Raw genomic sequence first — 72,089 nt, forward strand, 5'->3', positions numbered from 1 at the left:
GGCCAGAAATGGATGGTGAGGCTTGTTGTTCAAGAAATTGCCTTAAATCTTCAGGACGTTGAAAAGATTTAGAAAAGTTGTCTTTCCAGATGCGCATCGTCGAAGGATCAAAGAGACCATATTTAAATGCAAGGCTTCTCAGCTGTGGGCGATAAGCAGAAAATTCTTTATGGTTAGCAACCGTTTCCTTAGCAAAGTCCTGGTGAATAAACATTTTGTGACCATTCACTAAAAGTGAAGGAATTTCTCTCGCAGCTTTCCTGATTAAAACCAGATGATGATGACGTAGAACTTTGAATATCATTTGCCTGGGATTGGTAAGTCGAGGATTACGATGTGAGGGGACTCTATGGGCTTTATCCGCCTCAAATTTTTCTGGAAACTTGATACTCAGAAGACCAGGGAGTAAAGATTCCAAATATAAGCGACAGTCAGGCCCTTCAACTTCTTTAGGCAAATTAAAAATACCAAGGTTGTATTGCCTATTACGATTTTCCATGTCCAACAGCAGAGCATTCATAGGATTTATTTTAGCCATTAAAGGTGTGAAAGCGTCAATTTTATTTTTGTTATCCTGGATTTTGATAGAATTATCAGACACCTTCATCGATACAGAAGCCATATCTTTACGGATATTTTTAACTTCTGAGGCAATAGTGTCAGTATTCAGACGCAATGCTTGAAGTTGCTCCAAAATTAATGCAAGGGAGGGCTCAGATGACTCCACCACTTTAGATTTATTGGGGGGAGCAGAAACTTGCTGCTTTCTTTTATTAGTAACTGTATTTTTGTTTCCATTTTGAGGTGATGAAATTCACAACTAGGCGTGAATATTACACAAAATGCGAAAAATAGCACCAAAATGCAAGATAAAAGAGGTAATTATGGAGAAAAACCATCAAAAATCTCTTCAAAACTAGTCGTGCAGCAGCTAATTTGGACTGTGGGTGTGGCTAGGCCCAAACCAGGCCTTTTCCTGAAGAACACTCCGCCCCTAAATCATTGAAGGCTGGCTGTACCTGAAGGGGAGGCTGGGAGCAGGAACCATGGAGCCAAAAAGGAGACTTCCGCCAGTAGAAATCGATCGAAAATCACCTCCCAGGTAGGAATAAGCAAGAGCAGGCAAGCGCTGCCATTTGCGCCGAAATGTTGACACAAAATTCGTTGTTAAAATGAAAAACGGGTCGATTCTATCACAGAGCTCGGGTGGCGGCGGCCATCTTGGTTGACGCGCTCACGCGTCTCCATGTTATTTTATTTTTATATAGCGCAAATTATCACTGGTCTCTAAGCGCTTAAAAGAAGAAGCAGGGCACTGCATGACTGCCGGACGGAGGATTAAACAGATGTCAGTGTTTCTCTAAACAGGTGGGTTTTTAACATCTTTCTAAAGGGGAGCAGGGCTGATTCCTTGTGCAAGGACTCTGGTAAGTCGTTCCAGATCCGTGGCAGGAGGACGGAGAACGCTCTGCCCCCTTTGGTCTTAAGGTTGTATCTAGAGGAGGCTAGTCTACAGGCCTCTGAGGAACGCAGAGCCCGTCCCGGCACGTACTTTTGTACTCAGTCTCTTATATATTTTGGCGCATCTCCAAATAGGGCCTTATGGGCTATACAAAAGCTCTTAAAGTGCACCCGCTGTTCAATAGGCAGCCAGTGCAGTTTATGCAGTAGGGGGGTGGCTCTCGTACACCTAGGGAGGTTAAAAATTAACCTGGCTGCTTCTTTTTGTACCACCTGCAGCCTCCTCAATAGCTTCTGTGGGTTGCCTAAGTAAAGGGCATTCCCATAGTCTAGCCGGGAGATGACCATAGCTGATACAAATGATTGCAGGACCGCAGTGGAAAGGAGTGGAACAAGTTTCCGTAATTGCCTAAGTAGGCCCATACAGATACCCACCACTGCCGATACCGGGCTAGACATTGACAGATCAGAATCGATCTTCAAGCCCAAGCTCTTTACTGCTGGTACTGGGGTTGGTGCCACACCTAGTTCTGAGGGCCAGAACAGTTCACACCAAGGGCTATTTTGGGCTGGAACAAGTTAAAATCACAGGGAGCCCCTTTGACCAACAGGAGAGGTGTTCCCACATGTAAAGTAATTGAAATGTGCACTCTTTGGTGTGTTAAACAGTGTCACGCCCGGCCTCACCTCCGGCAACAAAAAGGGACATGTTTTGGAATCGGCGCTGGGTGACCCATGTTACCCCGTGGGTCAGCCAGAGCACACTGCCCGAGCCTGATTGCCCCCCCCCTGGTTCCAACGCACACACATGATGCTGGTCATCTGGGTACAAATGCGCAGGCCTCAGTGCCACGAAGCAGCGTGTACACTTCGAAGCACCAGCGGAGAGCAAAGCATCCCTAGGCGGGAGGCCCACCGCCTGCGGCGGAGTATCCTTCCCCTGCCTCGAAGCCTGCCCGCAGACAGACGCAGCATTCAGATCTATGGAGACGCAACGACCTGTGGCGAGGGACACTCTGCAGATACACCCGCACCACAAAGCGCCCACTAGACCAGTGCCTGACAAGAGGCGCCATGACATGGCTGATTGGAGCCTGAAGCTAGCCGCCCACATGCCAAGCAAACAGTTCGGCCACAGTATGTTGAGCATGTTCCTACACCCCCCCTAATTATATCTCAGATAAATATCCTATTTCCAGGATGTTACACAAGGATTCAATTACACTGTAAACCTGAGCTGAGAGCATCATTAAAATCCGACACAGATCAGTACAATCAGGAATCGACAATAGAACCTAGTTATATACATTTACATATACACACACGTATATACATATATGATAAGCATTCAGTGGGGCCGCCTTCCATAACATTAGGTATTTACAAGACAATTCACAAGGGCAGCCCCAGGGATGCACTTTACATGAATAAGACCACTAAATCAGCCGCTCAGACCCACCCAGGCAACATTCACAGCCCAAGGCTCCCCGACAAAGAAACATAAATCTCACCACCGAGCTCTCTTGTGGCAGGCTACGCACTGAGCCTCACGGGTAGATGCTCGCCCGAAGGGTGATCCGGACAGCAGATAGCGGCCCTCAGTGCCCTTCTGCAGCTGGGTACCGCCAGACAGGACCAACGGCTGAGTCCCTTTGTCGCTATTAACACCAGCTTCCCACGTACTTCCTCCTTGCGCAGCCTCGAGCGCGGGAGGGGGCGTGGTGGGTGAGAGCATGCTCGATCTGCCCTGTTAGCTTAAGTCAGCATGGGACTGAGGTCCCCCTCGAAGCCAGCCAATCGCTGTGCGAGAGCAGACGGTCCACCACCATCGCTCAATCGGTGAGGCGAGTGTCAGTCTTTTGGGCGGAACCAACCCACCCGAGGGGGAGGGAGCAAATAAATAAACACAGAGGAATAAAACAAGAGTCTAAAATATGTGCCTCAGACAAAATGAAAATATTTGTATTAATTTGTATTTCAGTGATGCACTTGAGGCAATAACGATGAGAATTCTGCAGTAAAAAACAGACTTCTGCGACAAAAAAAGGTTAAAACGAAGGCCCTTAAAAAAATACCCGATTTTGGTGCGTGTGCGCTGAAAGGAATGCAGCTATCATTGTGCCCGTCGCTGCACACGAAAGTGACAGACCCACACGGAGAAGTCTCTTGGAAGTCTGAAGTGATTCCAAGAGGCCTTCTCCTAGAGCGGCGCTAGGCGAGACCTAAAAATGATTGAATTAAAATAATCCATTCAATAACTGAGTTATAGATTAATGAAAAGTTGGAGGGTTTTATTACAAACATTTAAAAAAGAGTTTTACAAAGTTACACAGCGTATGTAAAAGTCAGAAAATATTTTAACTTCCAATGGGCAGCGAAATCAGGAAATAATTGGCTGCATTCCTATTAGAACAGGAAAGTCTTCTGGCTTACCCTCACAATCAGCATTTTTATGCACAATTCTTCCATAGACACTCTAAATTGTTGCAGAATCATTGTGATGTGAACAAAGAAAGCTAAATGTCATTACCTTAGCACCTAAGCACTATCCTAGTTTCTTAAATATTTATTCAACGCCTTCTATGCTAATGACTTTCAGAGATGCTTGAACAAATAAGAAACATTTAAGAATAAAACATTCTTTGAATGAATAGATCCAGTGTAGAAACGGAAGATGTAGTTAGTTACATGTAACAATTTTACACACAAAGTGTGGAAGATTCACTGCGAGCAGAACAATAACAACAATGAAAATTAACTATAATGACTTCCGCTTGAGTGTGTACTGCAGAGCCTCTGCTGAGAGAATATGCGGGGGGGGGAGCACAAGTAAGTGACAGAGATGATCTCCATCTTTTTCAAGATGGCTTTTTACATAGAAATGTGGCCTATCTAGAAAACAATACTAAATATATAAATTCTTCTGTGAAAACACGTATTGCACTTTGTTAATGATCTACAAAATTACATCCATAAAATTCTTCTACAAACTAGCCCATGAAACAGCGTTATCAGGAACTTAACCGAGAGCCAGCCAACTAAGAACACTGCGTTCCCAAAGGCCCACTAACCCTTTGAGAACTACTCCAAAAGGCTGTTGTCTCTGTATCAATCACATGGCTGCCACAGCATCAATCATTAACAAAGCACTATTCTGTATGTTGATATCTTGGTAGTCCAGGTTCTCTGTAAGGCAGAGCATCTGTCACTTTTGAGGTACGGAATAGAGAGAAGTCATGAAAGGTTCCTTCTTGAAAGCACTATATTTCTGCACTGCAATGAAACCTCCTAACACTGCCAATAGTCTGAATATTAATTACTTCTTAAATGTACTGGGTGAGTTCAGACTGTTCTCATGAAAGTCCTAAGTAGTCTGCCGAAATTGCTAACAAGTGCTGCTAAATTGATTTCAAAAGTACTGCAATCTTTCCAAGAACTGATGCTATTATTCAATTAAAAATAAAAGCTTGAGAGTCCTGCTGGGAGTTGCTGGCATTGCACCATTACATGTGCAGGTAACATCCAAATATTAGTGTAGCAGACCAGCATCTAAGTGCTGGATTCTGACCTAATTAAAAAACTACCCCAACTCTCCCCAGCCCTAAAAACTACTCTGACCCTCCAGACGTGAAAACCACCCCTGGCCCCCAGCCCATAAAACTATCCCCAATCTCCACATCCCAGAAAACTCCCCCTGACCCACCTCCCAGAAATCGACCCCGGCCAACCCCCAGTCCAGAAAACTACCCCCAACCCATCCCAGCCCAGAAAACTACCCTGGCTAACCCCCAGCCCAGAAAACTACTCCCGACAAACCCCCAGCCCACAAAAGTATCCCGGCCCAGCCCCACTCACCTAACAGCGGACCTCTCCCTGCTTCCTGCTTCTCCCTGAATCCCCAAACACACAAAACTACCCGACCCACTCCGCAGCCCACAAAACATTCCAAAGCCACTACTCAGCCCACAAAGCATTCCCAACGCCCCAGCCCACAAAAGTGCCCCGTCCCACCTCCAGCCCCACATAAAACAACACCGACCCAGCCCCCACCCCACTAAATAACCCCTGACGCCCTCAGCCCACAAAATTACCCCTACCCAGCCCCACTTACCATATCGTGGAACTTTCTCTGCTTCCTCTACCGCACATGCGTGGTTAAGGCAGATGCGTGGTTAAGGTTTCATTCACAAGCACGCACACATACAACACAGTCTTACAAAACTGTATACAAAACATCCACATAGTATATACACAGTCTTTTTCACTATTTAGAAAACAACTTGTTCATGTTGTTCATTTCACTTCCTATTTGCTAACTTATACCTTACATTTAATTTCTTTAATATTGTGTATCATCACATTTATGTGTTTCTGTTTCAGCTGAAAGTTCCAAATGCAGATGTATCAGACATCCAGACCTCCACCAGTTGGTGACTATGTATGGCTATAAGTCTTTATGTGGTTACGAATATGCTCAATGAGGCGTCTTCCGAGTCAAGCTACTCACCAATGACTATGCCACACATGGAGCTTGGTGTCGCACCTATTTGTTCATCTGCGTGTAACTGCCAAAATTCTAAATCAGCCTTCACTGCAATACACTATATTCATTATTTCATAGCTCTACAGTGTTCATCAGGAGCCAAAAGGGTTCTGTCATTGTTGACTTGCAAAACACTACATCTCCCCCTCTGTTAAATGAAAATGTTCCAATTTCACAAAAGATATACACTTATATACATTTAAATCTCTTCAATTAATCTCTTTGGTGCTGTAATTGCTAGACCTGATTGTGTTGTGCACCGTTGATACCAGCCATCATCATGATTTCAGATCTCCTAGAATCTTGAAAAAGCAGCAGCTGTCATTGATGTTTCAGAATCGGTCTCTCCTTCACCATGGAGATCTGGTGAACTATGAATCAAATGCTGAAAGTGAAAAGAGTCTCTGGTAAAAGAATTCCCAGGGCGCTGGGCAGTCCCCATGTGTCCTTTGGTCAACACCACTTGGAATGGTTCTGCATCAAAGGGAGCATCAGATTATCTTTTTCACATCTGCCGTGTGAGTATTCTGTTTTCTCTCTGAAAGACGATGTTTACTTTTTCACATGTCACCTTTGGTCATCATATGTTTTCATCTTTTGTTTCTGAACCAAGACCCTTGTACGAGTTGAATTCTCACCTCTTTCTCTCTGATTTGTTCACTGGATATCTTGGTTGTCATTGTTCTCCTGAACATCAATGTTGCAGGACTTCTTATGATCGAATGAGGAGTTGAACGATAAGCTCTCAATGTAGAGTTTAACTCCGTTTGTAAATTGACTTTCTCAAGTGTAGGATGCTGCATTTTCTCATCTTGCTTGGTTATGCCCAAGGGTGTCGGATTTCTAATGGGAGGTCTGTGCCGCCATCTCTGAGATTACCTACACACCTGTTCAGCCCAACACACCGTTATGCCTGCTGTGCTTTGTTAAGTTTTGCCCGGATGCCTCTCGCCGATTGGTCGCAATGCTGCTCGTCCTTGCGTGGCGTAGGGTGTCTATGTGTTGGGGTCGTAGACCGGAGCCTAAGTTCCATCAATGGCTTGAAGATGCGTCGAGATGCCAGACCCTACTATCTGAATTCTGGGACCATATGCCTACGAGATCTCGCCCACCTGACATATAGGGCCCCCTAGTGACATACCTTCATTCCCGTTCGCATTGCCTCTCCTGCGTTCCCCGCCGGCATCCCACCCGTGGCGAGGTCGCTGGTGTTGGTCAGTAGCTGCTTCCTTCCCTGTCCCCATCTCTCCCCGGCCGGGCCTGCTCCCTCCCCTACAGTGCTTTCACCACATCCTACAGTTATGTGCTGTTAAATGGTGCTATGGTCGTGCTGTGCAAGATAATATTTCTGTCTGATTGGTTTTTCCCCATTTTGATGTACTCCGTAAATGGCATAATGTGCACGGTGCTCTGAATGGATGCTAAATTGTATTTTGGTAAAGCTGAACTTGTCAGTAAAGGTTTTAGAGAATTAAAAAAAATTAACTGTGGAAAGCTGCATAGTTTCCTTTAACATACTCCCACATCTCTCAACCAGTCCATTGGCATGCAGCCACAGAGGAGTGCCCTTTTGATGCTTTATACTGAGATGCTCTAATAAGTTTTTGAACTCCAGGCGATGAAAAGGTTAACCATTGTCAGATTTTAGTATGGCTGGAACACAGCATGGCACAAAAACATCCAGTTTCTCAATGACCTCTTCTTGAGTGGTGGATGAGAGATCCTCAGTTAATAGAAATCATGAGTATATTATCACAATCACCATCAGGTGATGTCCGTTGTTGAGTGGACCGAAAAAGTAAATGGCTATTCTCTCCCAGGCAAGCTTCAGGAGATTTGACAGGTTAAGGGTGTAATGAGTAACGTTTGTAGATATGCAGTTGCATAGATGACTGACCTTTAATTTCTTTTCAACTCGCTCATTGAGATATGGAAACCAGACTAGGTCTTGGAGAGCTCATTTTATAGCAACGATTCCCCTATACCCTATTTCAATCATTTTCTGTTGCGGACTCTCTGGAATCAAGATTCTCAACCCTCGCCATATGACTCCTTCTTGAGTTATGGACAGTTCATCTTTGACATTTCTGAAGTTTTGGTATTCACCCTCACTGGTGAGAGGTCAATTGTGCTGGGTCCGTGACTGATGTGTCATTATTTCTGTCAACTTTAGCATGTCACTATCGTGGCTTGTGGCAGTGATGATCTGGGAAAACAAAATGGTAGCTGGTGTGTTTGATTTTACGATAAATTTGATATAAGCTTCAGCTCACTTGGATGGAGTGGCATGACCTTTTATGGGCACTCTGGAATACTAGTCAATAGGGTTCTGATCCTTTCCTGGTTTACAATTGTAATCTTGTAGCGATATTCCCCAATGTTCAATGCAAGGCGACATCATAGTCTTTGGATTGACAAATAGTGTTAGTAAAGCTTGATGATCAGTTACCAATGTAAACAGCTTTCCAGAAAGGAATACATGGAAGTATTCACCTCACCATATCATGGCTAAACTGTCTTTTTCAGGTTGTGAGCAAGCACTTTCTGGTTGGGACAAATTCCTACCTGCATATGCCACATTATGCCTTGGAGCGTTCGGGAGTCTGCTGTGCTGTGCTAGGATAGCACCTAACCCAACTGGGCAAGCGCCATCAACAACATCTGTATGAAAATTTGCATTGAAATAAGCCATTTCAGTAGCATTCTCAATGGCTTATTTGATTTTATTAAAACTTTTCTCAAATTCATGGGACCATAGAAATGAAACATTCTTTTCCATCAATGCTCTCAATGGAGCCCTTCAGTGGCAAAGTCTTGAATGTATCTAGAACAGTAACTAGCCATGCCAAGAAATTAGTGCACCATGGAAGTATCTTGTGGGGTTTCTTGGCCAGAGGGAACAGAGAATTAAGCTGGGGGAGTTTCTATCTTCATCCCTCCCTGTGCGTTGTGGGGTCCCACAGGGGTCGGCATTAAGTCCGACCCTCTTTAACATCTATGTGACCCCACTCGCCAGGCTTATTAGATCTTTTGGGATGGAGGTAGTCTCCTATGCCGACGACACACAGATAATGATGTCTCTCGCCCATCCGGCCATCTCGGCTGCCTCCAATTTTAGACACTGTATGGAGGCAGTGGCTCAATGGATGATCTGCAATTCATTGAAGCTTAATGGCGAGAAGACCGAAATTCTGGTGTTCGGAGGCAAGGAGGACATTTGGTCAGCGGAATGGTGGCCTCCATCTCTCGGAGTGTGCCCTATACCCACCGTCCTGGCTAGGAACCTAGGAGTTATGATTGACCCTCTTCTAGGGCTGGGACAGCAAGTAAGTAGGACCATCTCTACTTGCTGGGGCATAATAAACATCTTGAGGAAAATAAAACATTATCTGTCCCCGCCAGGAAGAAAGCAAATAGTACTTGCACTGATAGGCTCAAGGCTGGATTACTGCAATGCCCTATATCTTGGCATTAACAAAAGTCACATTACGCGACTTCAAATGGTGCAGAATGCGGCCGCAAAGTTTGTATTAGATCTGCCCAGGCGGGCCTCTGCTACGGCTGCTAGAAAAGCACTGCATTGGCTCCCAATAGAAGCCAGGATCTCGTTCAAGTCCCTCTGCTTGATCTATGGGGCCCTGGCCTCAAATAGGTCAGGAGGCATAAGGGATCTGCTAAAAATGTATACCCCCTCCAGATCCCTGCGCTCGGCCAATAAAGCCTTGCTATCTGTCCCCCGTGTCCGTAGAGCTAGGTGGGGTGGCAGAGCCTTCTCAACCCTGGCCCCAAGGCTGTGGAACTCTCTGCCATCTGACATTAAAACCCTTCCTTCAAAGCAGGCCTTCAGAAAGGCCCTCAAGACATGGCTTTTTGCCAGTGCATATCCTTAGCTTGGTTTCTGCCTTTTTTGATCTTATTTTGTTAGGCGCCTTGATGCCTACGGGCTTAGTTGCGCGGTATAAATTTCATTTCATTTCATTTCATTTCATTTCATTTCATGGGGGATAAGCATTTGAAAGCGCTTGTACTTTAGCAGGATCTGGTGACATACCCCTATCAGAAAAGATATGGTCAAAGAATCTTAGCGTTGTTACCGATCTCACATTTGTCTATATTCAAAGTCAAACCTGCATCTGCAAGTAAACAGTATATTTGTGTAAGAGATTTATTGTGTGCTTTGTGTGTCTCTCCGAAAATAAATATGTCACCCGGCATCATTGTATTTGGACACATTTATGACAGGGTGTATGATACCTCAAATGATGTCTTGAAACAGTTCTGCAGTGGATGGGGCACCAAAACTAAGTCTTTTGTACCAAAACAGGCCAACAGGTTAGGAAAGGTTGTAATGTACCTGCAGTCTTCTTCAAGTTCCAACAAATGATAACCTTTATTTAAATCATGGCGAAAGACAACCTTTGCACTATTTAGTTGCATTATCGTGTCAGCAATGCGTGGACTTGTATGTTGTTCTTGCTCAATTGCCTTGTTTGCCTGACGCATGTCAACGCATATGCGTACTACTCCTTCACTTGCCCTTTAGGGCACTACTGCAATGGGAAAAACCTAGTGTTAGACCAGTAGAAAGCTCAATGATATCATGCTTACTTAACTATTTAAGTTCTTTTTCAACAGCATCTTGTGAATTAAAAGCAATTTGCCTATCTCTCTGAACAACAGAACAGATGTTCTCATTAATATGCAACTTTAGTTTCATAGTCTAAGCTTTCCCTAACCATGAAACATCAAAGGGAATTGACTTACTGTTTCATGGTTAACATTCATGTTGTAGTTCACAGAAATCAGTCGCAAATCAGCAGCCGTGCTGAAGCTGAATAGACAGGCATTTCACGTTATCCCTTGAAGCACATGAATAGGTTCTTGCACCTTCTCTTTCTTGTATTTCATTGTCGCTACAAATGAGCCTTTACTTTTTAAGGGTGTCGATGCAGCCCATGTATACCCTTTGGTTTTCCACGGCATAAGTTGTGGTAAGGGATGCAATTCATTATACTTCTCTTCATGAATAATGTTCATCTTTGGTGCTTTGGTATGTCAACATTTCTTTGAATGACATTTTTCTTCACATGTGGTGAGTCCAACATGTGCACACTGGTTGACAGAGTATACACCCTGTCCAAGCAGGAGCCACAATCCTAATCAGGGTAAATCAGATACACAACCTAAATTAACCTGTGCCCACCCTCTAGCAGCTTGGCACGGAGCAGAGTAGCAATGTGGCAGTTCCTCCTATAGCACAGCAGCTCTTCTTCCAGGCAGAATGTCCTTGGTTCCAGCAAAGTTTTGATTTGGTGGCGTCAGGGGTCCAGTACTTATACCGAAATGTGCCTTTGAAGTGGGAAAACATTAAAGAGCCCTTTGAAGATCACAAGGTCCCTGCCTTACCTGCTCTGGCTTCAGACACACTATAGGAGTGGCTGTGGCATATAACTCTAAGGAAATAAGAAAATAAAAGAGTTTAAGCAAGAACCATGACTCATCTTCTGTGATATGGACTCTGTATGAAATGACCTGACTATATAATAATCTTTTGCAAGTGGTGCTGTTCCTATATTTTGAAATTTTGATAAGTTACTCTGTTTGGAAGGGTGGTGCCCTTGGGCAGGGGGCACTTTTGGAGCTGGCACGCTGTACTAATTTATGATTTAAGACACTAATTGGTCTATATATTGTTTGGGGTTGGTGCTGACCTTTTTGTCCACTGTCCATCGTATGAGAAAGTACAGGAGTATGCAGCTCTTTGTGTGGGGACAGGCACATCTCTTTTCAGGAGCAAGTGCCAGCTCCTCCTCCCAATCTGCCTAGTGATACGTCATCTGGTTGCAAATGTCATACTCCTTCTCCCTTTCTGTGACTGTCTAGAGGGAAGGCACAAAGTATAGCTGTCTCCCAACCCAGACGTGCATTCAGAGACAGGCAGAGGCACAGAATGGTTAAAGTAAGAAAATGCCAACTTTCTTAAAGTAACATGAGAAATGCCAATACTGATCACCAGTCAATCATCCATTCACAAGATCACACAAACCAATTGCCATGATCCACAAAGTGTATTATTATTTTCTTTCTAAATTGTTTGTAATTTTTGTTGTTTGAACAAAGTTTTGTTGAACGTTTTTTGAAAATGTGATACTTCGAAGAGTTTCCTTATTATTCAATGTACACAGGAATCACATAACATAATACATGAACAACATAAGACAAAACATTTTTAAAAGGTTTGTGGCTCAGGTTCTGTACAGTTTCAAACTTCAATAATATCATGATACCCCTGACTACTATCTCACTGGAAAAGGTTTGTAGGTATTAGCAGAGGTAGTGGCCAAATAGTGACCCTACTTGGCCCACACCCCAAAAAAATTAATTACATAATTGTGAGTCACAGTAGTAACGCATACATATGAACACTTCTTTGGCCAGAAAAAGAAGCTGTTAACTCGTTTCAAACCCGGACACATTCCTTTGAGGGTTCTCCTCAGGGCACAGAACATTTCAAGAGCTGAAATTTAAAAAAAAAGGCTATAATTAACACACAATATTCATGTTGGTCTAAACAACAGAAAAGATGTTCTCATTAATATGCAACTTTAGTTTCGTAGTCTAAGCTTTCCCTTACCATGAAACAACGAAGGGAATTGACTTACTATTTCATGGGTAACATTCATGTTATAGTTCACAGAAATCAGTCGCAAATCAGCAGCCGTGCTGAAGCTGAGTAGACAGGCATTTTACGTTATCCCTTGAAGCACATGAATAGGCTCTTGCACCTTCTCTTTCTTGTATTTCATTGTCGCTACAAATGAACCTTGACTTTTTAAGGGTGTCGATGCAGCCCATGTATACACTTTGGTTTTCCACGGCATAAGTTGTGGTAAGGGATGCAATTCATTATACTTCTCTTCAAGAATAATGTTAATCTACGCACCACTATCGATGACAGGAACTGAACAACTATTTACTTTCAGTGTAATTTTTGGTCAATATTTGAATGACTTTGGTGCTTTGGTATGTCGACATTTCTTTGAATTACATTTTTCTTCACATGTGGCGAGTCCAACATGTGCACACCGTTGGCTGAGGTTTGCAGGGACTTGTTTGTTGATGTTGAGGTCTCTTTACCCCAATGCAAAGCTGTCAAGTTTCATTTCGTTTCAAGAACACTTTATTCGATTATTAAAAATCATAAAAGCAGAGATATAACAATTCATTATCATTAATTTAAGTACAAACGATCATCAGTACAAATTTATCATCTGATAAAAACACTTTAAAAAGTCTCCCCCACAGGAATATTTAAAACTGGGCAAAATGATAAAATAGATCAGTCTTGGTTAATGCGAATGGCTAGTCTCTTGGCGTTGTTCCGCACAGCTGCTACCAAGAAGCTTGCAACCCCAAACATTACCCGAGTATTGATTAGCAGTTTCAGATAAGTCAAGGCGGGTCTAACTTGTAGAAACCCAGCATCCCTCAGTACGGTTTTAAATAAGTTTTCCTGAGGTCGGCGGAATGCTCACAAAACATAATGAAATGCATTGTGTCTTGAGTAGAGAAGTTGTCGCAGCTACACGGTTGGGAGGTTTCTGGTCTACCCCAGACTGGGAAGTGCCCTAACAATAAATAAATCATACCAAACCTGAATCTAATTAAAAGATGTCGGTGAAACGGGATTGTGACGATTTTAAAATAAGGTTCTAGTGTCCTGGATGTTAACAATGCATAATTAGCCCTGACACAAGATGTCCTCATTGTTTTACCCTTTTGATCATATGAGGCACTCTGAGGTGGTATATAGAGGGGTAGCCAGGTCAAGCGGCGCACTGGGACCACTGATCAATGAAATTGCCATTTGGGCTTTTACCTGGGAGGACTAGGCTCTTTACTGGTGCTTTTCAAGGGGTCTCCACCATCCACTGAGGACACCGCCAATCCTCCCTCGGCCTGTGCATCTCCCTCTGTGCAGAGGTTCAAGGTCTATTCTCCCTAATCTAGCTGCCTTGTCCTCTAAACGAGGAAAGCTTCCAGGGTGTCTCAGTCCAGTCTCGCTCACAGGGCGCCCTCCACTGGCTGAACACTCACGGGAGTGCTCGCCTTATTTTTGTCCTGTCAGATGTCCCACAAGCACAATATGATGGTCCACGCTCGGGTAGCACTTCATCTACGCTGCTCCACTTATACTTGTGCACAGCCTCTCACTACACAAGAACCCAATGCGCAACAGCTCATTGGAAGGATTGCCATTGCTATCGGCTCTTTGAGGAGCACCCAGTGGCGGAGCTCATGTTCATCCGACCGCAGGCCACAGCCCCCAAGGTTTCTTTTTTCTTACAAGTGGAGACCTTTGTAAAGCTATTGCAAGTGACCCAGCAGCACAGCATTAGCTGGCCATCTATGATAGTGACCACATCAGGCTGCAGGAGAGGAGATTCCTCCAAACAGGCAGAGGCAAAGGAGTCCTGCCACAGTTCAGAAATGCTTTTCACAGGCCTAGCGACACAGGAGAGAGGACTGCTCCATTGCAGCTGTCACAGAGGTTCAGGGTAAGTGTACAACCCTTGGGTGGCACGAGAAAAGGGGAGTTCAAAGCTCCATGCCAGCCCCCACCATTGCTAAATCCTCCCCAGTAGCTGAGGTGGTAGCTATAGTAACCCTCCATCAGAGGTTACTCTGCTGCCACAGATCGGGGACGCACAGACAGCAGGGACCTCACTCAGGGGCTGATTGCCCAGACAGTCAAGATGCAGCAGGGGCTCCAACACTAGTCACCACACCTGGGGGTCAGACTGTGATTCCCACAGCTAATGTAGCAGCCCAAGTATGGGCCTCAGCAGCTCCACAAAAAGGACCTCATGCCAGCTCCCCATGCAACAGTTCTCCTATCTAGCTTGCCCGCAGTCTTCAACCCTCTGCTGCCTGTCTACCTGCTACTCCTGTTGTGCCTCCTTTGCTCATTTCTTGCTCTGTTTTGCCTTTTCTGCTTGTTGGTCTGCCTTCTGTTTTGCCTTTTCTGCTCGCTCATTTTTCGCCCTTCTGTTTTCCTTTTTTATGCTCTTTTCTTCCCTCTTTCCAGTATTTCTTCAACACCTGTCACAGGATGAGCTGACACGATGGAGACCACGCACCCCTGTGCTCAGATACCCCCAAGGGTGTTGGTGCCATGCTCTACAAGTGCTGATTGGTTGACAAGGGATCACACCACCTCTGTGGTACCACAACCCACGATGCACCACAGGTTTCCTTCACCCTCCATTGCCCGGTATCAGAACCCCATATCCAGCAGCACAGTCTAATCAGGGAAGATGCTCTTGTGCCAATTATGGCAACATCCAGGGGTGTTCCCTTCCCCACCAACACCCTCTGCTTTGTCTGAGGTCACATGCAGAGTGCCCTGCAGAGTGTCCTTCAGAGACCATATCATCATGGCATGTACCGCTGAGTGTGAAGGTGATTTTTGTGATGTTTTTTAAAATATTCCAATCTGGCATCGTTGAAATGAAATAGTGTTTCAGACTCTTTCTTAAAGCGCTTCATGTGCCCTGAAGTAAAAGTTAGGCATTATTTGCATGCTTTGTTAACAAAAAATAAAATAATGCACACAGGGTTGCCACCTTTCCAAATACTGGCCTTTTGTTGTTGTTTTAATAGTCTGCAAAGGCCCAGACGTTTGTAACATAACCTTTCTCCCTTTGTTTTCCTTAATTCGATTTTAGTCAGGGGTCTTAATGCAGAACCAGAACACATTTAAAAGTGCTTTCTATTTATATTTATTGTTTGACACATGTACAAATGGCTCACTGGGTTATTTTACTTTATTTCTGTACCAGCTTGGACATTAAAATACTTGTGGTGCTGGTAGAAAACTGGTCAGGTGGCAGCGCCAAGTGAAACCAATGCCAAATAAATAGAAAAGTAAGAGTTTTTTTATTAAAATGCAGAGTGCATTTCTGTAACATGTAGAAGAATTTAATCTCAGAACATCAGATTATATCACTGCTTTGATAGGCATTTTTAGAAGAGGTAGTAAGTGGTACTATATGGACTCCCTCAATCTTTGATAACACGAAAGCAAAGTCACTTACCATATGCATCATATATGTGGCCTAGGTTGTTATTACTAAACAGAGCTTTATATTGCACAGGAAAGATTTCGTACAGTGCACAATCGGAACTGATTCATTTCAAGGTGCTGTCATGTGTGATAATGAAGAAAGTGGATGCATTCTGTTGCAGCACTTAAAGCTCTTACTAACGCAATGTCTGCCTCAGAAACCCTTACCTACATAGTCAAAAAGCTATGCCATTTAGGGTGTGTGGTTCTTAGGGCCATATGTATCATTGAAATTCGCATTCGCAAAGTCCAAAATTCGCAGAATTTCGGCCTTTGCGAATGCAAATTCCCAATATGGTATGTATTAAGCAAATGTGGTTCAAAATAAGGAATCGCACAATTTGCGATTCCTTATTTTGCGATTGCATTTAAGGAATCGCAAAATTTGCGATTCCTTAAATGCAACGTATGATGCAAAAAAATATTGCTAATTATCCCTAAGGATTCGCAAATTACCACCAACTTCAAGTTGGTGGTAAGTTGCGAATACCTTTAAAAAAGATTTGTATTAAAAACAAAAGGTGCCATGTGACTCACATACATGCCCTTAGGGCATGTATGTGCGCCATATGCTCACACATGTCATTTTCAGGGGTGCTGCAGGGTGTCCTATGGACACCCCTGCATCCTTGAAAATATTCTCAATTTGCGATTAGCTAATTGCTAATCGCACATTTCCCCTTCATTCCTATGGGCCTCCTGGCCCATAGAAATGAATGGGAAATTATTCCTTAATTGCGATTAGCAATTTGCTAATTGCAATTAAGGAATATTAAGAAATCGCTAAAAAGAATCTGATTTCTACATACATACCATTATGCGATTTTTAAATAGTGATTCCTTAAAAATCGCTATTTAGGAATCGCAAAACGGAATGTTGATACATATGGCCCTAAGTGTTTTCTTTGGTTTGTGATCCTATGTGGGAAGAGTTTTGGTGTCTTGCCTATGAAAAATTAAGGTGAAATTATCATGTTATGTGTTGCAATACGGTGGTGGATTTTCAGTCTGCTGACAGCTTTGAACAGCTCTATAGGTCCCATTGGTATTTCTGGTGTTTGTGGTAGTCTGCTAGCAACCTTAGCTGGGAATTACTGAGGTCAGGATCACACAGATTTTGAAGAGGGGAGACGGGACTGATCCCAGGTTTCTGGTTTCATGTTGTACAGTTCACCCACTGGGTATCTCCATCTCACTAGAGATGGCTTGGCCACCTTTAGTGCTTTATTGGGTGAGTTGTGGCCTGTGGTCTACTGGTGAAAAAAATAAGACACTAGCTAAGCACTGAGGCAGTTCACAGCAGCAGTGCTCAATGACTTTGCTCTTTGCATCAGGGCCAGTCAAAGAACAACTGGTCATCCTGATACTGAGACATTTTCAGTCTTAAATATAATGGGAAAATCAGATCACATTATTCCTTGCCTCAGTCAACTGTGTGCAATTCGGATTATGCATATGTCCCACCTCACCCAATGAAGCAGCTTTTGGTTTAAAATTCAGTTAGGTTTTCGGTCCAGGACATCTTCTTGTAATTGTTGCTTTCATGTTATGTAGCAAAAAGTGTACTTATTTTAATGATTTTTTGGAATTTTTACCTGCCTTGTGTGAGTGTGAACCTGACTCAAAATGCAGGTGAAGGCAGGCATTTAAGAGGTGATCCCAAGGGAATGGAGAGTGAATATTCTTTAGGAGGGTGATATTGGTTTGAAATGTGGATGATCCCTGTTGCCATAAGTCAGATGTCACGGGGTTATGTCATCAAATTTTCAGTGTTCATGGACTATCATTATCTGAAGTAGTTTTAAAAGCTTGTGCTAATTAAAAAATAGTCCAATGTTTGCTACAAATGTAGGAGCACCCAATAGAACTATTTTGCAAACTTTTCACATTTGTAATTTGGGTGCTTTGTGTACTGCAAATTGTAGTCCTCTTCTGTTTGCAGAAGTCTGCTAACCTTGATACAACTTATAGTTTTTGTCTCTTCTTAGGTCATGCTAAATCAAATGTAAGGTCCTTTGTGAAAAACATTCATCCAGTGTTCATAATTAAACATAGCTAATGTGAATTATATATCTCACTTTCCAATGGTGCGGTTTAATAGCCATGACTGAAATTGTTTTTCAGTTTGAGGATTCCTTTTTTCTACAGGTTAGCAGGACCAGTATGGGCAGCGTTTTTGCCCCGAGTCTCGCTTACCTGTATGTACATAAATTTGAACAGGAATATGTCCTCAATGAAACAAATCCTTACCACAGTAACCTGCGAGTGTGGAAACATTATATAGACGACGTGCTGGTGGTGTTGCGAGGTACGACAGAGGACCTAGAGAGCTTCCATCTTTGGCTGAACAGGAGAAATCAGTTTTTGCGATTTACTGTGGAGTGTAGTAAACATCAGCTAGCCTTTTTGGATTTACTGATTACACCTATCGACTCTGGCCTACAGTCAGAGTTGTATCGGAAACCAATGGCTAGAAACTCCCTACTCAGTTATGAAAGTTGTCATCCTAAAGCCCTACGGGATAATCTGTCCTATGGGCAATTTCTAAGGATACAACGTAACTGCTCAACTAAATCGTCCTTCGAGAAACATGCCAAAAGCTTAGAGGCGAATTTGATTGCCAAGAACTATCCCAAACACTTGATCCGTAGGTCGAAGAAGACAGCCTCTAATAATAATCGAGAGAGCCTGTTAGAATTGTGCCCTCCAAAAGAGAAACAAGATCGAATCACATGTGTGAACACTTTTTCTACACACTCAAATAAAGTTCAGCAAATCGTGAAGAAACATTGGGCAATCCTTAACACAGGGACAGACAAACTAACTCAACCACTTTTCGCTTGGAAAAGGGGCCAGAATCTGAAGGACCAATTGGCCCATACAAGACCAAGAATGATTACTCCGCGAGCGGTGGGAACCCTGTGGGATATGCCAGCGGTCACGGGTCACCATCCGTGTGGCAACTGTGCTGCCTGTCCGCAAACTTCAAAAACAAGAAGCATCGATATAGGCACCGACCGTCCGTGGCTACAGCGACGGTTTATGAACTGTAACAGCCTCAACCTTGTGTACCTTATTACATGTCCCTGCAATATGAGGTACGTAGGGGTGACCACACAGAAGATAAAGGTTCGGATTTCTGAGCATAAAAGCTCAATTAGGTGCCAGCGACAAGCGACTAAGCTGACAAACCACTTCTTAGAAGTGGGTCATGGGCCCACTGATCTCAAGTGGACTGTGATTGAGCAGCCCATGATCCCCACCCATATAACAGATGTGAAGAAATTTCTGTTCAGGCTTGAGCAGAAATGGGTGTATAAATTGAACTCAGATAAAGTTGGACTAAATGAGGACATTCCATGGATGTCGCTATGATGAACTCATTGATGGCGTGGAAATGCTCGCTATCTTTGCCCTTTCTCTCACTGTGATAATCTATAAGGTACATTACTTATAGTTATGGTAAACTGCAGTGTTCTATGTGCCTTAAGTAAATAATATGTCCACTGCTTGAGATTTTAATAACAGTGATGATGAAAAGGACCTATAGTTATGACAAACCAAGGTGTCTTGTGTGCCTAGAGCACGTAATATGTCCACTCTCAGAGCCTTTTAACAAGAGTGTGCAAGTAGTGACCAACTCAATATTCACACTCTCAAGTGAACACCTAATAAAGGATATGTGAGAGTATATGCCATTGCGCTAACATACTACATTTCCCGTGAGCTGAAGGGATAGAGCATATGTATATTTTTGACGTGGTAGATTCCCCCATGCTGCGTGTCATTAAGGAGTGATCGGGTCTTCGTGGGGGCAGGTGAGGCACACTGTAGACTGTGATTACATGACTTGGCCCAATTATTTGACACTCACATTGTGTATTACCTTTTAACATCGAACGGAAGAAATATACTTTATATTACATACATTCCCAGAATTACGATCGAGAAACGATACTCTGTGATGGCATAAACTACATTCCCCATAAGCACGGGCGACGGCGCACGGATGTGACGCGCCTCACGCGACCAGTCTAAACTGACCGGGAGCTTAAAGACGCGAGGTTTTCTCCGACCGGAAGGTAAGCCTCAGCGTGTGAACAGTCATTTTATGAACTACGCTTCAGTTTTAAAGTCCCGTGTCCTGATTTTGTAACGAGCATTAAGGGACACAAGGGTGAAATGGTGCCAGCAATTCCATTGAAAAACTATCTAATAGCTAGAGTCTAGTTGGATATCGAGTCCCTGGCTAGCAGTTAAAAGACGGGACTAAAGTGGTGAGGATGTCTATGTAAGCGGGGCGGACTTGCTGTACCAGCGTAGCCCTTTTCAGAGTAATCACACATGAGTGATTCTTCTTGAAAAGGTGGGACGTATGAACATGATTACAAGCTAACACATATGAGTAGCGGCATCAAACATCAAAGGAGGATTGGCCACGGGGATCGTGGAGTACCTCAGATTCTTTTTTGAGAATCGGGCGAGATATTGTTAGATATTGTGTAGACAATGGAGACAGCCCATAATAATATATAAGTAAAAAACCATTTACCTTCCTAGCTTGCCACCTTTAGGTGGCATTACGAAGTCAGTGTTTCTGACATGTTGGAGTAATCCCTTCTTTTTAATGTTTCCTTTTTGCTCACCAGTGCGGGGCTCCATTTACCTGCGCTGTGGCCAGGTGGGGTGGAGTTTTTCTCTCCTGCCACTTAGGTAAGTGAGAATGCACACTTTACCAATGGGAAAGTGTATGTGCCATTGAATGACACTTGATAGGTATTTTATAAACCTATTACTGGTTCGTATAATGAATGGCTCTTGTGACCAAACTTACATTTCTTGTTTTGGTTGTCTGTCTTTCTTTGTATCTGTTTGGGTCCTGAAGAAAGCAGCAGGATACCTTAGAGGCTCCACTTTAGTCTGCAGAAACATGTTGACCGTACACAAAAATTTGTGGTTATTTGTTGAAGCCACTATTGTCGCACGCATTTTATTGATTTGGGAGTATTAAGGTGTACAATAAAGTTTCTTATCCTTTCTACGACCCAATTTTATCTGTTCATAGCACAGTTCACTTTTTAGTTTTCACTACTTTATTTGCACTGCTCTACAGTTGTCTGTCCATACCTAGGTACATTATAGGATTCACTGGGCCTCACTGGTTAGACGAGTTGTTACTTCTGACTGACTACAGTGGGTATAAAATCTTACCTTCCTGATGTGAAGGAACCCAGATGATGAACAGGGCGGCAAGAATCGACAACTGATGGGTATTTTTCCACACAGGAAAGGTGCCCCTATGTAGTTAGTGTGACTACACCTAGCTCTTGATTAGGTTTAGAATCACTATTCTTTTGGTTTTCTTTCCATAGCTTTCTGTCAGTCAGTCTGTTAGTGACCCACTGCTACCTTTTGTTGTTGTAATTATTGGTTAGGGGCTGTAGCGGTGTTAGGTCCTTAAACATCCCCTTGGGCCCTCATCTCCCTTTTATGTTCATGCGGTTTAATTTACCAGCATGGATGCTAATCGCAAATGGCCTGAAATACATTATTATTAAAGGTGTCTTTATGGTACTCTTCACTGGTACAGATAAGATGTTGACTTCAAAATGTTCTACTTTTGCTTACAACTTTAACTGCACAAATCAGGGATGAAGAGCCAGGTCCCTCCAAAAGGCAAAATAGCATTGCATACTACGTCCATCAAGAGCAAGACCACTGACTCATTGTCAGTGAAATTGCTCTCCCACCCTCGCAGCTCCACCATTAAGTGAGGTGCCCCTGCCCCTGCACTCTTGAGTGTTGGTGATCGAGGCCCTCCTCCACCCGCAGGTTTCCCTGCGCCTCATCCCTGGTGGTCCAGTGGACCTCTGTCTCCTTTCTCTCTTTCTGCTCCTTCACTCCTGTTTCTCCCCTTTCTATCTTTCACCTTTCTGCACCTCTGCTCTTTTGCGCCTTATTTCTGCCCATTTCCCTTTCTCTCCCTCTGCTCCTTCACTCGTTTTCACTCGTTTTTTTTCCCTTTCTATCTTTCACCTTTCTGCACCTCTGCTCTTTTGTGCCTTATTTTTGCCCATTTTCCCTTTCTCTCCCTCTGCTCCTTCACCCGTTTTCACTCGTTTTTTTACCCTTTCTATCTTTCTCCTTTCTGCTCTTTTCTGCATCTGTGCTCTTTTGTGCCTTATTTCTGCTTATTCTCCCTTTTTTCTTTATCCCTTCTTTCCTCCCTTTACCTTTCCCCGCCGCTGCTGCCCCCGCGGCCCCTCCCCCCCCAGCACGACCGGCCCAATCCAGCTCCCCTCCCCGCTCCCGCCTCCCAGCTGTCCAGCCCTCCCCGACCCCTACTTAATGGCGGCCACTGCGGGGACAGGCGAGCAAGACCACTGACTCATTGTCAGTGAAATTGCTCTCCCACCCTCGCAGCTCCACCATTAAGTGAGGTGCCCCTGCCCCTGCACTCTTGAGTGTTGGTGATCGAGGCCCTCCTCCACCCGCAGGTTTCCCTGCACCTCATCCCTGGTGGTCCAGTGGACCTCTGTCTCCTTTCTTTCTTTCTGCTCCTTCACTCCTGTTTCTCCCCTTTCTATCTTTCACCTTTCTGCACCTCTGCTCTTTTGCGCCTTATTTCTGCCCATTTCCCTTTCTCTCCCTCTGCTCCTTCACTCGTTTTCACTCGTTTTTTTTCCCTTTCTATCTTTCACCTTTCTGCACCTCTGCTCTTTTGTGCCTTATTTTTGCCCATTTTCCCTTTCTCTCCCTCTGCTCCTTCACCCGTTTTCACTCGTTTTTTTTACCCTTTCTATCTTTCTCCTTTCTGCTCTTTTCTGCATCTCTGCTCTTTTGTGCCTTATTTCTGCTTATTCTCCCTTTTTTCTTTATCCCTTCTTTCCTCCCTTTACCTTTCCCCGCCGCTGCTGCCCCCGCGGCCCCTCCCCCCCCCAGCACGACCGGCCCAATCCAGCTCCCCTCCCCGCTCCCGCCTCCCAGCTGTCCAGCCCTCCCCGACCCCTACTTAATGGCGGCCACTGCGCGGCCGCTGCGCGGCCGCGGGCTGCGGGCGCGCCGCTGGTGCACCAAAGGTGCGTCAAAGGCAAGCACGTCTGCGCTTGTCTGCGACCCGTCCGCGACCAGCACCAGGAACCCTGGACCTCCGCCCCACCAACGCTACGACCCAGCAGCACTCCACGCACTCAACCCAGGCTGCAACAACAACTGCAAGCTAGCATCACCAGCCGACACCCATGGACCCTTCAGCTGTCACCGCTGCCGGCACACCTGCAGCACCGCCAAGAACACGGATCCAGCACAACCCGCCCACAAGAACACAACCGAACCGAAGACCCTGCAATGCATCCTCCTCAACGTCCGATCCCTCCACAAACACGCCACAGAAATCTGGGACCTCCTCGATAGCACAACCCCAGACGTAGCATTCTTCACCGAAACCTGGACCAACACCACCTCGGGACCGGACATCGCCATCGCCATCCCCCAAGGATACAAGATCTCCAAGAAGGACCGCCCCATCCACCCAGGAGGAGGAATCGCCATCATCCACAAATCCAGCCTCCGCCTGAGCACACAGAACTGATGGAACACCTTCACTTCAAGATACTGGCCAGCCCCACCACCGCCCTCCGAGGAACCCTCATCTACCGACCCCCTGGACCCCGCGGACCCTTCGCCAACTCCATTACGGACATTATCTCCCTGCAGGCCATCGCATCCACCAACTACACCCTGCTGGGAGACCTCAACTTCCACCTCGACAATCAACTGGACCCCAACACCACATCCCTCCTGGACAACCTCCACAACATTGGACTCCGCCATATCGTGACCGAGCCCACGCACTCAGCAGGACACACCCTCGACCCCCTCTTCACTACAGGAAACTCCATCACCTTCAGCCACACCACCGAACTCCCATGGACCGACCATCGTTGCGTCCACTTCACCTTCAGAACACCCACCATCCACAGACACCAGCACCTGCTTCCACAAAGAAACTGGACCAAAATCACCGATGACCAGCTCACCTCCTCACTCAACAACTCCACCCCAACCATCGCGGAAAACGACGACCCCAACACCGCAGCCCGAACCCTGCATAGATGGATCTCGGACAGCACCAACACCATAGCCCCCCTCAAGAAAAACAACAAACCCGTGCCAAGAAAGCCAGATGGTTTACCACCGAACTTCAAGAGTCCAGGCGCACATGCCGCCGCCTCGAAAAGGCCTGGAGAAACACCAAATCCACAGAAGCCCACAACAACTTCAGAGCCGCCACAAACGCCCACCGTCAACTCATCAGAGAAATGAGGAAAAAAGCGATTGAAGACAGAATCTCCACCCACGCACACAACAGCAAAGAACTCTTCAGCATCATCAAGGAGTTCGCCCAACCCACCAGCGAGTCTACTGACATCCCTCCCTCACAAGACCTCTGCGACAAACTCAGCATCTTTTTCCACCACAAAATCAAGAGCATCTACGACAACTTCGACGAAGACAACCAACACACTGAACCCTCACCAACCACCCCCGACACCCGGAAACCAGCGATTGATGACTGGACAGCACTCACCACCGAAGACACACTGAAGACAATGAAGTCAATCCACTCAGGGGCCCCCACAGACCCCTGCCCCCACCACATCTTCAACAGAGCCGCCAACACCATCGCACCCATGCTCCGCCAAACCATCAACCGCTCCCTGGCGACCGCCTCATTCCCCGACGACTGGAAACACGCCGAGGTCAACCCCCTCCTAAAGAAACCCTCAGCGGACCCCACCGACCTCAAAAACTACAGACCCATCTCCCTGCTCCCATTCCCAGCGAAAGTCATCGAGAAAGCCATCAACAGCCAACTCGCCACATTCATTGAAGAACACAACATCCTCGACTCCTCCCAATCCGGCTTCAGAAAAAACCACAGTACGGAAACCGCCCTCCTCGCCGCAACAGACGACATCCGCACCTTACTGGACAAAGGAGAAACAGTAGCCCTCATCCTCCTCGACCTATCAGCGGCGTTCAACACAGTCTCCCACCGCACCCTAATACGCAGACTCTACGATGCAGGAATGCAGGACAAGGCCCTCGACTGGATCTGCTCCTTCCTCTCCAGCAGGACGCAGCGGGTCAGACTCCCCCCTTTCCTCTCGGACCCCACACCTATCACCTGCGGAGTCCCCCAGGGCTCCTCCCTCAGCCCGACGCTCTTCAACGTCTACATGGCTCCACTTGCCCCCATCGTCAGAACCTACGGACTCAACATCGTGTCATATGCAGACGACACCCAGCTCATCCTCTCCCTATCCAACGAGCCCAACACCGCCAGACGCAACTTTCGAGAAGGCATGGAAGCCGTCGCCAAATGGATGAAAAACAGCTGCCTACAACTAAACACCAACAAAACAGAAGTACTCATCATGGGCCCAAACCCCGACGCCTGGAGTGACACCTGGTGGCCCACCGCCCTCGGAAACCCGCCAACCCGCACAGACCACGCACGCAACCTGGGAATCATCCTGGACTCCGAGCTCAAAATGGACCGCCAGATCAACTCTGTCTCATCTTCCTGCTTCCACACCCTCCGCCTCCTTCGTAAGACCTTCAAATGGATCCCCTTGAACACCGAAAGACAGTCACTCACGCCCTGGTCACCAGCAGACTCGACTACGGCAACGCACTCTACGCCGGAATAAACAAAAACCTCATCCGCAAGCTACAGAACATCCAGAACGCCGCCGCAAGACTGGTCCTCAACCTGCCAAAACACTGCCACATCTCCCAGCACCTGCGCACACTCCACTGGCTCCCCGTCGAGGCGAGAATCACCTTTAAGATGCTCACCCACGCACACAAGGCCCTCCACGGCACCGGACCAGCATACCTGAACAGCCGACTCAAATTCCACGCACCCCAAAGGACCCTACGATCAGCCCAGCTTTCCTACGCTGTGGTCCCCCGCACCAGAAAGACCAGATTGGGAGGCCGCTCCTTCTCCTTCCTCGCGGCCAAAGCATGGAACGCCCTTCCGCTCCACCTCAGACAGACAACATCGCTCCCCATCTTCGCAAGAAACCTCAAAACCTGGCTCTTCGACAGACCCCCTCCTTGATGGAATGGAACCTGCACCCCCCCATCCCCCCCCCCCACCCCTAGCGCCTTGAGACCCTTACGGGTGAGTAGTCGCGCTTTAACAAACTCCTGATTGATTGAATGGAAAATGATTTATTATTTAAACAAATTAAAGACATCTGTGTATGTTTAATCCATTGAGCAAAAGTTGCAGTGGGAAAAAAGGGCAATGTTGAGAGGCGTTTTTAACGGTGCACATGCATTTTGAGAGGAAATTCCCTAAAGGAAGCAGCCTGAGGTCACAAAAAGTAAACAAACTGAAATCTGCATTGCAGATACAGCAATTGTTTTTTACAAAGCCAGCTAATAAAGCCACTGTGGCAACAAAAGCATCTTTTACAGATGCTCATCACTTGATCAAGCACAAAAGAACATTTTCAGATGGAGCCATTGTTAAGGAAGCAATGCTGCAAATGGCAGACTCCTTATTCAAAAATTTCAAAATGTTGCCCTTAAGTTATTTCTGCCATTTCAGATGTGCAGTTAGGGTTGAACACTATGGCGAGAAGGGTATCTTTATTATCGGCCAACATGATAGAGCAGCCAGAGAAGGACTTAAAGACATGCAAATATTTTTCAGTTCAGTGTGATCAATCCATTGATGCAAGCGATATTGCTCAGTTGGTATTGTTTGTTAGGATAATTTTTGAATATTTCACTGATAAAGAGGAATTTTAAACTTTATTGCCTCTGAACACCACAACCAGGGGAGCTGACATCCACAATGAGGTGAAGAATTAGTTGTGAAATAAAATATCCCATTGGAAAAGTTAGTGGCAATAACAACTGATGGCAAACCCCCAGTGATAGGGCGTCATTCTGGTTTAATTTCCAATGGTAAAGCAGATCCAGATTTTCCTACATTATTGAACTACCATTGCATTATACATCAACAGGCAATATGTGCCAAGGTAATGGGGTTTGAACATGTGATGACTCCTGTTGTTACAATTATGAATTCAATTTGTGCTAAGGCCAAGCAGCACTGAAACGTCAAATTATTCCTTGAAAAAAATTCTTCCAAGTATGGTGAACTTTTACTGTATACTCAGATCCGATGGCTTAGCAGGGGAAAAATACTGCATAGATTTCTTTCGCTATTGCCAGAAGTCAAAGCTTTCATGAAGTTTAGAAAAGAAGATACCACACAGTCATCAAACACTGTGGTTGCTCGATTTAGCATTTTTGAGAGATGTGACAGAAAAATTAAAGGTCTGAACTGGGAAGTACAAGGACAAAACAAGACAATCACCAACATGATTAGTTCTGTGAAAACATTCAAATAAAAATGTTACATTTACTTACAGCATGTACAGAAAAGAAATATGAAGCACTTTCCCACTGTGCTCCAAATCTTGCTGGAAAACAAAGCTGAGGCTGAGCTTCTGTACATAGAAAAATACAGTAGCATCCTGAGGAGGCTAAATCAAGAGGTCAGTAACAGATTTGGTGACTTTGAGCAACTGGAGCCCTCTGTGATGTTTGCTTCAAACCCCTTCATGGTAGTCAATGTTGGTGACATTTCTGAGAGAAATAGTGTGCTACTTAACCTTGACTCTTTCACTAGGGAAATGGACTTAGCAGCACTTCAAAATTACATTGCATTGAAAGCAAGGCAATCTGACATTAAGTTCTGGAGCCTTGTGGATACTGAAAAGTATAATAAAAACCACACAGGTTCAACAAAATCTTTTTCCCTGTTTGGCTCAACTTAGCTTTTTGAATCAATGTTCTCTAATATGAACTTTGTAAAATCTAACTTTCAATCACATCTGACTGACAAACATTTGAATCACTCCATTATAGTTGGCCTCTGAGGCTATACCCCAGATTACAATGGATTGTTGGACACCAGGCAGTGCCACGTCTCTCACTGAAATGCTTTGTATGCAGTTGCAACTAATACACAATCAGTGACAGTTACTGGTGGAATTCAATAATTCAGGTATCTGTTTTTTTACTGCCACCAAGAAAGAAGCCACTGTAGAGAAGAATCTTCAACATCTTACAATTTTTTTTATTAGTTGAACAAGAACAAAGCAATGTATATTGGAGGCCTGGGTTTCAGACACCAAGAAACAAGAAGTTGGAGAAAAGAATCTTCAGTGTCTTTACAATGTTTTATTAGCTGCACAAAATAAGAACAAAGCAGGGTTTACTTTACTGCAAGCCTGGTTTATGGACATCAAGAAAATAAGAAAGTTACAGAGCAGTATCTTCAGCAACTTTCAAAGTTCATTTATTAGTTGAACAAAAACAAACCAATGTATACTGCAGGCCTAGTTTACTAGCACCAAAAAACATCCTTAAGGAGCAATCAGAATATAATTGCCAACATGTCTGGTGCCAAAAAAAACATACATTTAAAACTTAAACTTTCAAAGAATGCAGAGTAGAGGACAAATTCAGTACTTTCGTACTTTCTTTCATGCTCCAGTCCAAATATCTGCATAAAACAAAGCTGAAGTTCAACTGATCTGGACAATGAGAAGCAGAGCCATCTTGTCACAGCTACAATTGAAGAGTGATACCTCTTTGAATCTATCTGTATTTGTGATTCAGCAAAGCTCTGCACCAGCGGACTGTCACACACTGTGACTACTTAACTATTATAATGACTGCTTCAGAATTGCACTCCAAGGCTTTCTGATTACACAATATTAGAGGACATCACACAGTTTCAAATTGAAGGTAATATTGATTTTCTTATATATTTGTTAATTGTACAGCATTACAATGATTATTTCAGTGAGAGCTATTAATTGAAAAGTCTTGAAGCATGATGACAACACAAATCCAAAGTAATTCCAATCAGTGTTTCTAGGGGCCCTAAGTATTTTATTCAAACCCACAGTATGGGCTCCAAAGAAATTAGCCTTAAAGTCAAGAAAGCTGGGTGGGGGGAGTGGGCTCTCTTAAAACTGTATGAGTTGCTTGGCCTTTAGTAGCTCACCACAATTTTCACTGATCAGAAGTAGCTCTCACCACAGAAAAGGTTGGAGACCCCTACTCTGGAAGGTGGCAGGGGCATTCTTCATCCCAAAAGGCATGACCCCAGAACTGGAAGTGCCCTTCTGGGTTTAACAACGCTGACCTCTATTTAGCCCCCTCGGTTAAGGCAATCTGCCAGTACCCAGATTTTAAGTCAAACATGCTGAGGAACTTGGCAGCTCCAAGCCAATAAATGAGCTCATCAGCTCTAGGAATGGGGTGTGTGTTAGTCTGGGTGATTGCATTGAGCCCACAGTAGTTGACGCAGAACCTATGCTCAGGTGTGACACCTGGAGGTGCAGCCCTTTGAACCAACACCACTGGGCTGGATTTAGGGCTGTTTGAGGAGTCAATAACCCTTAACAGCAGCATCTTGGAGACCTCCTCCTTGATGCTAGCCCTCACCTTATCAGACAGCCTGTAAAATGTGTTCTTTACAGGTGTGCTGTCCCCAGTAACAATTTCATGGGTACACTATGTAGTGAGTCATGGGGTAAGGGAGAACAAAAGGCAAACTGTCCCAGCAACTTGTAGCAGTATCTCTGTTGCTCTAGGGTCAGTGTAATGGAGAGTATGATACCCTCCACATGACGAATCCTGCAGTGTGGCTTGAGGCAGGTCACATGTAGGGTTCCTAGGAGTCTTGGGGTTCATCAAATAGGTGACATCATTCTTGTGCTCCTTCACCTCATAAGGCCTGACCAACGGTCTTCCAGAGCCCGGGCTCCACTGGCTCCATTATCCACACTTATTGACCAGACTTAAACTCAATCAAAGTGGTATTCTGGTTGTGCCATCCTTTCATGACCTCCTGGCTAGCTTCTAGGGTCTTCTGTGAGAGCTTCTGGAAGCAGTCTGTCTGGTTGTGGAACGCCGCTATGAAGCAAACTACATTCTGGAGTGGCTTCTTGGGAGCTTGCTCCCAGCCGCCCTTAACCAAACTGAGAGGTCCTCTCACAGGGTGTCCATATAGAAGTTCAAAAGGGCTGAAGCCAACCCCTCTTATGGAACCTCCCTGTAGGCGAGCAAAGGCATGGCAGGAGGACATCCCATTTATACCTCAGGAGTTCAAGTAGACCCATAAATCAAGCTTTTGAAGGTATGGTTGAAAAGTTCAACCAGTCCATTGGTTTGGGGGTGGTAAGGAGTGGTGAATTTATAGTTCAAACCACTCTCCTTCCACATGCCCTTCGTGTAGTTGGTCATGAATTTTGCACACCTTTCAGGTATTACCTCTTTGGGGAAACCCAAATGGGTAAGATCCCCATCAGTGCCCCAGCCACGGTGGGTACAGTCACTGCCCTCAAATGGAAAGCTTCTAGGTACTGGATGGCATGGTCCACCAAGACCTGTATTAAACTGTTGCCCATGGCTGCCTTGGGATCCAGAGCCCCCACAATGTGGATACAAACCTACTAAAAAGGGGTGCTCACAACAGAGAAATGTTGCAGGGTGGCCCTGCACCTCCCCGCTGATTTGCCACTCACCTGCAGGTAGGACAGGATATATCGAACACACCTGAGGCCTTACTAATTTGAGGCCAATAGAAGTGGGTGAAAAGCTTGTCAAAGGTCTTGTCTTGCCCCAAATAACCTTCCAGTGGCACATTAAGAACCAGACCCAGTAGGAAGGTCCTAAAGCACTGGGGTACGACCAACACACATGTTGCACCAAGATCAGGAACCTTAGGTATACAATGCAGGAGATCATTCCCTCAGTAGATCTGGTGCTGCCCAGAGGCATCACCAGTTGACTGGGTATCAGGAAGTGACAGGAACAACCAAGAGAGAAGAAGAAGACGAGAAGGAGGCCCCTCTCCCCAGATACCTCTCTCCCTTCCTCTATTTATAGCCCACGCCTAACCTGTATCGAGATTTCAACCAGCAGGAAGGTGGAGACGGCTTAGTGGAGGATGGTTACCTTAAAGCCATGGCACCACGAAGCCTCGTACGTGCTGACGTCGGCTGTCAAGCACAAATCTAAGCTCTCGTGGCTTTAAAGCCGGAACATCCGGAAGAAGCTGTGGCTGCTGTTCGTGGCGTCTGAGAAACAGAGAAAGAGAATCCCAGAGAAGAACCGCTGACGACCGGCAGTTTGACTGCTGAGGAACTGCACCGGACAGTGTTCCATGCCCCAGTGAGAACTCCGGTGACTGGAAATCCGACAGCAGAGGGAACAACCGAAATAAAGATCCACGTTCCGGAGAGAACACCAGAAGGAAGAAGAGGTCGAAGCAGTGAGACTCACTGCAAAACCACCCATCATGTTCCCGGAGGGGCGTGACTTAGCCACGTATGGGGGCACTTGCGGGGAATTTCGAGTAAAAACAAATAATAAAAGTATAAAACAAAAAGGGGGAAAAGAAGAATACAATGAAGTCTACAAAGGTGTTTCTTTTTTTTAAATGTATTATCACTGGTGGAGAAGTATTCAGAAGACGATAATTTTGATAGTCCTTTCCAACTCCCGCCCCCTAATGTGAAAAAAAGAGAACGTAAAACATAGGTTGAAAGAAAAAAAGGGGGATTTACCTGAGTCTTTCTTTGGTCCGAGGGATGATGGTGACTGAGGAAGATCCCAGAAGAGGATTACAGAGAAGATCCTGAAGGGAAGAAAATAGATAAGGAAAAAAGGAAAAAAAATAAGAATTACAACTATGCCCTTTTAGTAATAAAGAAATCAGTGAAAATCAAGCTAAATATCATTGAATCATTGTTAAAGAGCCATACATGGTGGAGAATACAGGCAAAGCTCCACTACACTGCTAATGATTGAGAATCTTACACAACAGTTGATTTGAGGACAAGAAAAATTGGAATGGGCTATAGACATACAAATGTCTTTGGAGCAGGATACTTGAGGGTTGTTTCAAGCCTCCATGACCCAGCAGATTGAGTGCCTTCAAAGGGTCACTGAGAACCAAGCCCAACTAACCCCACGCCAACAGAGCCGCCAGGGAACACGCATGGCTATCCCGCTACATTCCTACACAAATATCTTCCCGGAGAGGACCCGGACGCCTTCCTGTTGAATTTTGAGAGGATTGCCAGAGCCTGTGGGTGGTCAGAGGCAAAGTGGCCATCTTTCTTAGCTCCTTTATTGACTGGAGAAGCACAGGTGGCATATCAGGTGGCAAATCCTACAAATACTACTCCTTATGAAGAGATACAAGAAGTCATACTAGATCATCTGGGTATGGACCCAGAGTCATACCAGGTAAGGATTAGGAAGGAGCGAGGCTCATCCTGGAGACACCCCGAAGACCATGTTTTTCAAATTAAAAGCTGCTACAGATAAATGGTTGAGACCACAAGAGAACAGTAAAGAGGAGATAATGGCTCTCATTTATTTAGAGGGTTATTGGAAGATCTACCATTCCCTACACAACGTTGGCTACGTCAGCGTACCCAGCTCTCCATAGAACAGGCTGTGGATATGGCAACATCATTTGCCCACAACCAAACCTGATCCTTTTCATTGTAACCAGACAAGCCCTCACGTTCATTCTTGGGACATGGGCACAACAAGTAGAGAAGCACCAAGAATCTTCCTGAATCACTGAAGGATCGAGCCTCTAAAGCAGATACTTTTTTATTTAGGGGACCACAATGTTATGATTGCAGAGAGTGGGGCCATATAGCCAAGTTCTGCCCCCAGAAAAAACCTACACAGGAGCCAATGGATATTAGCTGTGTACCGAAATCCATTCTATACACAGAAGAATTAGGCTCCTGCTTCTATGTAAAGTCTTTTAATTAGTGGAAGAGAAGTTACAGCCTTGTTAGACTCAGAATCCAGTCAGGCCGTTATACATACCATACTAGTGTAGGATTCTCAGATCTGTGCAGAGGAACAAATACCTATTTGATGTGTCCATGGAGATGTAATGATATGTCCGGTAGCCATAATCACTGTCATATTACCAACTGAAGTCTCTGTGAAAGTCAAAGCTGGGGTACTGGATACCCTGCCAGAAAAACTTAGATTAGGAATAGACAACCCTGAATTCCTTACCCTTCTTGTGAATAGAATAAAAGCAAAACCCTCTCCAATATCAAACTTACTTACTCAGGCTCCATGGCTCTCTGATAGATAATTTTGTTATGCTCAAACTCTGGATCCTACTCTTCAGGTCGCATGGCAACCAGCTAAGGAACCCCATCCTCCGTCCCCGCCATCCTATCCCCACTTCTTGATTAAAAATGACCTGTTCTACAGAGTAGGGAAACAAGATGATCCTCCTCAGTTAGTAGTACCTCAAAGGTTTCGGGAACAAATTCTTTTTTTTGCACATTCACATCCCCATGCAGGCCATAAGGGACACTTAAGACAACTCAAACTGTCTTAAGATATTTTTATTGGCCTGGAATTGTTCCCAACATCGCTATATATTGCCAGGAATGTAAAATCTGCCAAAAAAAGAACCCGTACAGGCCCCCTTCCATTCCCATACAGCCTTTTCCGGTAATTGGTAAACCCTTATAAAGAATAAGTATGGACCTTGTGGGTCCACTCCTAAAGTCAGAGAAAGGAAATCTGTACATAATGGTTGGGAGTGGATTACGTAACCAGATACCCAGAGGCATTTCCTTTACTAACACCTAATACTATGAACATAAGTGATAAGCTATTAAATCTATTTTCTAGAGTAGGGTTTCCTAGAGAGATTCTGACAGACCAGGGTACCCCCTTTGTTTCTCGCCTTATGAAGCAAGTGTGTAAGACCCTGAATATTTCTCAAATAAAAACTTCTGCACACAACCCTCAGATGGATGGCTTGTGTGAAAGGTATAACGCCACCCTGAAACTTACTTATAAGAAAATGTTAGCAACGGAAGGGATGAAAGGGATCTGCTTTTGCCTCATGCCCTCTTTGTCGTCAGGAGTCCAGTTCAGTGCATTCTGAGTGGTCCCCCCTTTGAACTCCTCTATGGGAGGCAACCTCGAACTTTATTAGAAATGACAAAGGAGGCCTGGGAACAAGATAAACAGGAAGACACCCAGAACCTTTTAGAATACGTGCAGTGGTTAAGAACACATATTCATAAATTACGCGATTTCGCCCATGCCAATATAGAAAAATTCCAAAGAAGATAACAAATAGTCTATGATAAGGAAAGAAGATGCATCATTTAATGGTTCATGATTGGGTGCTAGTTCTCCTGCCATCCTCTAAACCGAATAAACAAGCAGAACGGAAAGGGCCTTATGAGATCATCAGAAAGATAGGCCTTACTACTTATCAACTGCAGATTTAGCCCAAAAAAACACATAACCACATAAACCGTCTTAAAAAATGGCTGGGACCCCTCCCCAAAAACACCCATTTGGTTCTCCCGGGATCCTCTCTAGCATCTTCATCTCTAAGCCAACTGAACATAAATGAGACATTGACAGAAGAGAAAACAATTGTCTCTTCAGGAAACCCTAATCTCCTTTTCTTCTATTTTTCTGATCTCCCTGGTAGAACGACATTAGTTGAACACTCCTTTATCACTCCTCCAGGGAAAGTGATAAAACAACATTCTTACTGTATCTCAGCAGCCATATGAGATGCCGTCTCAGCAGAGATAGAGAACATGTTACAATTGGGGGTCATAAATCCATCTCACAGTAATTGGTCTTCCCCTATTATAGTAGTACCAAAGCCAGATGGTTCAATCCATTTTTTAATAGACTTTAGAGTAGTCAATGCCATTGCTAAGTTTGACTCCTACCCTCTTCCAAGAATTGATTAATTAATTGATGAGCTAGGAAAGGCCCAGTATAACTCCATTCTCAACCTTACAAAGGGCTGTTGGCAGGTACCTCTCAGAATAGAGAACCAAGAGAAGACCGCCTTTAGCACCCATACTGGTCTTTATGAATTTACAGTACTGCCTTTTGGCTTACATGGAGCCCCAGTAACTTTCCAGAGGCTCATGAATAGGGTACTCTACCATCATCAATCCTATTCATCAGCCTACCTAGATAATATAATAATATTCATCCCTAGTTGGGAGCAACATCTTATACACTGTCAAAAGAGGTACTTCAAACTCTAAAAACAGCTCGACTCCATATCAATGCCAAGAAATCCAAAATAGGTTTCAATAAAGTCAAATATTTAGGCTATCTTTTGGGGAATGGGATCATCGAGCTCCAACAAGAAAAAATCAGAGCAATTCTAGACACCCCCTTTCCAACCACTAAGAGAGGAATTAGGTCATTCTTAGGTCTACTGGGTTATTACTGTCGATTTATACCTAACTACTCTGAGATTGCATCTCCATTAACAGATTTATTGAGGAAAGAGATAAAGATGAAAGATCTGATAAAACCTTCACAATCTACTCAGAAAGCTTTTCAAGATCTCAAACAAGCTGTAACCACTAGTCCAATTCTCATATCCCCTAACTTTAAGGAACCGTTCATTCTACAAACAGATGCTTCTGAGACAGGGTTAGGGGCCGTCCTCTTCCAGTGAGCAAAAGAGGGTATCGAGTTTCCTGTGCTATTTATCCATCGTAAACTATTTCCTGAGAAAGGAAGTACTTGGTAGTTGAAAAAGAGTGCCTTGGTGTTGGTAGGTGGAATCTGGCTGCATGGTTTCCCCCCACGTTTTTCCTGGTGTTTTGACTTAGTTTGGCTGGGATCCTGCTATTCAGATCCCCAGCCTATCTGCTTTCCTCTCTAAATTGATTGTATGTACTTTAGGTACACTCCAGATTGGTTACTGGGTTACCCTTGTGAGTCCCTAATATTTGGTACCTTATGTACTAAGGGCATAGGTACCCCAGAGGCTTACCAGGGGCTGAAGCACATATTATGCCACCCCTGGGAAGCCTTCTAAAATGGCACCACAGGTCTGCTACTGCAGCCTGGGTAAGGTGGTGCATGCACCCCTTACTAAGATATAGGTTACCTATATCTACCTTTAATCACTGACACATATAAACCTATAAGTCACTCCTATGGCAGGCCTTATCAAGCCTGAAGGCAGAGTGCTTGGTTTTGTGTGAGAGGGTGCCCATGCATGAGCAGGACCCCTCTGCAGCTTTCGGAATCTATTCTCTGATGCTGTTCTGTGATGCAGCCAGACCATATACTCTTAAGTGCATTACAACTAAGGCTCCCTGTTTTCCGTTTTTACAGATTTCTACAGATAAATACAGACAGAAAACAATGTGCTTTTTGTCTGCATTTATTTTTTAAGGTGAATAAATACAGAAAAGGTGCTTCTTTGAGTGACTCTTCGTGCGCTCTCTCATGAATTAAAGCCCAACTGCTGAACAGCTAGAAAGCATGGAAAATGAAAAAACAGGATGGAATTTCTTTAAATAAAGGCATACGTCAACACACACTTGTGGTATAATGCTAATGTTTACCAGTGGATGTATCTGTATGTAAAATGTTATCAGCTTAAATAGCTAAAACATGACAGACATCAAAGTATGAATGAGAGGCGATCAGTTAAATACATATGGAAATGTATAGTTTTACAATTTCATTTTTATGCAAAACACTAAATAAATATGGATAAATACAGATAAAATGGCCCAAAAATTAATATGGATAAATACAGACGGAAATGTAAAAAAAAAAAATACCATAAAACCAAGAGCCCTAATTATAACTTTGCAGTAAATGCTAACTTTCGAATGGCTGCATGGAAACATGTCATGTTTGTTGTCAAACACTTTGGAATCCTACCTCCCCCCCCCCCGCCTGCCCTGGCAGCGGGGGTAGGATTCCACCCTTCTAGAGGGAGAAGACATGTACACACTTACCTGACCGGTAATAGTTTAAAAGGGCCCCAGCATCACAAAATGGATGCTGCAGCCACAGACACAAGTCTGACCTCCAGCTGCTGGACGAAACTTCGTCAGGGGAGGCCTGGACAATAGGTTTCCTGTCACAGGGAGGTGTAAACACCTCCCAGACAGGCTTTAGTGTATTGGGGCAAGGTGGGTGCAATCATAGAATGCTTTTCAGACAGTGCTGGGGGCAAACTTGGTGTCCCTGTGCATACCCCAGTTGAAACCAGTTGCAGGGGCACTCAGCCCCTGCTCTGGTACGAAACTGGACAACGAGAAAGGGGTGTAACCACCTCCTCCCTGGGTCCTCCCATAGGTGAGACCCTAGAGTAACCCCTAAACTTAGTTTAAGTATAGGAACCCAGTCCTAAAGACTTCAGATTACCCTAGACGAAACTCTGCAACATATATCCTGGAATTTCGACATTCTATTTCGACTAGAAGACGGAAGAATCTCCCTTGGGGTCAAGGAGTGACTCCCCTATTCAAACAGGCACCAAAGAAGCATCTTGCTTGTCTGCATTTCCAAGGCTCCAACCGGATCCCGACGGATTTGCGACTCAGGACACAGACTTCCACACTTCTCAGAGGCCGACACGAGATCACACTAAAGCTGAGACCTGCAGCCCTCACGAGAGACGTGGGACCGGAACTCCTGGACACCGTGCACATTTGCTAGTGCATCAACTTTCTGAGATTTTCCAAAGTTGTGTATTAGGCTACTTGTAGTCCAAGCCCCAAGCACTATTTGCACTGAAGATTGTGGGCCTACACTCCACAAGTGTTCCGTTGGCCCGCCTCTAGCATTTCCACTTGAGGCTCCTTTGCGATCCCTGATCCATCGATTGGTGGATCACCACGAAGATAACTCTTTTATTTCTTGGGCTTTCCTGGTTGCTCGAGATGTGCTCTGACTCCCCTCCAAAGGGTGAGTCCCTCAGATCTTGCTGGTCTGTTCCGAAGCCAATCTCTGCTTTCTGCGTGGGTTGCTGTTGCCAAGGCTTGATGGGTCCAATACGGATACCGACACTGCAGCACTCAACATCCTTCATGCGACAGCTCGAATACAGCTCCTGGTTTTCATCGACGCCTCCTGGTCCTCGTTGCTGAAAAATCAAGCTTCACCTTTTGCACCTGAAATCACCTGACATCGGTGGGCATCTGCTCATCGCCTTCCTGGTCACTGGCTAGTGACCCAGACTCTGTACCCTCTCCTTTCAGATTCTCCAGATCTCTGACCCACCCTTTGATCCATCCAGACACTTTCCACTTGGACGCCTGCAGCACTCTTCAGCAGCTGGCCATAGAAAACGACAATGAAACCCGACACGAAAAGACACCTATGCACCCGGCTTCCCTGGGTGAGGTAACCCGAGTTCTCCGGTGCTCCTGTGGGTATTGACTCTAGAATTGCCTAGTTCTAAAGGGGTTTGCTCCAAGTCCACTCCTAAGTGTTCCTAATCTTTAAAATTCTAATTGCAACTTTCTCCATAGAAGTCAATGGGGATTCACGGCTGTGTTTAGACGTCTGCACGCATCCCTGTGGGTCCCTTGTGTCACTACCTTGGGTGGTTCCTGGTGGCCCCAGAGGTTCTACAGGCCTTAGGCCTTGTCTCTATGTCTGTTGTGATTCTTATACCACTTTCTTAGTATATGGTTTGGTACGCCCCTAAGGCTAACCATACATTGTGCTAATTTACTGTGTGCTAAATAAGTGTACTGTATGTACTTTTGCTTCTAGCCTCATAAAGAGACTAGAGGGATGTGTTTAGAATAAATACATATATTTTATATATATATATATATATATATATATATACCTGGGGTGGTTTTCCTTTCATGTGGTCATTCACGAGATTATAGACTGGTAAAACAGGCTGATTTACATTCCTTCAAGACTTAGCCTGAAGGCTGCTCTCCACAGCTACCACTAGGATAGCTTTCTATATAGGTTGTCTTTAAACCTACCATCAATAAGGGTCGTTTGGACTGGTGCAAGGTGCCCACTAGAATAGTGGACAGCATATGCCAGGCCAACTTCTCACACTTTGTATTAAATGAGCCGTGGACAAGCTGCTGTATTATTTGGAAGGATCCCACTTTACCCTCTATACATATCATACCCCTTTATTATGGATGAGTCTCAATAAAAGAAACAATGCCCGCATTCTACGTTGGTTCTTGTCTTTACAACCATATACATTTGAAGGTGAAATATCGTAAGGGCTCTAAGAACGGTAATGCATACTTGCTTTCCTGCATCCCTCAATTTCCCGATCGAGAAAAGGTGTGTCACGAAGTGACAGGAACAACAGAGAGGGAAGAAGAAGACAAGAAGGAGGACACACTCCTCACTTACCTCTCACTATTCCTCTTTTCACAGCCCATGCCTAACCTGTTTTGAACCAGCAGGAAGGGGGAGACGGTTTAGTGGAGGACGGTCACTTTAAAATCCATGCACTAAGAAGCCCTGTACACGTTGACGTCAGTAGTCAAGCCCCAATCTCAGTTCTCGTAGCCTTAAAGCTGGACAATCCACAAGGACCTGCGGCTGCTGTTCATGGCGACTGGGAGACAGAGAAAGAAAAACCCAGAGAAAAAACAATGACGACCGGGAGTTTGACTGCCGAGGAACCGCACGGGACACAGTTCCACGCCCCAGTGAGCACTCCGGTGACTGGGAATCTGGCAGCAGAGGGAACAACCAGAATAGAGATCCACGTTCAGGAGGGAACACCAGATGGAAGAAGAGATCAAAGCAGAGAGACTCACTGCGAAACCACACGCCACATCCCCGGAAGGGGTGTGGCTCAACCAGGTACAGGGGCGCTTACCTGGGAATTATTAGTAAAAATGAATAACGAAAGTATAAAACAAAAAGGGAAAAGAAAAATACAATAAAGTCTACAAAGGCATTTTAAAAAAAATGTATTATCACTGGTGGAGGACCATTTGGGTGATGATCATTTTGATTGTCCTTTCCACCTCCCACACCCTAATGTGGAAACAAAGAGACTGTAAAAGAAGGGATTCAATTAAAAAAAAGGGGTCCTTACCTGAGTATTTCTTTGGGACGAGGGACGACGGTGGCCGAAGAAGATGCCAGAAGAGGCTTACAGAGAAGATCCTGAAGGGAAGAAAAGAAAAAAAGAAAAAAGGACAATAAATTAAGAATTACAACTTTGCCCTATAAACAATAAGGAAATCCTATAAAACCAAGCTAAGTATCCTTGAATCATTACTAAGGAGCCACACTGGGATTTAGCCTGCCACCAACGACCCTACAAGAGTAGGACAATCTTTCTGCTCCTTGTGGAACTCATCCCTGGAGAAACCCTCTTACTGCTGCCAGTTGGTCAGCTTAGGCAGGTTCCCCAGTTCAGCCACTTCTTCTCCTACAGGTACCGGGAAATCCCCACTCAGGTTCCGCCTCCTCTCCTCTTCCTCTGTGGGAATTTCAAGAGTGGATTTTCCATGCCCCTTGCTTTCATTTTTTGGCAGGTACCTGGGCCATTCTTCTAGGCTCCAGGTCCTTCTGACCACCCTCATGTTCAGCCATAGACCATGTGGTCAGACACACCCACTCAGGCAACTCCATCTTAACGAAGTGTGACCTGAGCTTCACCTCCTTCCAGATGGTGTGCTCCAGGTCATTGCCCAGCAGGCAATCCACAGGCATGGATGGACTCATAGCTACCTTCAGCATGCCTGAGACCCCCCACTCAAAGGCAACCAGAGCCACAGGATAGTGGCACTCACGATTGTCAGCAGCAACAACTTGGTGGAACGTGTTAGGGACTACCTGCTCTGATGGTTGCCATGCTGGCTCATGTGTCTCTTCGAGCCTCCACCCTCTGCGCATTGACTGTGCTTGCTAGTAACGTCAGGCATGTGGGTACTTTGTACCATCCCTCCATCACCCAGGGACGTTAACATCAATTCTACACTCCCCCAAAACTATCTTCTGCAATCTTCTCCGCAAGCTCTACACTAGCCAACCCCAGTGACTGCCCACTGGTGTGGTGGCTATGCCTGCTTTGGTAGCCCCTTTGTAGTGACCTTCCTGCTGGCACTAATAGCACTTCACAGGAGCCTTCTCTGCAGACTTATTCTCTGGGAACCATTTCTTCTTTTTATCAACAGCGGGAAGGGGACCCTAATCTACGGAACTAGTTTGGGGCCCTTTGGAGAATTCCTATGCTATTTTTGATCACCCTCCTACTGGTGATGACACTGCCCCCCTTGTAGTAATTACTCCTAAATACCTTCTGTTGGACCCTGGTGCTGACCCAGTGGTCCGCCTCCCTAGCAAGCTCTCTGGGGTCAGTGAGCTTACAATCAACAAGGTGTTGGCACAGATCTGAAAAGCAAAGACAAACATATGCTCTTTCGCAAATAAATAATTATATAGCCCCTGGTAATCAATTACCTCACTGCCCTTCACCATTCAGTGCTTTGCAAAAAATGTCCACAATCCTCACAAGTCTGTTGGGAAATCTTCTGACTATCCCTTGATTTCTGTCTATATTTCTCTGGGGTCAAACTTATTAGGGCCTCCTTCATTGGGGGATACCTCATCCTGGCACTCCTTTCTAAGGCCAGTAAAGTGTCCCCTCACTAGGGATATGTAACCAAAAACTCGACCTCCAATCTGCCTCAGGTACCTTGTGCATTTGAAGTACAATTTCATAGTTTTAAAACCATCTGTCTATCTCATCTCCCACCAAAATTTAGACATCAGACCAGGGGTCTCCAACCTTTTATGTAGTGAGAGCTACTTCTGGTCAGTGAAAATTGACGTGAGCTACTAAACCCCAAGCAACTCGCACATTTTTCCGAGAGACCTCCCGCGCCCCATTTCATTGATGTTAAGCCTAATTTCTTCAGAGCCCATACTGTGGTTTGAACACAATACTAGAGAGTTCCCAAATATTATGTTTTTATAGTTCTTACTGGTACTGTACAGTGGCTTCGTACTGCTAATATGTCAGAACTCTGCGTTACCCTTTTATCAACTTCAGGAAGGTTGAAGGCTAAGTTTGCCTTACCAGACTGAGGCCTCGCCCAGCTGGTGTGACACACAGAGTGCAGCAAGTGCCAGTACCTCCTGAGTCCCTCAGGTCTGTGCGGATAAACTCCAGAGTCCATGCATAACCACTGAGTATGCTTGTGTAGGCACACTTTTTGTAGACACCAAAGGACAGATTTTGGGGAGGAGGAATGACCCCTGAATGGCTCTGGACCTGCCTCGAGGTCATCAGAGGAAGAGGTAGGTTGGCTGTGTGGCTGAACAAAGCTGGAAAGCTTTCTGCTTGCCTGATGCTCGTTGCTCCTAGTCCAGAGACAGTTCGGACACAAATGGCCAGCCCTTTCGAGAACTTTCACAATGGCACAGATGTGTACAGATCCGAATGGAGCTTCAGAAATTGAGCGCTACATGGAATACCCGATCACCGCTTTTCAGCCCTACGCTGGCAAGGATGGAGACCGTAGCAAAATGTCATTCGAAGAATTTGAACATTTCATTAGTGGACCGTAAAAGCTTAACAAAGAGACACTGAAGAAAATTATGGCCTCCTAGTCTACTCTAGCCTTTGGTGGTGTGGATGGGAAGAAAGATAATCAGAGTGACTTCCAGGAGTTTTTTAGCCTAATTGAGGGTATGGTGATTGCCTGCCACAAGGCAATAATGTGAAGGCAACTCTGCGCTCAATCCAGATCTCAAGACTGCACATACGTACATCACACTTTGCTTCTTAACAGTTACCTTCCATAAAAGATTACAACACATTTGTCATAATGATCAGAAATGGGGGGGCACCCATGGTGTCCTCTGGAACAGTCAGGCCTTTGTTAGGCACAGAGGTCCTGGGAGGCGCTTGTTCTGGGATTATCAATGAAGATGGTGGGCAGAGAGGGACGGCCTGCCATGGAGGAGAGCCCATTCAGCTCCCTGGGGCCCCCATCCAGGCCAAGGACAGAGGTACTGAAGCCGCTTTTGTGCTACCTTAGGGCAGGCTATGCGGCGTCAGGGACGGGGCTCTGGGCGCTGCGTGTAACAATATGCGCTTTATGCGGCGTGGGGAGGAGGATACCTTTGCAGACACTTGTCCCTCTGGCTGGAAGCCCAAGACCATGGCGCTGAAGGTCAGGCCGGGTCTGGACGGGACAGCAGCCCACCCCTGCGTGCAATGGAAGAAGCCTCTGAGTGACGCATCTGCCACTTGCAAGGAGCCCTAACACCATAGCGCCTCCGGTAAGGGTGGGGCAGATTCGTAACAATTCTATCGTGTATTCTATTTCCCCGCTGGTCTGAAGCCCTTGGAGGCCGGTGTCGAAGTCACAGGGCCTCTCTGGTGCCTCTGTCACCTTTCCCTGTTTTCCGAGATGAACTGTAGCAGGCAGAGGAGGCTTCAAGAGAGACAGCAAGAGAGGGAGGGAGGTGGAGAGAAAGCTATCAGAGAGGGATAGAGGAGAAAATAAGAGAGGGAGAGCGGATGGATGGTTGGAAAGTGGGAGGTTGCGCAGGAAAATGAAGGGACCCAGGCAGGTTTGAGGATTTTTGCAAAGGCTGTTTTTGTTTCCCCCACTTTGGCCCTGCATGCAGCCTCGCGATGCAACGGGAAGTCCAGCCTCCAGAGCCCCCAAACGCGTGGGGGGAGGGAGCAGTTAGTCGAAGGCATTGAACCTAAGTCCCTCATCACATTCTGTGGGGGGATATAGAGGGGGACATCATTTTACATGGTTACCCCAGTGGGACAGGGGCTTCACTCCTGCACGAGGACACTCCCTGCATGAAGTGAAGGAAGCCATCATTCTATAAGACAATACCTTCCTGGAAGCTACAACGCAGCAACCCTGTGTCTTAAGTGAACGGTACGTTTTCTCTGCCCCTTTCACAGAAAATCAAGCGCCTTCTTTCTCAGGTTTTAATGGTCCTGCTTTGCCTGGGTCTATCTCTCCCTATCTCGCATGCCTGGCAGTAGTCTGGGCCTGCCCCAGCTCATCGTGCATGTCTAACTGTGCTCAATCGCCATTACGACGGAGTACCGAGACAGAGAACAGTCTGACGCTTAACAGCTATATCGCAACACCGGATTAAATCCACCAGATGCGCTGTTCATTTGAGATTTAGGCATAGCAACCCGAGGCCTGTCAGGATCGTGCACATTTAATTCTTGTTTCACCGTCTTGAAAAAGACCCGCCGCGACCACCTAAAGGGGCGCAGAAGGGTCGAAACGTCGACGTAATCTTTTGGTCCAGAATGACCCGGTTCCTATAACAAAGATGAAACTGTGGTTATAAATTGAACTCTGGCCTCCCTTGTACATATGATTTTAGACAAAACAATTCTTGGTCATTGTATATATTGTGCACTTATTCACTGTTTCACTATGCACAAATGTCACTAAATTGTATTTGATGTATAATTCAATTTCATTTTTTGATATAAACTGTTAGCTCATTACAGAATGGAGTAATTCTGATAAAGAATTGAGCATTATTTTATAGTTTTGGTTTTTGTTCTTGTGTGTGTTGAGTGTACAAACTGATGGATTACATGCATTGTATGTTGAAATAATTACAGGTTTACCCGACAGAACCACTTTTTCTTGAATTAATAACTGTGCTCTTGGGCTTTCCCAGACCACCTGCCCCGACTAGCTGTGATCTGGGGCTCTCTCAGCTCAAGTCGCTTATCTGTGCTCTGGGCGGTTTCAGGCGATCTCCCATTCCAGACAGTAGTCTAGGGCAGTCTCAGTCCGTCTCACCTGCGTGGCTCTGCCCTGGGGCCTTTTCAGCCCACGCAGCTTGTCTCTGACTGCCTAATCTCATCTCATTGTGGTACCAGCGCCGAATAGGCTCATCACATGCCCCTCGGTGTGGTCTCCCTGCCTCTCCCACCCTTCTCGAGCACCTCATATTAATATTAGAGCGCCGCTTCAGCCCATCTTATCTCTTAGTGGTCGGCGCTGTCTTGGACCGTCTCTTGTGCCTCGTTATGGACTTCTTGCCGCCTCCATTTCTCTCGAGCACCCCACATTGTTAAGAGCGCTACCTCAGCCCGTTTCCTCTCTGTGGCCTCAGCGCTGCCCCTGTGGCACCGCTGTGCTTGGCGGGGTCTGTTTCGCTCGTGGCGCTCAGTTGTGTATGAAATTACTTTTAGGTCTAGCTAGGACGAGGCCTGATATTCCATAATCTAATGTTAAGGCAAGAAGAAAGGACTAAAAAAAGAAGGACCACTGTCACGTGACTGGAAGCCCTGAAAGGAAACTTTTCGCACAACAGAAATCCTGAGATATAGGTCTCTTCCATGGCTGTGTGTCTCCCTTTTCTAAGCCCAGGAGATAAGCAGTCATTCGTAGAGCTTGACTGTCTACCCAAGCACTGGGTGGTATAATCAAGTCACTGTTTACAGCCTGTTTTTCAGTCCGGCTGCACTGACTGCTAGTGTCTGCAGACAGTGTATCTGTACATCAAGCAGTGCAGCGTTTAGAGGAACATCATCCTCTTCGGCCCGCCCCTCCCCAGCTAAGCTCAAGCCAATCTGAGCATCTGTATTTGGTGAGGGCGGGCATCGGACCCTGAAAATGACCTAATTGCCCAAATAACACTAAAGGGCTACTAAATTGAGAACCAGGCAGCGCGAGCTACTCGTAGGGTCTCGGCGAGCTACCGGTAGCTCGCGATCGACAGGTTGGAGACCCCTGCATCAGACTCTTGGGCATATGGTCAGAGGGCACAGATGAAATGCTTCCACCATCACTGTAGGACTCCACCTGCCTAATTTGATGTTTAGCTCTCTCAGGCTCAATAGCGGAGCCATCATATTTTTTTCCTCTATAGCCAATCTCTTTTGGCTCTCCTCCATCTCCTTGGATAGCCTTTCCTTCTCTAAGGACTGCTTCTTTTCTTCCAAGACATTCCCCCTCTCCAATTTGAGCTTAGCCAGCTCCAATTTGAATTTCTCTCCTCCCTCCTGTCCTCCATCTCCTCTTGGGGCAAGCCTTTGGATGGCACACTGCTTCCTGCTCTAGAAGGAACCCCTATTCCTGGAAGTAAGTTGCCTTCCTCCTCCACAGGCAGCAGCCCACGATCTCCTCTCAGATCCTAGCCTAAATCATCATCCTTCTCATCCAGCTTTTCCTCCCCGTCCTCTTGGGTCTCATTCAATGCAGCATGGGCTTCTGACCAGGTTCTCAGTGGTTTTTGCAGTTCCGCCTTCCTGGTGGTGCTCTTTACAGGAAGCCCAAACTCCTTGCAGAAATCCTTGCTCCGCAGTGCAACTTTCAATTCTGGCCAACTCAAACACCGTTCTTGCAGGTGTAGAAACAGAACCACCAATAACAGATGTGATTTTAGAAAAAAGCAAAGAGGGAGAATTGAAAAATTAAAAATGCCAATTGAAGAGATTATGGAAATAAATGTCAAAGGGGATCAGAGACAATTGATTTGCATTGGTCTAGAGGACCCCTCCTCACATGGGCAGCATCTACGGGGTACCCAAAATACATAAAAACACAGAAAGTCCTCTGTACCTTCCCATAGTAATGACAATAGGTTTGATAACTGATCTCATGTTCCAAAAATCAAATCCTATATCAAAGATACCCGAGACATCATCAAGACAGTAGAGGGTCTCCCTTTCAACCCTAATACCGATCTACTTGTCACCTTGGACATAGAGGCCCTCTACAGCACTATACTGCAAGACAGAGCTCTACAAGCTGTAGAGTGGTTCATTGTTGACTATGACATTGATTGCCCGCAAACCTTTCTCCTGGATTGCCTCAAACTAGTACTGTCAGAAAATACTTTTGAAATTGGTGGCAAATTATTCAAACAGAACAAAGGGGTAAGTATGGGGCAACAGTCACCCTATCAGTGTCAAATATCATTATGGCTCTTTTTGAAAATAAACACATTGATAAAATAGCCTTGTTCTACGAATCAGTCACACACTAGGCGAGATTCATCAATGAAACTATTTTCATCTGGATCGATACTGTGGAACAATTGACACAATTCCATGTCTGGCTGAACTTCTGTGATCCCAATCTCAAGTTCACTGAACATACGAATCAACATCACGTTGAGTTTTTAGATATATTAATTTGCAATAACAATGAATGTTTAGAGGTGGGTCTCTATTTCAAGTCAACAGCCTGAAATACTTTACTACCCTTTAAGAGTTGTCATCCCCATGCTCACAAACAGAATAACCAGTTTGGGCAATTCCTACGCCTCTGAAGGAATTGTTCAAATTTGTCAGATTACGATACTAAAGCTATCGAAATGAAGGAGAAGTTCTATCAAAGAGGCGATCTGAGGTTCTTAGTTAGAGAATCCTACAAAAGAGCCCGCTTTTTCGACAGGGATCATTTACTGACTGAACACCAAAGACAGTCTGCATCCAATCTAGTTTGTGTAACCACACAATCTCTCTAAATAAAAAAGTAAGACAAATAATAAACTCTAACTGGCATATCTTAAACAGCAATGTGACATCAGAAACCAAATTGCCCAAACTGATGTTTGTCCATCGGCGTAACAAAAACATCAAATACATTGTAGTAAATTCCAAATTCAAGATGAAAGTGCTTTCATAGAAAAATCGACTGATGGTAGCGCTCCAATCATGGGAATGTATGGAAGCACACAATGATAAACGTGTAAGTCAGTAATTGCAGGTGGACAAATTGAACACAATGGCTACACGGTAAAAGCAAAAACATTGACAATCTGTAAGACTAAGAACATCATTTATTTACATCTATGTCATTGCAACCTAGGATATGTAGGCGAGACAGTCTGTTCCATCGTGACTCGACTTACAAAATATTGATCAGCAATACATAAAGTGTACCGCCCTGTTGGTTGAACATTATCGAGAGAAACATCATAAATCGGATGACATCAGATGGCTTATTTTGGAGAAAATTGAAACCATGTGAGAGCCCCTTACCCATCAGATATGAAAAAAATGTGAAGTCTTTTGGATATTTACCTTGGACACTTATAAAAGGGGCTTGAAACTAGAGATCCCCTGGGATAATGTGATCAGATATAATACTAATTTTCACTAGTACGCAATTTATCTGTTAAAGTATGTATGCAACTCTTTACCTGTTACAGTTATGATTGGCTTGACTTTAACCCTGATACTATGAGTATAGCTGTATTTTGATGTTCCTTCTAGTTATAGGCTCTCTTTATCTGCCCGCCGACAGTTGTTAGCGGTCTAGTTGAGCCCATCGTAACCGCATGTATATTGATATGATTTCCGTCAATGAGTATCAACGCCACAACCTATTACTCATTACGGCAACCTTTTGAATATCTGTTCATCCGGGGAGTTTTCATCGCTGTCCAACATTTCAAGCAGAGCACACCCGGGACATGCTCTATCGTTCTGAGATATGGTATGCGTTCTTATGAATATCGTGGCTACTCCAATTGAGCTTTATTTATACTTACCTTTTCCTATGATTACGTGAATGCATTAAATCTGCCTTCAGTTGGGGAAATCCATATAAAATAAATGTATTTAAAAATAAATTATATAAACAAGTCCTCAGTAACCCTGGAATGCTGGATGTTATCACTACTAGAGATTCTACCTTAGATAACCAGAATATTTAACTTTTTTTATTTTTTTATTTTTTATTAAATACCCTGCATCCAAATAATTATTACATTTTACATTTCATATTTAAATAGAAATATAAAATCTTGTGAATACATAAAACCAATCAGATATCTAACACAGTTGATTTAAAATAAATGATCAGCTAAAGCTTATATGTCTTACAATTCATTCATTAATAAAAGCAAAATACCAACATGGGAAAGCCTCTTTCACTGAGGGAGGTGCATATCACAGCCGTTCAACATATTCTTGAATGCATATCACATCCGGCTATTGACATATCCTACTCCCTCTCTTTCACTAGTAGGAGGGTGCTGAATATTATCTCTCCAACTCTTTAGGGGTGCCCAAATTCTCAACCCCAACTTCCTCACCTCCCTATCTCTCCTTGTGTATAGGGTAGATTCCGGATTATGTATCCCTTTGAGGCGAGCAAGCCACATTTGAATAGTGGGGGGGTGGGGTCCTTCCACACTGCTGCTAAAAGTAACCTAAGGACTGCCACACAAATAAAAACAAAGGATTCCTCCTCCTTACAAAGGCCCAGCCAATTGTACTGCCCAATATCATTAGGGTAGGGAATAGGTTAATCTTGTACCCTAGCAACCCCTCCCAGAAGACCCCAATCTCTTTTTGAATTGATCTTAGCTTCTCTCAATGATAAAACATGTGTATCAGGTCGGCTGGCCCTTCACCACACCTTGGGCATTTATCATCTTCTCTTTTACCCCAGTCAAACAGTTTAGCTGGAGTAAAATAGAGATTAAAAAGGGTTTTATATTGTTGAACTTTTAAATTGGTAGAGCGAAGAAGTTTTTCTGCTATGTGCAGCGCCTTATACACATCTACATCTGGATCGTTTAATTTAATTACCCAAGAGGCTTCTATTTTTTCCCTATCATCTTGTAGACTCTGGAGCAGGTAACTGTAAATCATATTAATCTTACGTCCACTCCCTGCTAAATACTCTATCATGTTTATTTTACCCCCAGGAGATAGCCGTGGCCTATGACCCAATACGTTTTTCTGAATTTGTGTAAATTTGAAGCCCTGATCTGCGGGAAGCCCACATTTTTGCTGATTAGTGCTAAGTGAGAGCATTTGATCTCCATCAAACATATCACCTAATTTTTTGTATGCCATGTTGATCCCAACTTCTACCCATCATATCATACAATATTTGCGGTAATGCATGTGATCTCCAAAGAGGTGTATAGTAATTTATTTTTGGAATTGCCAAAGCTTTTTGTGTTTCCTTCCAAACTTCCAAGGCACTTAACATTACCTTATATTGCGTTTTCTTGTAATATCGCCTGTCTATTTTATGCAGCAGCAACCCAATAGCCTCTCTACCCAGCATCAGCTCAAATATTGACGGTAGGATATCACAACTTACTTCGTTAACCGTTTCGCTCCTTCCCGGGATGAGTAGCACAGCCATCTGACTCAATAGGCATGCCCAATGATAAAATCTAACATTAGGGTTCGCTAGTCCTCCCCTTGCCTGAGGGAGAGACAAATACTTCATAGAGCGCCTGATTTTCCCATATTGCCACATGAACTTTATAAATGTTGTCTCAATTGATTTCATAGTGAATTTGTCAATCATAAGTGGGATAGACCGGAACAAATACAACATTTTTGGAAGCATAGTCATTTTTAATACGTTGCCCCTCCCAATAATGGATAGATGCATGCCATCAATCCTTTTTAGATCCGCTGAAATTCACTTCACCACTGGATCAAAGTTAATCTTTATTATTGTATCGACTGCTGAGCTTATTCGGACCCCTAGGTATATAGCGCTCTGTGCATTTTGGATCATTCATAATGATATTATCAGTGCAAACTATCTGAGTCTTACTTTCATTCAACAAATAGCCAGACCTCTGCCCAAATTCCCTGGCAATCTCAGTAATTGCACTAATAGCTCTAGCTGGATTCGAGGTTAATACAGCCAGATCATCTGCATAGGCTACCCGCTTGGTCTCGAAGCCATTGGTGACTATAGGCTTAATATGTTGACATCTCAGCAGTCTTTCTATCAGCGAATCTATATATAGGGCAAACAATATTGGTGAGCAGGGAAAGCCTTGTCTCGTCCCTCTAGAGATAATAATATTGTCGGAGCTGCCCCCCATTAATTGTATTCTCGCCCTTGGGTCCGCATACATTGCCTTAATAGCCCCGTTAATTCTTGGGCCAAACCCCTTTTGTTCCAATATACCCCACAGATACGTCCACGTCACTTGATCAAAGGCTTTTTCTGCGTCGAGCAGGATCATGGCCATCCGGCCCCCTGTGGCAGCCTGAATGTAAAAAAGTGTAATAGTCCGCCTTATATGTTCTGTCGTCCCACGTCCTGGGATAAACCCATGCTGCCACGGGTAGACCAGAGCGTCAATGACCCTACCCAACCTCTTCGCCAGCACCTTTGAGTATACTTTTGTGTCTGTATTATTGAAGGATATTGGTCGATAAGATGCAAGGTTATCCTTTGGTTTGCCTTTTTTATGGAACACTACTATGTTTGTTTCCTTCCAGGATTCTGGGATTTTACCAGTATGTTGTATACTAGTAAATAAGTCTAACATAATAGGGGCAATCACACTTTGGATACATTTATAAACTCCCACTGGAATTCTGTCGGCGCCAGCCGCCTTCCTTGGTGGCAGTTCTTGGAGAGCTTCAATTATTTCCTCTATTGAAAAATCTTTCTCAAGTTCTTCTTTCGCCTTACTGTCTAACTGGGGGCCTAATCCCTCCACCTCCGTACTGAGGAATTCTGCATGGTGCTCTTCCTTATACAGCTTTTGCTAATAATCCTTAAGTATCTTAAGTATATCTTTAGGCTCCGTATACACCTGATCATCCTTCTGAATATCTGTAATTGAGTTTGTGGTGCTTTTCCGTCTAATTCGGAGCGCTAAAAATGTCCCTGCCTGTTCCCCCGTCTCATAAAGCTTACCCCTATGTGATTGATAATCATCCGCTGCTTTCTGAGCTAACCATTTATGAAGCTCGGATTTTATGGTCAGGATCCTATGCTGTGCCTCAAGTAACTCCTTTCCCTGAGATATAGCTGCCGTGTGTTGTTCCCCTGCATTCGTTAACTCTCTATCATTTTCCATCTGAGTTTCTTTCCTTAACCTAGCGATAAAACTGATCATCTCCCCTCTAAGAGCAGCTTTAAATGCATCAAAAACTGAATTCTGGGTTGCACTATATCGATTGATATCAAAAAAATCCTGAGCCCACTTCTTCATGAGTTCTATATAAGTCATATTGACCTATATCTTCCTATCGAAGGCTCATTTTGAATAACTCTTGTTAGGGCTATCAATTTCAATATATAACACTAGTGGATTGTGATCCAATGTCACTTTTGACAATTTATCAATCTTCACTTTCTTAATTACTGGTGCTGATACCAGGAAATAATCCAATTTAGTATATTTTTTGTGTGGACATGAGAAATATGTATACCCTGCCTTGTTTGGTTCTTTGTTCCCCCAGACGTCTACCAGCCCATGACTGGTGATTATGGAGCTCAAAGCACGGTATACTTTGGGCTTTACAGAGTTACAGAGGAACCAGAAAGGCAAGATCTAATATAGTACATTGTTAGTCATGTGTAGACCTAGACCTATGAATCAATAGGACTTGATGGGGTAATGTTAAACGATTTCGGAGTAGTATCAGCCGTGTCACATATGTTGCGAACATCCTATGCACAGACCAAGGTCTGAGCGCTTCAATGGGGAGGTGGTGGTACACGACAGAAGGGAGGGGGGAGGGGAAGAAGGCGTGTTGGTGGAAGACTAGACAGGGGAGGTGGGGGAGGAGGAGGGGGTCACAGGGAGGAAATTAATATCCGGTACTATGTAGAAAGATGGCTAAAGGTTTTGCGAATGGAACCGTTGATTTGTAGGAGTAGAAGTAGCAGGTTTAATCTTACAGAAAAGAATGGGGAAGCTTCAGATATGTACGGTGAATGTAGGGGGTTAAATGACTGGAGGAAGAGGCAACTGCTGAGGAGTTTGTAAGGTCAAATCATTTCGATGTGGTCTGTATAATGGAGACCCATATATCCTGCGTAAAAATATATCTTTTGAATCTGAAAGGGTATGATCTAATGCCTTGTTCTTCCCAAACTTCTACCATTAGGGGTGTTGCAATATTGGGTAAGGCGGCTCTTGGTTGTGTTAAACGTAAAATAATAGATGCCCTAGGGAGATGGGTGGTGGTAGAGTTAGGAATCGGGATAGCTTTATGCACAATATATGGGTCAAATCAAGACGATCCTGACATTTTTGAACACCTGGAAGTTGTGTTGACAACCTGGTCAAGCCCACTGATAATATGTGGAGATTTTAATATTGCTGCTGACTTCCATAATAAAAGTAGTTATGATAACCAGAATATTTCAATTGCATTCTTTAAAAAAAATTTACCTGCACATTCCTTGATGTTAAAGATTTCTTAACGCATGTTACTATCGATTGTCCTTATGTTTTTTGTCATCAAGGCGATTTGTTGACATAGCCGTAACCAGATGCTCTAGTTTGGACAAACCAAATAGTTTGAGTGTTCATTACAAATTATTTATGTGACACACTCCATGCAATATATGTACAAATAGCATTGATCATAGGAAGTTTCAATGTATACGCTATCAACGGCCATTTACATACCCACTGAGGTCAAGGCTATATATTTATCCACAAAATTGTCTTTGTGCTCCAGGGTATTCCACTCTTTGGGTAAATTACATGGCTACATCGTTTGCAGTAACTCGGACTATTTCATTGGTTTTGAGAATTTTCCTCAGTGGGCAATACAGCTTGGGCAACTCGTTTCACTTCATATCTTGAAGTGGACCCTTGAATGCTATTTCGACATTCAATATGTTCGTATGGAAAAATAAAAAATGATGAATGACGACATATCAACAAAAGGTACATGGTTCTAATCTTCACACCTCTTCTGTTTCCCTAAAGTATCCCTTTTGCTTCATATCTTTTTTTAGAACGAGTAGTCACTCAACATTATATACAGAGGTTATATTTTCATTAATTCATACATAGGCATATTTATATTTTCCAGTTTTAACAGCAAAAATTTGCTGTTAATCATCTTCACTCATTGAAGAGGTTGCTGCATTCTACATAGTTAAACTGAACAATTGATAATATAGCGCACACACAGTGTTTAGCCTTTTTCTAAAGGTAAGCACCTCCATTCAGTAGCCTTATCTCTACCATGAGTTGCAGATTCCAGGTAGATTTCTTACATCTGAGAACACTATTCACAAAAACTGTAACTGGTGAAGGTTTCTATTTTTTAATTTGCCATATCTTGGCATACCTCTAACTGTAGAGAGCACACTTGGGTGAAGGCGTTATCTTAAGCTTTTGGTTTATCTTTCACATGTGGGCATTCTATTGGTCGAAGATGTTTTTCTGCACTATAGACCTTGGTGATTAGCTGACCTCTTCACAACCTAGGTTCTAATCAACACGTTTTTATCTTCCTTCAAACATCATTATATTTATTACATTATGTGGCCAAGCTCTTTTGTTATATATTTACAAGTATCAATTCCATACATCTGTGGCTTTTCCTGATGAAGGCGCATGGATCACTGAAATGCCCATCAAGACTCAATTTCATTGAAATTCATTATGATTTAAGTCACTCAATTTAAGATTTTATAAGAAAATTCCTGAAATTTCATATACATGTTTGGACAGTAATGTTTTTTGTATTTCTCCCTCCTAGCTCTCTCTTTATCATTCCTCAAACTAAATTTTGATATTACATGATGAAACAAATATGTATGTATTCCCTTTGGAACTACACAAAGGATAGGGTCACTTTTTTACATTAATTTTATTTATTAGTTTTTCTACTCTTTCTTAACATTAAACTATGATTTTTCTTATTAAAAACATATGTAACTTGGCCGTCATGTTTAGATATCGTTAACATTTATTGTGATATAGAATTTAGATTGCCAATTGTTGTTCTTCACATTGTATATTTTCCCTGCAGTTGGTCTGATTGCTAGCAGGGGGTCCTGATTTTTTGCATTGATACTATTACTGAGAATCCATTTAACCTAAACGGTTTAGTGGAAACTTTCAGGAGGAATGGCATGTACGATGTCATAGAAACTAATTCATAGAGCTTCTTTTTCTTTCAGAAATTAACTTTCAATACTTATTTTTGAAGTGTAAATGAAATGATTGCAGGTCTTACTTTCAGAAACATTTTTGACAAAAGTATTTATTTCAGTCCTTTAGATCAGTGGACATTATATTTGTTTTATATCTTTTTCATTGTAAAGCAATTAATTTGGATGCTTTTACTTCACTGAACCCCCACCACCCTAACCATCATCCATCTCTGCCACCTAACACATGCCTCCCCAAACATTTCTGACCCCTAAACTCCAACCATCCCTGAACCCTTTAAGTCTTTTCTACTCCTAAACTCTCCCTTAACTACAAAAGCCCATCACTACAACTAAAATCCATCCATTCCAGAACCATTGACACTTCTTTCTATGCCTGAACCAACCCATCCCAGATCTATTAAACTTCCCCGCCACCCCAAATTTGATTCATCCCTGAACCATAAAAAATACCTCACCACCCCTGAAAACTACCCATACATGACCCCTAATACTCCTCACCACACCTAAACTCTCACACAAAAGAAGGAGACATGCAATAAGGGATGAGGAGTGGCAGAAAGGTAGGAATGAGGGGGATATTGGGTGCATGAGGACATGTATATGTTGCTCCAGTCTAACAATCTACCAACTTGCCATTGCACAACAACCCTTCCATTCGACTCACAGACTACCTTTCTGTAGAACAAGATAGCCCCCACAAAAGCCACTGGGAATTCGCCATTACTTTTCCAAGCTGCATGCACAACTATCAGAACATGGGACCCTCCTAACGCCCCGCATATGAATGCTCATGCGGAGCAATGGAACTGTAGCTAGAAACTGGTAAAAGCAAAGGCAGGAGATCCTGCGTCTCTTAACACCTGATAAGGTCATACGTTGAAAGAACATATTTTGTATTGTTAGTTAAAGAGCACTGTTACACCTATTTAAAACTAATAACCCACCTAGAATTGCATTGTTTCTGAGCAGTGGGGCGCAGCATTGTGCTCTGCACGTGACAAAGCAATTCTTTCCTTGGCTCTGGAACATGAGTGCAAACAGGTACACAGTCTCACATAACAGGCACTCTAGGAGATTTCCAATTAGGCAGAAAGCATTCCAAGATAACTGCATCATGCCACCAGTGATATGCTACTTTGACTATTCACATACCTGTGTTCTGGCATGTTAATAGGTATGTGGATTAGTATAGCGCTCCCCACAACAAGCCAGCATATGACAAATACTTATCACTAGTAATATTGCCTCTTTTGAAGTTGTAAAATACCATGAAAGCTTATCTGAATTAAGTGAAAGCAGCTCCTTTATTAGAGATATGGTGATGAGAGATTAACTATGCTAGAGTTCAATTGAGGGCTATATTTTAGAACAAACCTGAGCTTAACTTTCTGTAGCATGTAAAGTAAAAATCTAAGATGTCTTGGATGATGCTCTACATTGAATATGCAAAGCAGAAAAGGCGAAATGTCCTTTTGTGCTACAGATTATTCAAAATATAATGTCACTTCACTAGATAAATAGGTTAAATAAACTAGAGTTATATGCCTTGTGAACAAGGATGGCTTTACTGCTACACTTTTTTGTCAAGTTGCTTCTTACTTTGTATAGTGATTCTTACTGAATCTAATTGCATGCTTTGCAAGTTATTTATTGGCATATATATTCAATGTACTAATTCCAATAAAAAAGAAAAAGACCCTGGGGGTAGATTTGACAATCTAAGCTTCTGGTCATTTTAGTTTCAAGTGTTCATAGTAATTAGTAATTGAAAGAAAAGACTGGACCTCCTACCTCTCTGTTTGGGCATTGCCAAGTGATTGAAAAGAAAGACAATGATTTGAGAGGACATGAACGTTGAAGATCGTTGGGAGCAGCATAGCAGTGCACACAGCAAAGTCTGATTTTTATTTTAAACAACAATCATCCATCTTCTGCTAGAAGTATTTCCAATTCAAAAGAAAGAACATGTACAACGTAGACCTAAGACATTTGGGAAGCAATAGAGAGAAGCCTTTCTAGACAACAGTACTTAATTTGTAAAGTAAGTGCCGGCGCCCAAAGATTTCTAAATTCCCCTGGATGTCTAGATTTTAAAAATGTATAGGTTTCTAGGTTTCCCTGGATGCCGGCAGAGCTAGAGTTCAAAATCTACAGCTAGGCACCTTGCAAAAAAAAGGGTCAGTTTTCACTGTAAAAATGTGGTGTGTCCACATTGCGTTTTGGCCCTTTTCCTGTCGCTGGCACTAGGCCTAACCACACAAGTGAGGTACCATTGATATCGGGAAACTAAGAGGAACACAGAATTGTAGAGCATCTGTTATTACCTATTGACTTTTGATGCATTTCTGCCTTCCAAATGTAAGACAAATATAAAAAATAAACCACTTTGAAAAATGTCCTATAATTCACGTGCTTGTATGGGTACCCACAATTTCGGAGATGTGCAAATAGCTACTGTTTCTAAACTCTAAATTTTGTTCCCTTTTCAGAAATACATAGGTTTCTTTCATACACATTTTTCACTGTTTATATTTTCCCAAATTAATTGCTATATCCCTAGTACACAATAAAAAACCATTGCAAGACGCTGCTCGGTTATTGGCTCCGGGTTCGTCAGGTTCTTGGTCAAGTCCTATTTATATCTCCACAACCTGAAGGGTCAAGTGGATGTAACAGTATATTGCTTTAAAAAAATTGTCATACTTAGAAGAAGTTACAGCTGAAAAAGTTGGCACAAATGGCTGCTTTTTTCAACTCGTTTTCAATTTTACCTATTTTCAACTGTCAGTTTCTATAAAAAAACCTTGAAGGATCTACACAAATGACCCCTTTCAGAATTCAGAATTGTGTCTTATTTTTTAAATATACAGCTTTCCAGGATACATTATTGCTTTCATACCCATTTCTACCATTAACTGGAAGGAGGTTGAAAGCAAAAGAATAGCAGAGATAGGCTATGTCACAGTAAAATGCCAAAACTGTGTAAAAAATGTTGTTTTCTGAAAAAAGTTTGTCAGTTCCTGCAAGCTGGGAAGATGGGGATTTCAGCACCACAAACCCTTTTTTGATACCATTTGCAGAGAAAAAAACAGATGCTTTTATCTGCAGCACTTTTTTCCCATTTTGCCACAAAAAAAACAAAATGTCACAATATTCTGGCTAATTTCTGGGTCCCCTCCAGAGCAATCAACAAACCCTGGGAACTTATAAAATATCCATGATGTTTAAAGAAAAGGAAGCAAATTTGGCATGGATACCTTATGTGGTCAAAAAGTTACAGAGGCCAAAGCGCGAACTACACCAAATAGGCAAAAAAAGGCTTAGCACAGGACCGAAAGGGTTAAAGTAATAAACATCTGTTATTCAGCGCCAAGATGCCCCGTCAGGGGTGAACGTGCGTTTTACAAATACACATGTTATGTTATGTTACCCCTCAAATAGAATAAATATGTGTCGTAAGGATGCATGGCTTTTCTTGTACCTGTATTTTAAAATCAAACACTTAACAGCTTAGCCAGTATCTCCCTTACAATAACTCTAAAAAATAAATAAACGTGTGTCATCAGGAATTTTCAAGTAATTCCATCAATTAAAGCCAATACCAGCTTCCGAGCACCTTTTACATTTGCAGATTGACCAGTTGGCACATTTACATTTCTTTTGGGGAAGCAGGCACCCTGGCCAAAAGGCTTGTTTAGCTGTCTGCGTCTCCATCGGTGTCACAGCACGAGACTCCCTGCCTCACACTTCTGCTAAAGCTTTTGTGCTCTCGGAATTAACCGTCCCAAAACAGTTTCCATTTCACAAAAAGTAGGGGAATTGTTTTTCTAAAATTAAAAAAGTATAGGCATCTCATGCACCTTCAATTCCCCCCTCCCCCCCCCCCATTTCAACCACTGGTTGTAGCGCTACACTTTTGATGAAAAAATGGGAGTTGTCTAAAGGTAGCACTGGGAGAAATAGGTTGTCACATAAAAGTATGTAACCAGATGGTATTCAGACCTGGAATTATTTGGAAATGTTCCACTAAGTCAGAATATATGAAACCTTTCTTTCCCCCCTGAAAAACATTTCAATATGCCACCGCTCCCTAGGGCACTAAGGTAAGAATTGTTGAACGTCTATGCATCATAGTAACTCAATAACGGCATAAAAACATCCGCAGCAAATGGGCAATATTATGAGCTCGGAGTCACTGCAATCTCTTGCACATCCACCCCATGATAAAACCACAATTTCAGAAGCTCCATGGTGCTGTAAGTGCCCTGAAGAGGGATGGAAGTTTTTATCATGTTAAATGGCTTTATTTTAGATCATTTTGGAAATGCCAGTGGTTTGACATGAAATTTAAAATTTTCTAGCAATGCTTTTTGTCATGAATTTGCCAGGTTATTAATGACCATAGTAGTTCCAATAGCAGCAAGAAATATTCCCAGAATCCAATTTTTTTTTGTCTGCCTCATTGAATAACAAGACCATTTATGAAATATTGCAACACCATCTACACATAATGTAATTTGATCTCCAGATTGAATGTAAGTAGCCTTGTAATATCATCACTCATTTCAGTTATGAATGTAGTGAGTAAGTGTGGTACTGAATGACTATTACGGTGCACCATTTCCTGATGATCATGGGTGTTGGAGAGTTATGGCCCATAGGCTCACATGAATCATGTGACTTTCAGTTCCTTCTTGAAATGTCTATGTGTATGATTGCTGCTTGATGGAGCATGTGTCCCAGGCTAGGGGAGTTTGATTTTTCCTAGTGTTGTCCCCATGTTTGGTCCACTTGAATGTGGACTGCCTGATCATCAAGGAGTGCATGCATCTCAGCTTTATCTATGAGGTGTTGTGAGGTTCTAAATTCCAGAGATGGCAGGACCTTTACCCCATTAGGGTTTGGTCACAGTAGTTTCACGTTGATCCTTTATTCGATGGTAGTCCATTTTGTGCCTAACCCACAGGGATGATCTGCTCAAACCTCACTAATCCCAAAACTTCCTAAAAACTTAATTCTGGATTACATCATGTTTTAGAAGCAGTTTCTCGGGGAGGCCAGTGAAAAGAATGTTGATGTAACATAACCTTTAATAGCAATAGAGATCCTGTGACTCCTGTCCAGTGCCCTTCATGCAACAGTTAAAGTAATTTTCGGAGCATATTCATTTGTTAAGTGACCAATTTAATTGATATGTGGGCAAAGAATTAGACAGAATAAAACATGATTATAAGATTTAACATGTTGTCACCTTGTGAAGGGATCTTCGCAGGGTTGTACGGTCACATAAATAGAAGTTTTTCTTTCCAATTTTTACCACCCAAAGGAAGTCCTTTTTTCCCAGAACAAAAACACAAAGAAACAATGGACCTTGATCCAACAGAAGATGTGGCAGTACATTCAGATGTAATATCTTTTTCTCGTGAGACTGAGATCCTACCCCCAGCCAGAAGAGGATCCAGGTATTGTCCTTGTTCATTGGAATCGGGGTGGATAGAGGTTGCTTAGCCCAGGCTTGGGTTTGGGGGTAGCCATTGACAAGCAGCAGAGATGATAGAGTGCCTTGGACATCCCCCGCAGGTTATATTACTCAGACTGCTGAGCTGGATTACGTGAACTACTACTTTGTGTTTTGCTGAGTTTCAGGAGGATCTAGAATCCTGTTGATTCCTTGATAAGAGCTTGACAGAGGTTTGTTTATGATTATGTTTATGATTGTCATCTGTCTTCCAATTGCCAACCTATATCTTAATTGCTATTTAAACGACAGGTTATTTGAGACCATTTATTTCTTGATTTTCTTGTGACTTCACATTCCAGGATTTTGCTTGGAAATAATTGGTCCGTATTTGTCATATAATGGAAAAGCTCATTTGGATTGCTTTTGTTCTTTTCAGGAGCAAAGTAACTAAAGCATGTTTGAACAATTCAGCATTGGATCTATAACTGAGCGATGCATTAGGTACTTTGGTTATGTCAGGGGCAATAGTTCAAATGATTTTCTTGAGACTTGTTGTATAGGGAAAGACAAGGAGGTTGACAGTTTCCTTTTACCAACAACCTTTCGGGTATTTTTATATTTAGCAACCATATGAAAGAAAAGGTAGTCTGCAAGGGGCGTAGTGTTGTTGTTGTCTATGATGACAACAATGCACTGATGAGTATATTGGTTTCGAATTTGGATTAAAAGGTGTCTGGGTGGTATCTGTAAAGTTGTAAGTTGTGATCAGAAAATGTCTGGGATAGTTTTGGTGAGTTTTGATGAGTTTCTTAACACTTATGAATTCCATGCAGATGCTGTTTGCACATAACTAACACATACTTCAGTTTTCAAAATGGATCTTCTGGCACTGATGTTTGCTTGTGGCCCATTCTAGCTCAAGGAGCCTTTATCATGATTGAAGGTATTCTCAAGAAGTCCAGGTGTTGACTCCTATTGTATTGAGCATGCCAAATCACAGGGACTTTGTAATATTGTGTGGTTAGTTATTGTTTTTTGTCTTTTTTGGGAAAACGGGAAGGTGATAGGGCAAGACAATTTGGCTAACTATTAGACTTCTCAATTTAATTTTGTGAGTGGCAAACAAATTCAGAATGTAGCTGGAACTGTGGATGGGACCATGCGTTTAAAGTTCAAAGTCTTGAGACACTTGATCGCAATTATTCTGATAGCCTGCACCGCTGCAATGATGACAAATTAGATTGGGTTTGTTGAGCACTTTGTAGCCAGCTAGTCAAATGATGTGCTCGGTGCACGTGATTGTGGTGCCTGATAGAGTGAATCAATGCACCTCCATACCCTTTTGTATTTCCAATTTTCCATTACGATTTTGTACCCTGAAGTAAGCAGTTTATTGAATATTATGGATAAGCTGCAATGAGTCATAGTTCCACGATGCTTGGAATGAGAAATTCCTTTTCAGATATTACATCCATATTTGTGTTGCATATTTCTCCACCAAGATATAATTCACCATTCCAATCATGAGGATAGATTTCAGGTTAACGTATTCATTTTTTACAGTTTTTTTAGGGTTTTGGATGACAGGCAAAAGGTAGGTTTAACTTAGTTTTATAAGTATTCCTTCTAGCTTAACTTGGAGTGCAGTTTTATGCCTTCATTTGGAGCTTTCCCTAGTTGTTATTATAATTGGTGACTCTGAATGAAAGATGAATTGCTTGATAGGAAGTAAAAGTCATATGGGATGTCTTGAACTGTGCTACTAAGAGCCATTTACGTTACTCCACTCTCCTTCTTCCCTTCCGTAATCTAAGAATGTTTGCTTTGCGGAAGTGCATGATATCCTACAAGTGTTTGGTTTATTGCGGGGTTCTGCTAGTCTTTAGGTTTGCCCATGTTTTGATGGTGCTGGTTTCTCTGGTGCTACCACATGGAATGAGAGTTGACTGCATTTGTTCGGTAATCAGAGAAACCTAGAACCAACCTCGTTTCAGGTTTCTGCATCAAGAAGAGAGCATGATCCATTTGTCGTTCTTTGACATTTGGCTCAAATTGAGTCCAGCGTGTCTCTAAGTGGGTGCTGACTATGAAGGGAATGGTGTAGGAAGGCATATCATAGGGACTGAAAAGTAGCTGCAGCTGAAATGTGCATATAAAAGCCGTAGAGCTACATACAGAGGGCAATGACTTGCTAATGAAAACATGCACCAATTCTTGGGTTTTTCTTCATCCATTGGGGACACCGTGGTGCATCCTAAATCACGACAACTGAAGAGCAATTAGAGAAGACCTCAGTGTTCTCCAAACCACACTGCAAATACTGGAAGGGAAGCCTCAGGACTCCAGTTCTAGCAGTTATTTTTAGCCCTGAACATTGTTCCGACCTATCTGTGTCCAGTTTCAATGTGCCAACCTTGAGACGCAGTGCCATGCACATGATTTCTGCTGTATTTCACCTTGTCCATGTGTTAGTCTGTGTTTCGTTTGGTCGACCAGTCTTGCTTGCATACTTGAATAGTAAAGCAGAAGAAAACTGAGCAAGAGATCAGCATGCATTACATCTTTGCTGAAGGGTTGTAAGAAGAGGGTATAGAAAAATATAATTGTGACCTTGTGTTTGTCTCATTTTCTGAACTGAGACAACTTTTCCTTTAATTATTTTTTTTAATCAGCTTCTTTGAGTTTTCCAGATACAAAATGTCAAAATGTCTTTGCTACAGTATGACTGGTCCAGAAGCAGAAATGACAAGGGGTCAAAGAAGGTAGCGTAGTAAGGAGGAAGTGGGAAATATGCCCAATGACCTCCATATTTCTGTTCATAGCCCAACGACCTTCTTTAGCTAGTCAGCCCCTACATTCAGGCCAGTGCTTAATTTGTAAAAAAAAAAAAAAAGAAGTGCAGGTGCTAAAACTTTTGCCAAGGAGGCCACAGGTCACTTCTTCCTGCATTGAGCCCCACCCCACTTTCAAGACTCTCACTGCCTCAGTCTCTATCTTCTAACCTTGATCTGTTGTCTGTCCCCTACGTCTTTGCTCTAAGAGTCTATCCTCTCACCTCACTAATTGTTTTCTATCATCTTTGTCACATGTGGTGTGTTACCTTATTCCCTGCATTTCTGATTTGCCCTCTATTCATTCTACCCCTACCCTTTTTCCTCTTCCCTTTTATCCATGCTCTGCTCTCTCTCCCCTTGATCTTGGCTCTTTACGATCACTCTTCTAGCAGTGATTAGCTGTGTCTCCGTTTTATCATTTGTCTGCTTTTTTGTCCTCTGTCCTGTCCTTTACATCCTTTCATTCTATCTTCTCTCTTCTAAATGCTCTCTTCTTCACATCATTGCTGCTTTCTTTTTGTATCTGATTTGCTCTCCTTTTCTTCTACTTAGCTCTGTCTTATCTCTCTCCTCTCCTGTTGTTTCTTTCTCCTCTTTACTCCTGCTCTCTCTCTCATCTATAACACTGCTGCTGTCTGTGACCCCTGTCGTCAGCCTGTACATGTTCCTGCTATTTTGAACTCTGTGTTTTCCTGTTGTCTTTCCTAAAGATGAGGAAGATGATGTGTTTTACTTTCTTACCTACACTGAGTGCAAAAACAAAATGTACACCGCATGAAAATGCTTTTTTTGCATATATTAATCAGTGCAGCATAACTAGGTTATTTGCAGAACAGGTAGCTGCTCGAGCACAGCAGGTGATGTCACTACTAGTGCTGCCTGTAATTAGTAGGTCCATGGATGGCAATGGCATTGGCATCCACTGCTCAACTTGCTGAGACCCTGCCTGCTATAGCACAGGCATAGTCCCCAGCCATAATGCTGCCAATGCCAGTAAGTATGGCTGTGGTGCCTACTGGACTCACGCACGCTCAGCAATTACATGCTGGGGTGCAACGCACAGATTCTACAGGTGACGCCATGATGCACAAAAGTTGTGTTGGGCCACAGCCGCATCGAGCACGTTGAGGATAGCAGCAATGCAGGGCTGCAGGACATGCTACTCTGGCTACACTGCAAGTGGAAAGTCCACACTTACTTTCGTTTATTCTTCCTCCAGAGCCCTCACTTCCAAATTCCAAATGCGCTCTCACAGCTTCCTTGCCTCAACTCTGTCTTAAGGCAGCCCCTAGCTACAATTATCCAATGGGAGGCTTAGGCTCAGACAGTGGCAGCGCGCAGCACACTTGGGGAATAGAATGCAAGACAAAGTTTTTCGATGACTTCCTAGATTTGTGATCGGCGAGATGACATCATCACTAACGTGGTGATAGACAATCATGCCTGCCTGGACAGGCGTATGCTGGCCTGTCTATGAATATTTAGCAGCAAGTCACCATGCAATGTATGTTATTCTTTTTCTTTTGAATTTGAACAATTAATATTGAGACCACCACCTGCAGGGTCAGAAATTTTAGCCCCGGGCCTGTGAAAGAAGTGCAGGTGCTGAGTACCTAAAAGCACCTGCTCAAATTAAGCACTGGTTCAGGCCCGTATATTCACAATTGAGCTATTTTTCCTCTTAAAGGCCCACTCTTAGGAATGTTAGCTGACATGCTTTACTAAGGTTGGAAATTTGGGAACAGATAACAGGTAGTAGGCATTCTGCCAGTCCATTCAAGAAATAGCTTTTAAATGGCCATAGTTATATGCACTCATTTTGACCTCAAAACCTGAAATCTTGAATTTTAATTCCAGTTTTTGGCTGAAGCCAGAATGGCTTGAACAGAAGCACACATTTGAGGATGATCAGAAACGTTGTGTTTGAAATGTTCTATGAAATATCTTAAGCGTTCATGTCAGAAACAAGTCTGAATTTGTTTTAATCAGATTCTGTTTTTTTATGACAAAATACAGCGAACATTTGGTATTTGCCTCCATGCGGGAGCTAAAAGGGTGTGGTTATAGACACTCACTCAAAGACTGTTAAAACCATCAACATGAGGCAGTCCTCGAGTGGGGACTGTGTGGATTTCACCAAGCTAATGCAGGGTTTAGCAATAAAACCACTGCTGAAAACGTTAACAGTTTCTCAAATACATGAGTAGGTTCATGAGAATGTGATTACCATACTCCTAAAATAAATAAATGGAAAGAGTGGCACCTCTCCTGCTAATAATGCCTGGCAGGATGTAGGGGTAGTGGGAGCGCAGGTGTAAGCCTGCCCCTTGCTAGATGAAAAAGATATTTAGTGACTGTCATTTAGTCTACACCTTACTCGGTCATTCACTTACATGTTACCATAGGACCTGTCCGTTCTCCTAATGTCCCACATGTGTAGTCCACTGCACTAACAGCTTGCAATGCACGCTTAGACGCGTTAATCCCACAGAAATAACTACAGCCTGCTGCAAACAAAAGGGATCCACTTTCCTTACCCCATCTCCACGTCCAGTCACATTTGCAAAGACCTGACTGAATAAGGAATGCTGAAATATCTCTTCTTCCCAACTAAGGGCCATATGTGGGTAAATTGCATTTACCGAATCGTAAATACCGAATTTTACCGATTCGGTATTTACAATTCGGTAAATGCAATGTAGGTAATTATTCCTTAACAATTACCGAATCGGTAAGAATCGGTAATTACCGAATCGGTAATTACCGATTCGGTATTTGCCATTGATTCCTATGGGCCTTGAAGCCCATAGGATTCAATAGCAAATACCGAATCGGTAATTACCGATTCGGTAAAATTACCGATTTTACAAGGGGGACAGGGTGTCACTTTGACACCCTGTTGCACCCCTGTTTCTGGCTTTTATGCCATGTGACACACATACATGCCCTGTGTGCCAGATGGCACAGGTGTACATGCACAGATGTGCATGTACACAGGAATTCGTTATTTACCATGCCATAATATTTCATGGTAAATAACGAATTCCTAAGGGCCTGTGGCACTGTTTTCAGTGCCACCTACATCCCATATTACCGATTCTGTACATTTACCGAATCGGTAATTTACAGATTCGGTAAATTTACCGATTCGGTAAATATACAGAATCGGTAATATTTTGGCCACCTACATCAGAAAATCAAAATACCGGTCGGTAACGACCGAAATCGGCCGTTACCGACCGGTATTTGGTCACCTACATATGGCCCTAAATGATTTAAGGAAAGGCTCCCAAATAACCCAGATGATGTGTGGGAATGTATGAATCGGATTTATTATTACGATGTACAAAGATTTACACACAAAAAAGATGCGTAAGTATGGACATCTAACAAATGATTTATTTTCATGCTTACAGTTAATCCGGAACGGTCAGATTTTCTTTCAGAAACGAACCATTTTTCTCCCATTGGAAAATCAGTCACTCTACACTTAAAAAAGTGCATGGGCACCTCTGGGTAAATATTCTCCAAGTGAAGAAAGGACGGGTCCAGTGCCTGCATGAAATATGGGAGTGCTTGGGTGCCACTCGCAATTACTTACCAACTGGTGTTATTGGGTGTGAAAAACATTAGGAAGGATAGTGATCACTCCGATATATTAACTATCTTCCATATTGCCATCCTCTTCCACCCTAGACATAATGCTGTGGAAAATGCAGCCGTGTCGCAGATTCACAGCAGTACTAATTTCTATGTATGAGGGGCAAAAATCTCGATGTCAATGACTTCTGAGGAATTCTTTGTTCTGGTATTGGAAAGAACCTTGTATATGGAGACTGTGAATCCACATATGAAGGAGGCAAAGTGTGAAATCCTGTATCTCACTTCAGAACGATACAACTAAACATGACCAAAAAAGATTGATGCAAATACAATTGTGAGCTTTTGCATTCCTGCAAGTCATCTAAAGTTCCAAGTCACTCTTCACACAAGTATTTTCAACAGTGTACCTTTCGGAATATATTGCACAGGAATCCTATAAAAACTGTTCAAAGCATTACTGCATATTGAAAACCTTCTGCAGTTCTACTGGCATACTGTTTCATGTGTTATACCCAACTCACCTTAAAGGTCTACTCTGGCACCATATTGATCATATGCTGGCTAACGCATTGTTGCCTGCTTGCTTGCTGTGGAGCGAGGACTACAAGCCCCAGGAGAAGCCGCGGGAAGGAGGCAGGGGAGCTCACTCATCATCCAAGTCAGGCACTTATATCAGGTGTTTCCTCTTCCTGAGGTGCAGGATGCACTCTCTAGTGTATTATTGTTTGCTGTGGGGTGACAATGACAAGCCCCAGGAGAAGCCTTGAGTGGAAGGAAGCAGGGGAGCTCTCACATTGTGCCTGTCAGGCACTTATAGCAGGTGTTTCCTTTCCCTGCTGCGTGGGATGAGCGATCTAGCACATTGTTGCTTTGTGTGGGGCGAGGACTACAAGCCCCAGGAGAAGCCTCAAGTGGAAGGAGGAGAGCTCACTCATCGTGCCCGATTGGTACCTATATCAGGTGTTCCCTCTCCCAACAGCACAGGACACACTATCTAGTACATTGTTTCTTGCGAAAGGGTGAAGACAACAAGCCCAGGAGAAGCCTTGCATGGAAGGAGGTGGAGTTGCCCGCTAATCGCGCAAGTCAGTCACCTATATCAGGTTATTCCTTTCCCTGTGGCGCTGGGCGTGCCTGTCCTGAGACCGGGCCCACAACACACACAAAGGAGTAGGAAAATGCACTTCAATAGTGGCACGTGCTCAGTGAAAAAATACTGCCCTCAATCACAAATTTGTGACATGCCTCATCATTGGGCTTGCTTCAATACACCCCGTGCAGACCAAAGCCTGGGGTGGGGGAAAAGAGAGGGGAAAACAATACAAACATAAAAATTGGGATCACCTTAGAAAAGTGCAATGAAGGTTAAAACTAGCTCAGGAGTCTCCCCACTCATAATTTTTTCCACGTGCTAGGTTAAAAAAAATGAAGGATGGTGGCAATAGGAGATGATTAAGATTTCCTTCACCCCTCCTCACTGCCAAGGTGTCGACATGTTCCTGCCATCTGTTATGTGCCCACAGTGTTGGGTCACTCCGGCATTCATCAGGACCCTACGGATCCCAAAACGTGGGAACCTCCCTACCTGACTTAGATTTGGAGAATTCCCCTTAATATTGCACACTTGGTCACCGAGTTTTATTTACTAAATTGTTCAAACTAGCAAGATGTTGGGAGTGACCCCTTGTAGTCAAACTTTCATCAAGGTGGGTGCACTGCATGGATAGTTTTCAGCTCTTGCTGTATAGTAGCTAAGACTGGGCCCGTCTGCACCCATCCGAGGCCAGACGAGCCTGGGATGGGCCCAGTCTCTTCCAATTTTTTGATTGAGGGCACATTTGGAACACTGATTGATATGATTGTATGGAAGTAAGTTGACCCTGCTTCTTTTCTTCATTAATACCGTCCTGGCTGACTATCTCTGCTCTTTAGATTCACTCTGGATTGTGGTCTTAGCTTTGTAGGTCCCCTGTACGTCTGACATTGGAGAAATGAAGGTTTCAAATTCTAAACCCATGCTGGGCCCCAACAGCATGAGTATAGATACTTTCATGGCTAGTGCAGTGGATGTTATTTCCAAGGAAACTGACTTGGCAGAAAGACGTTTGTATCTGGATCTTGCTGGCTCAGCTACTATTTTTACACCCATGAATACTGGCCCTCTGGCTTTGGGGGCACCTGTGGTGCCTCTTTTTTTGTTTTTTTAGAGGAGTCACTGCCCAATCCCCTCGGAAGTGGCCAATCCAGCAGACACTCTCTTGCACCCTGGCCACCAAGCATAAGTCTAGGCATTTAACCCCTATAGCTGTTGATACGCATCACATCTCTGGTTCTTTGGTTACCTCAGCCATAAACCTTCCCTGGTGATCCTGCGTGGGTCTCCCTTCTTACTAAATGTATGGCTGCCGACAATGAATGCCTTGCTTCATTAAGGGAGAAATTTGATAAGCTCGATGCCGAGGTTGATAACATTTTCAAAATTTGCTAGCACCATTTGAAATCTCATTTTATAGAGCCAACGCCTTCTGCTATTTTGGTTACCAGGCTCTCATCATCATCTAAGTCATTCATACCCACTCAATCTGTGATAATTCACCTTTCGGTTGGTAACTTTCCTCAGAGACTTACTGCCCTGGACATTCTCAAAAGGGCATCCATAGTACCTGATTTCAGCCACCCCTTTCCTATTAATGCCCACGATTCACAACCAACTTCTTCTTTGCTGCCGATCATTCTTCCCCTGCGTGTTCAGTTCAGTTTTTTTTTATAGTCTTTATTTCGAAGATTTCCTTCATAAAAGACATCACATACACAAAAGCATTTCAACAACAATTGAAGAAAAAACATTATTCAAAATTTACTTAAAACGTATAAAGAAAATCCTCAATAGTTGTTAATAGCCACAAAGTACATTTTATAGACAGTATATCAGTAAAGACTAAACCAGCAATATCAAAAACAAATTGCAAATTACACAATGACTAAACCAACAGATATAAAAGTCATTATGTCCCAGTTTGTATTCAGTCAGTTTCAAGATAATCTCGTTAGTTTAATGATGGACGCTACTCGTTCACTCCTTTGATATACCTTGCTCGAATGACCCAGGCCCATCCAAGATATTTCGCCATGCCAATAGACACCCACTCAGCTGTATTTGTTTTTAGGATGTGTATTGCTTCTTTACACACCCGTACATTAGTTCGTCGACAGACTGGTTTAAGCCACTTCTGGCGGGGTGCACGATAAGCAGGACATTCGAATAGGAAATGACTCTCTGTTTCATTAAGTCCTAAACAAAAGGGACAATGCATTTTCAAACTATTCTGCCATTTGTTAGTAAATTCCCTTATTGGTAAGGTGCCTACTCTAAATTGATGATAGAGTTTTCTATCTAGGCCTTTGGTGATGTTATCCCAATATGTCTCTAGTTGGGAAATAACTTTATAAAGCAAGAAGGAACTGGTAAGAGAAGAACCAGCTGAAAGTAAAACCATATCATCTTTAACAACTGTCCAAAAAATTTTTTAAAATCATTCTTTGAGGGAAAGGTTTGATTGCCTGGATCTGACCAGTGTAAAGGTAGACCCATTTTAAAGAGGGTAGATTTAATGGTTTTGAACCAGGGTATATACCCTGAACCAAAAGACAATTGAATCTCCCGAAGCTCATTAGCAAACATTATCAGTTCTGGGGTAGACCAAATTCTTCTCCATAAAGCAACCATTCTAAATAGAGCTTGATTTTTAAGTGATTGGCAGCCCATATCCAACATTAGGGGGATAGCGGGGGTTGAGAGTGGTAAACCTACCAGGCTACGAAAAAATTTGTTCTGGATTTTGTCCAGTGGTACGAGATCCACATGACCCCATAGATCAGAACCATAGAGGATGGCTGAACTAATTTTAGCTTTATAAATTTTTAAGGCAGGGAGTACTCGTTTCGTGAGGGAGCAACGTTGTTCCTTTACAAGACACCCAGATAACCTAGCTAATTTGAGGCACATGGCCTCTATCTGTTCTCTCCACCTCAGTCTATAGTCAATAGATACACCTAGGTAGGTCATTACCCATACTTGCTCCAGTGCCACTTCATTCATGGTAACATGACCCCTATGTGGTTTACATTTTGAAAAAACCATAAACTTGGTTTTCGAGACGTTAATCTCCAGGTCATTTAGATTACAAAACTCCGTGAATTTATTAATGGCCGTTTGCAACCCTACCTGGGTTTTAGCCAGAATCAGGGTGTCGTCGGCAAATATTAAGAGAGGGAATTTAGTCCCTCCCAATACAGGGGCATCAGTTGGAACAGACGAAAGGAACTGCACTACCTGATTAATAAAAAGAAGAAAAAGGGTTGGTGCCAAAACACACCCTTGCCTAACTCCCCGCGTAACAGGGAATGAGTCGGTTACCTGGCTTTGAGAACCCCATCTTACTCTCGCAAAATTGTGATTATGTAACCTGATAGTTAAATCTAGTAAATCCGGAGGCATTCCCATTTTTCTTAGTGCCAACCACATCTTGTCTCTAGGGACCAGGTCGAACGCAGATTTTAAATCTACGAACGCAGCATATAATGATCCTCCCCCTAAATAGACTATCTTCCAGTAGATCATAGTGAATCTGACTACCTGGTCGATAGTACTTGTATTGGCTCTAAAGCCTGCCTGTAGTGGGGACAAGATATTTTCTTCCCTCGCCCATGTCTGTATTCTGCCTAACAACAATCTGGCCATTACTTTTTGGAGCGCGTCGATAAGGCTAATGGGGCGATAGTTCGCCGCACTAGACTTATCTCCTTTTTTATGCACTGGAAGGATCTCCGCCCCTCTCCAAGAGTCCGGAATTTCTGCGCCTTTAGCAATGGCATTAGCCAGGGCAGTGATATACGGAACCCAATTTCCCATATCATATTTGAAAAGATCTGCTGGAACACGGTCCATACCGGGTGCTTTGCCATTTTTAACTAATTGCAACGCAATCTCAGTCTCACGTTCACTAAAGACCACAATCCGACAATTCACCGACTCTGAAAGAGTCAGCATACCCTCTTCGCTAGAATTACCACTTGTTTGCTTGCCACAAAACTGAGCGGAAAAGAACTCAACCCACGTTTCCGCCGAGACATGGTTGGTCGGGGTTTGCAGATCACTGCAACCTCCCCATTTCACTACCTGCCAGAACTTCAGTTGGTTCCCTAATAAGCTGGCCTCATGCGTGTTGCCTATTTGTTGTAGTCTTGGCAAATGTGCGACAGGGAAATGACC

Source organism: Lissotriton helveticus, chromosome 2_1 (genome assembly GCF_964261635.1).
Source record: "Lissotriton helveticus chromosome 2_1, aLisHel1.1, whole genome shotgun sequence".
Classification (NCBI taxonomy): Eukaryota; Metazoa; Chordata; class Amphibia; order Caudata; family Salamandridae; genus Lissotriton; species Lissotriton helveticus.